Here is a 72,089-nt window from a genome sequence, read left to right as displayed (position 1 = left end):
ATACAGGGCTGGGTCCCAGGGTGGCTGTGGGCTCAGCAGGTCTTAAGGCAGTAAGCCTGCTCATGAGTGGCCCAGTGTCCCTGCCTGACTTTCTACTTGTCCCTGAGGTATATATGTACTGGTCGTTCAGGCTGGTGGGTGGGGCCAGGTTCCAAAACTAATAAGCTAGTGGGAGGATTCCAAAATGGCACTTTCCAATACCAGTGTCCTCATGGAGGAATGAGCTTCAAAAAATGGGTATTGCTGGTGTCTGTGTCCCCAGGGTCAGCTCCACTCACCTCCTACCTCTCCAAGAGGTGCTCCAAGATTAGTAGGTGAATCTGACCCAGGCTCCTGTCAAATTACTGCTTCTGTCATAGGTCACAGAGCTTGTGAAATTTTCTGTGTGCTCTCTAAGAGTGGAGTTTCTATTTCCCACAGCCCTCTAGCTTTCCTGAAAGTTAGCACTGCTGGCTTTCAAAGCCAATTGTTTGGAGGCTTTTGCTGGTACAGAAACCCCAGACAGGGGAGCAGCTTGATGAGTTCAGACCCCTTGCTTCTTAGGGAAAAACTCTGCAACCGTAATAATCCTCCTATTTGTGGGTCACCAACCTGGGAGTATAAGTCTTGACTCTACTGTGACTTCACCCCTCCTACTCATCTCATTGTGGTTCCTTCTTTATAAGCTTTTTTATAGAAGATCTTTGCTGCTAGTGTTCTGATCTTTCTTGTCAATAGTTGCTCTGTAAATACTTATAATTTTGGTGTGTCCGTGGGAGGAGGTGAACTTAGGGTCTTCCTCCTCCACCATCTTGGCAACTCCTGTCCCCTGTTATGTGGCTTTTCTCTTGAGTATGGTTAGCTTTTTTTTTAACCACATCCTATAGATATTTCAGACTCTATTCCATCTTTTCATTATTTTTTCTTTTAATGCTTTGATTTAAATGTTTTATGTTGATCTCTATTTGAATTCCTTGATCCAACTCTAGACTTGTTCCAATCTGCTATTAAATCCACTCAATGTTTTCTTAATTTCACATATTGTTATTTGCTCCTTAAGAATGAATATCTGATTATTTTTCTAGATTCTACTTCTTCATTGAAATATTACTTTTTAAATTTTGAGTATCTTTGTTCCCATTTTCTTTGAATGAATGACAGTTATTTTGAAGTCTTGTAGCTTCAGTATCTGTGCTGTATCTGAGACCTGTTCTATTGGCTCTTTTATCTCTTGGTTAGTGGTAATTTTTTTCTGCTTTTTCACATTTGGTATGATAAATTACAAAGGCTATAGATTATGTTATCATAATATAAAGATTAAGGAGGCTTTGTTTTTATTCACTAAAACCAATTAAATTTGTTGAAGATCACCTTGTTCTTTTTAGGGCTTGGTGTCACACCAACCCCTAAAATATTTTTCTTCGTTAAGACAAATGCATTTCATGGGCTTCCCTGGTGGCGCAGTGGTTAAGAATCCACCTGCCAATGCAGGGGACACGGGTTCGAGCCCTGGTCTGGGAAGATCCCACATGCTGCGGAGCAACTAAGCCCGCATGCCACAACTACTGAGCCTGAGCTCTAGAGCCCGCGAGCCACAACTACTGAGCCAGCGTGCCTAGAGCCCGTGCTCTGCAACAAGAGAAGCCACCGCAATGAGAAGCCTGCGCACCGCAATGAAGAGTAGCCCCCGCTCTCCTCAACTAGAGAAAGCCCACACGCAGCAAGAAAGACCCAACACAGCCAAAAACAAACAAATAAATTTATTATAAAAAAAGATTGCATATTTAAAAGGTCATTAAGTTAAAATGAGGTCATTAGGATTGGCACCAATATGATATGACTGGCGTCCTTTTAAAAGAGGTGATTAGGACACAGAGATACACAGAAGGAAACCATGTAAAGTCACAGTGAAAAGATTGCCATCTACAAGCCAAAGAGAGAGGCTTCAGAAGAAACCACCCCCCCCCCATGGAATCCTTGATCTTGGACATCTAGTCACTGGGACAATAAGTAAATATATTTCTGTTGTTGAGTCCATATAGTCTGTGGTACTTTGTTACAGCACCTCTAGAAAAGTAACACTTTAGTTCAGAAGTCTAAGAAATAATCAAATAAATGTCAGTTAACAGAGTGCCAAGCAATGACATATGGAAGTCACTTATCAAATATATTATTAAAGAAGCTATTTGAAAATTCTCCATCAAGGAATAAAATATGAAGAATAGTACATTTTTTCAAGTTTGGGAACAAATATCTTTTTCTTAATCGTAAGTCCTAAATATGAGGTCTTCCAGAAAATAAGATTGTCCTTTGAATAATTACACAAAATTATCTTAGATATTTACGGTTTAGCTAGCACTTTAAGAAGTCACAATAATCATATTAGAATTCCTTATTAAGTTGGCCAAGCCTGCATTTCTCTGAGATCCTCTAACAGGAGCACATACTCAAAATTTACATTAAAGATTAATTAAAACCATGGGGAAATAAATACCATTATGTGGACAAAGATTGTGTGTGTGTGTGTGAGAGAGAGAGAGAGAGAGAGAGAGAGAGAGAAAGATTCTTCAGTCTGCAAATCAAGCTGATGATGAGATTGAACTCAAAAGAGCAAAAAGACATCTCCTTTAGGCTAAATCTTCCCCAAATTTGTGTCATTAACACTGACAATAGGGCAATGCAATAAGATTTGGCACGAAATGGAAGAAATCATCAGGACCACAGAACCTACTTCTCAGGTTCCTAAACAGGCAGAGTATGTAATGTGAAAGTATAGAAAAGTTTCTTCAAATTTATCTAAACATATATAGTGTAAAGAATAGTTTATGCTCTCTCTGCATAGACAGAAAATATACTTTAAAAAACACACAAACACACACACAAGTCAGTGGGTATAACAGAGGAAAGACCTCCAAGAATTCTCTGCTCCAGAAAAGCAAAATGGAAACTGACAAAATTTGTCAAAGTCATCTTTTTCAAAACCAAGTAATTAAAGGCTTTCAAAAATCTGATGGGTGCTCATCCAAGGAAAAACTTCTCCTTTGATACGAACAGTGAGCTCTTGGGGTTTTAACTTGCTCTATTCCCATCATCACTCCAGCTCTGTGGTACCCTTGAAAACAAACAGCTCTGCAGTTATGGAGAAAATGAGCATCTTTACAGCCTCTGGAAGGGGTAGTCAGAACTGGAACAAATAAACATATGACATATAAAAGGAAATTGCAGTTACAGTACAAATGTGATGTTAGGATTAGAACCTAGTCAGACCATAGATCCTGTATTCTTAAACTCTAATACAAATTGTGGCATCATGACTGAATTTTAAAAACAATATGTGAGAATGAAATGGATATTTTTAGTTATAATTACCTTAAAAAATGTATGTAAACTGACAACAATCACCAAAGACAGCTAAGAGAAGGAAAGAAATAAAGAGAAGCATTAGTATATTAAAGTGCCTTTTTAAAAATGTATATACTATGTAATACTGTTATAAAGCAGTCACTCTCTTGACAACAAGAGAGGGTGAGGCATGAGAGGCAAGCTTACAATTGACTCCTTTTAGGTGGCTTTAGGGCATTGGAATTACTCTATGAGACAGGACATCTAAGGAGCTGCTAATTCACACCAGTATGCAGTAGATAAACATTTATTCTGGACCACTGCATTTTATGAAGAGGCCTGGCTTGCAATATTAATTTATATGTTATCAGTATATGAAATGTTTTGAAATTTCTGGAATAAGTGAATAGAAAATAGATACAAAGAATAAACCCTGAAGAATGCCAGTTATTCTAGATCTGAGAGGGGTAATGAGGATCCAGCAAAGGACAAGGAACAACCAGAAAGGTATTGATAAAAAGACCCCTAGGGGAGCATAATATCATGATAGTCAAGTTAAGAAATGTTTGAAAGAGAGAGCAATTAACTATGTTAAATGCTGTTGGCAGATCAAGTCAGGTGATGACTGACAACTGATCACTGGATATAGCAAATAGATAATTAGTGTCTTTGAAATAAAGAGTTTCACATTCTTATTTTTATTATAATTTTAATTTCAATTTTTAATTTTAATTTTTTTAAATTTAATTTTATTTTTTTATACAGCAGGTTCTTATTAGTTATCTATTTTATACATATTAGTGTATATATGTCAATCCCAATCTCCCAATTCATCCCACCACCACCACCCCACCTGCCACTTCTCCCCCCTTGGTGTCCATATGTTTGTTCTCTGCATCTGTGTCTCTATTTCTGCCTTGCAAACTGGTTCATCTATACCATTTTTCTAGATTCCACATATAAGCGTTAACATACGATATTTGCTTTTCTCTTTCTGACTTACTTCACTCTATATGACAGTCTCTAGATTCATCCACGTCTCTACAAATGACCCAATCTCGTTCCTTTTTATGGCTGAGTAATAATCCATTGTATATATGTACCACATCTTCTTTATCCATTCATCTGTTGATGGGCATTTAGGTTGCTTCCATGACCTGGCTATTATAAATAGTGCTGCAATGAATATTGGGGTGCATGTGTCTTTTTGAATTATGCTTTTCTCTGAGTATATGCCCAGTAGTGGCATTGCTGGGTCATATGGGTAATTCTGTTTTTAGCTTTTTAAGGAACCTCCATACGTTCTCCATAGTGGCTGTATCAGTTTACATTCCCACCAACAGTGCAAGACGTTTCCCTCTTCTCCACACTCTCTCCAGCATTTGTTGTTTGTAGATTTTCTGATGATGCCCATTCTAACTGGTGTGAGGTGATACCTCATTGTAGTTTTGATTTGCATTTCTCTAATAATCAGTGAAGTTGAGCATCTTTTCATGTGCCTCTTGGCCATCTGTATGTCTTCTTTGGAGAAATGTCTATTTAGGGCTTCTGCCCATTTTTGGATTGGGTTGTTTGTTTTTTTAATATTGAGCTTCATGAGCTGTTTATATATTTTGGAGATTAATCCTTTGTCTATTTATTCATTTGCAAATATTTTCTACCATTCTGAGGGTTGTCTTTTCATCTTGTTTATAGTTTCCTTTGTTGTGCAAAAGCTTTTAAGTTTCATTAGGTCTCATTTGTTTATTTTTGTTTTTATTTCCATTACTCTAGGAGGTGGGTCAAAAAGATCTTGTTGTGATTAATGTAAAAGAGTGTTCTTCCTATGTTTTCCTCTAAGAGTTTTATAGTGTCCGGTCTTACATTTAGGTCTTTAATCCATTTTGAGTTTATTTTTGTGTATGGTGTTAGGTAGTGTTCTAATTTCATTCTTTTACATACAGGTGTCCAGTTTTCCCAGCACAACTTATTGAAGAGGCTGTCTTTTCTCCATTGTATATCCTTGCCTCCTTTGTCAGAGATTAGTTGACCATATGTGTGTGATTTTATCTCTGGGCTTTCTATCCTGTTCCATTGATCTATATTTCTGTTTTTGTGCCAGAACCATATTGTCTTGATTACTGCAGCTTTGTAGTATGGTCTGAAGTTAGGGAATCTGGTTCCTCCAGCTCCATTTTTTTTTCCCCTCCAGATTGCTTTGGCTATTCAGGGTCTTTTGTGTCTCCATACAGATTTTAAGATTTTGTTGTCCTAGTTCTGTAAAAAATCCCATTGGTAATTTGATAGGGATTGCATTGAATCTGTAGATTGCTTTGGGTAGTATAGTCATTTTCAGAGTATGGATTCTTCCAATCCAAGAACATGGTATATCTGTCCATCTGTTTGTGTCATCTTTGATTTCTTTCATCAGTGTCTTATAGTTTTCTGAGTACAGATCTTTTACCTCCTTAGGTAAGTTTATTCCTAGGTGTTTTATTCTTTTTGTTGCAGTGGTGAATGGGATTGTTTCCTTAATTTATCTTTCTGATCTTTCATTGTTAGTATATAGGAATGCAAGAGATTTCTGTGCATTAATTTTGTATCCTGCAACTTTACAAAATTCATTGATTAGCTCTAGTAGTTTCCTGGCGGCATCTTAGGATTCTATATGTATGGTGTCATGTCCTCTGCAAATAGTGACAGTTTTACCTCTTCTTTTCCAGTTTGTATTCCTTTAATTTCTTTTTCTTCTCTGACTGCCGTGGCTAGGACTTCCAAAACTATGTTGAATAATAGTGGTGAGAGTGGACATCCTTGTCTTGTTCCTGATCTTAGATGAAATGCTTTCAGTTTTTCACCATTGAGAATGATGTTGGCTGTGGGTTTGTCATATATGGCCTTTATTATGTTGAGGTAGATTCCCTCTATGCTCATTTTCTGGAGAGTTTTTATCAGAAATGGATGCTGAATTTTGTCAAAGCTTTTTCTGCAACTATTGAGCTGATTATATAGTTTTTATTCTTCAATTTTTTAATGTGGTTAATAATCACTGATTGATTTGCAGATATTGAAAAATCCTTGTATCCCTGAGATAAATCCCGCTTGATCATGGTGTATGATCCTTTTAATGTATTTGGTTTGCTAGTATTTTGTTGAGGACTTTTGCCTCTATGTTCATCAGTGACATTGCCTTGTAGTTTTCTTTTTTTGTGGTATATTTGTCTGGTTTTGGTATCAGCGTGGTGGTGGCCTCAAAGAATGAGTTTAGAAGTGTTCCTTCCTCTGCAATTTTTTGGAATAGTTTCGGAAGCATACTTGTTAAATCTTCTCTAAATGTTTGATAGAATTTACCTGTGAAGACAACTGGTTCTGGACTTTTGTTTGTTGTGAGTTTTCTGATCACACATTCCATTACAGTACTTGTAATTAGTCTGTTCATATTTTTTATTTCTTCCTGTTCAGTCTTAGGAGATTGTACCTTTCTAAGAAAGGTACAATTTGTCCATTTCTTCTAGGTTGTCCATTTTATTGGCATACAGTTGCTTGTAGTAGTCTATTATGGTCCACAAATTTTTCTGATGTTTTAAACTTGGACATTGGTCTTTGCCTGCCCTCAGACTGAAACTTACACTATCAGCTACCCTGGTTCTTCAGCCTTTGGATTCATACTGAAACTACAGCACTATTCTCCTGGATCTCCAGCTTAATGACTGCAGATCTGGGGACTTCTCAGCCTTGAACAGGGAGAAATGAGACAGTGGGACAGGGCGGAGAGGGCCGACTTGGGGTTTCAGCTGTGGCTTCCTTCCACCCCTGGCTACCAAGCTGCAGAGAAGACAGTAGCTGGTGCCCCTGCAGGCTGCTCCAATCTCTCTCAAGAGTTTCCCATTCTGATCAGATATGTTCAAGACAAAATAGGAGCAGAGATATTTGAGACAAATTGCTGGAGAGAAGTTCTCGTGTAGGAAAGAGGGATGGAATTTATGATATAATTTGTAGGCTGGCCTTCTCTGGGGAAAAACTAGTAACTCCACAGGAAGGGCAGAGAAGTTGAGATAAATGCACAAATTCAGCAACTCAGTCAGTGTGTTAGTTAGGATTGCACAAACTGTCATCTGATTGCCTTTATGGTCTCAGTTACTCTCATTCAGTAGCTAAGAGTGTGGGTGAAAGGATTTATGGGAAGTTTAAAGAAAGAGAAAATAATTTAAAAAAAAAAACAAACCTGAGAGAAGAGACTAGGAAATACACTATGATTTCTGGTAGCATCAAGGGCCAAATCAATGTAAATACTCATGAATTTAAGGGATCTGAGTCATCATGTTTGTTTGTTGTCCTGTGTATCTGTGGGTTCAGGCAAAGCCATCCATCATCTAAATTCAATGCTTACAACACTGTGCTTACAACAGAGAGGGGATAATAGCCTCTCCAAATATAGGATATACATTTAGGTGGCAAATATTTTTGAAATTGGGCAAATACTTAAGGTGTAGCTTAAAGCAGGAAAGCATTCAGGCAATAGGATTCAATCTACATGAGTTTCCAAGAAATGCTTAATATTTGCAATGGAAAATTTTGATAATTATTGCGCATTAACACTTTTCAGCAGACAGAGATTGTTCACTCCCTGAGAAAGATATAGTCCTCTGAGGGGCTAACTTAACAAACTTCATGGGGGTCACATTTATTACATCATGAATCTTTCCAAAAGTAGGGTATGGAGACAGGAACAATTTCAAGATCAAGTACATAACACATTCATATCCTTGGGGATTGTACTATGGGTGATAATCAGTAACGTATGACTTATCTGTTAAATTTTTATACCAAGATCCTCGAGCACAGACATCTTTGCCATTCTTCATGAGTTCTAACTTCTCTGCATGAGCAGGTGCACATATCTATGCACACACACACACTCACACACACACCTATACACTGTCATAGATAACAAAGCAGGAGAGCCAAGAGGGGAAGGGGAGGTTTTGCACTGCTTTGTAGGAAAGACCTAGAATGGTGGGAATATGATTTGTAATTTGTTCCCTGGACTCCACAGGAATGTCTCTGGGGAATGGGTTGGTTTTAGTTGATCAGACTATAAAGCCCCTATATATATATAAGTTCCTTATCCTCCCTGTGTCCTCTCCTCTCCATCAGGGTAGAAGAGGTATCTGGAACTCATCACACACTGCACTTGCTTCAGGAAGCAGGTGACTCAGCTCCAACCATTCCCCATCTTTGTGAGTTTTCCTGTACATTCAAGCTCATTTTGAGAAAAATACTAGAGGTAGTACCCACTCTCTCTTTGAAGAAATCATTATTGTTATACCAGTTAATGGTTTACAGAGGAGCGGGATAGAAGGCTGGCAGAAATCATCAGGTTTAGGAAGAAGAAAAAGGCACCTTTGTGAGACCCCTATCTTGCACTGTTCCTGGGATCTCAGAGTAACATCTGAATCCCATGCTGTCTAAACATAGTTTTCTTATTCCTCTTAATCAGAGCCCCTCCCCAGTCACACTTGTGGGAAGCAACTGGTGAAAATTGATGTCCCTGAGTCATGATATAAAACTGAACGGAGTATAAGAGCCCTCTAACTCTGTTGCCTCCTTTTAAAAATGATGAAGCTGGAGGTGGGGTGTGTAATTTGTCCTTCAGTATCTTTCATTTCTTCCTCTGCTGAGGACCATCTTCTTACACTACATACTGGAAATATCCTCCGGCCAGAGAAGTGAGGAAAATTAGCATCCTTTTCTTTGCTGCCCATGAGAGAGGTGTTAAGTGGAAGGGAGAAACCCTGTAGCTATTTGATAAAGATCTAATCAGTTGTTCTTGTAACAGGGAAGCTGGTACAGATGCCAATTTAACTTATCCTGATTTGCTCTCCAGGGAGGTTTGTCCTCATCCGAGGAAAACCCTTTATCATCTCCTGGAGTGGGGTAACATGACTACCGTTGTCGCTTATCAAATTGGGGGGAAAGTTCTGGCTGGTGAAAATATGGTAAAGTATCCCTACTACCAAAACAATTTTTCTATTTGACATGTGTTTGTACCTGGCAAATTTTCAATGAATACTTTTTCTTTTATTTTCTTCACATTTATTTAAGGCAATTTTTTAAAATAATGGAGTAAATGAAAGTCAATCATTCTTAAGTCTTACCAAATGCAAAAAGAAAATCAAGAGAATCCTGTCAGTGTCTGTAATTTACAATGAGGCATAGGATTTCTAATACCTTCCTCTAAACTATAGTAATTTGGTTATTTTCATCCCTATTTCAGCATTCTAATGCTTAAGATTCAAGTTACTATTTATGAGGCTAACAGGGTTTTCATATTCATATTAATCCAACTTCTGCTGTGTAAAAGCCAAGAATTGATGTTCCACTGACAGGAAACTACTGGAAAGGCATTCTAGGTAGCCCTGACCAGAGTTTATAAACCATCAGAGTCCACTGAGCTAGTAGGAGGTGTTGGACCAAAGAATTTCATTGGGAAAGCAGTGATTATTCTTGTAGATATGAGGTAGGCTGGGAAGTGTTCTAGGACCAATAAATATAAAGCCCTCTGATGATCATCTTGTAATATAATGTTTATTAATTCTGTTTATTATTTTCTTACTAAATAAACCTTTATAAGTATACATAAAATTGTGTAGAATTTTAAATATATTAACCGAATCTCTTCTAAGGTATATTCTTATATAATGTACAATGTGATAAATGTATTCTTTTAACCTATAATGACAGCATGCCTGAAATATAGAATGAATTTTAGAGATATTGAATCTACTGGGAGCTGGACTTCGAAGTTAATGTCAGATAACTACGAGCTCCCAGGATAGACAAGCATTTGAGGGCACAGGTCTGGGAGCCGAAGAATCAGGCAGGGTTGTCAGGGTACTGCAGTTTGTAAGATAACAAAAGCTACTGGAGATTTGATTTATCTGTAAATATATGAGTTTGTGTAGAAGGCAGATTCTACATTAAATTAAGTTGCTAAGTCCCTAAGCAGACAACTCAGAACAGGAGGACCGACCAGAGCTAGCAATTAAACTGGCAGCCACCATGGAGGCTTTTAATGTTTGTGCTGACATTAAGAACATTTGATGTTTATGCTACCATTAATTGTAAAATTAGTACCTGAAACTTGGAAGTTAGAGACGTGCACTGAAATAGGATGAAGGCCTTGGAGTCATTTTTATTAGCTGACTGACCCAAGCTACTTGAGAGCCTCATAAACTATCATTCAATAGAAAAATCCCTGGTTTATTCTCCCTGGTACACAAAACAGAGATTGGTATACTTGAAGAAATTAGTAGATCAATGCCTGATATATGCTATAGTTGCCCATTTGATTTTTGGTTAAGGGCTCATTCATATTTGAAATCAGTGTCTGATTTTCTATTTGTTTTACCCCAGTGGCAATGATTAAAAATTAGACTTCTCTGCAGTTTCAGGCTTTGAAGGATGACTGTCTTCCTTAATGAGTGCGCCTGAAAGTGAACTTTGTACACATTATATAATCTATGTTCCATCCTAAATGAGCATTCCTCTTATTGAAAATCTGCTGAACACGTTTCATGTGATAAACGAGCCAGCAACTTTAGTTCATTTACATAGATTTGCTATGTCATTCTCAAAACATACTGATACACTTAAATATTTTTCTCATATTATTTATGGTGAATAACAGAGCTAATATTAGATAGTATCCCTTAGATTATATTTTATCCAAGTAGAGAAGTTTTATTAAATTCCTTCAGGTGCAAGATACATAATATAAAGGAGGCTAGTAGGTTAAGTATAAGTAAAGCCAACTTTTGAAATTAAAAAATTAAACTTTCCTTAAGTTAACTATGGATAAATATCTATGCTACTGTAATTTTTAAAACTCATTAGAAAATATTTATTAAAAAATTTTGGCAATTAACCTCTTCAATCTTGAACCAGAAAACCACACCTATTCCTCTGCCTAATTATGTCCAATCCAATTTTGGATTTCAGAGGTGATGTTCAGACAGGAATTTTGTAGCTGATGCTGTGGGTGCCCCTTGGCCCACCCACTTCAAAGCTCTCATCCAATAGCAGATACTGGTTGGGGTATAGACACTCCAGCTCTCTTCCACTCCAGGTGGATTAACACTGAGACACATATTCTACACTGGCTTCAAGATTTTCTCATTAGTATGTAACTTCAATTACTACAATTTTATGGTATTTAATCATTCAACCTTCAGTGGCTATCTTTTCATCCCCCTTTTCTGCTCCTCTACTTACATTTTCCAGGATTACTTCCTAAAAATTACGTGTAGTTGAATAATTGTCCCAGAGTTGGGCTCTGGAAGAATCTAAATTAAGATGCATCTCTTAACTGTAACCAATATTTAGATTTATTTAATTGATAATGGAAAAGGTATTCACAAACAGGCAATTTTGAACATGGATAGAAAAGTGACATGGTGATTTTTGTGTTTAGAAATATTAAAAATGTTTGTAGAAGGCTAGTTATTCTAGCACCAAAATACTTGGTTGTCAGAATATATTGCACTACAATTTTTCAAAAATTCTCATTTATATCATTTCATTCATATGATAAAGACAAACTAAACAGTGATTGATGTTCATAACTTTTGTAATTGGAGCATATTCCATGGAATTCATTATTGATTACATAACTTTGGGAATGTTTCTATAACTCTCATTTTTTTATTTCTAGAGAAAAATTTTGTATAGAGAAATAGGGCCAATTATTCTTGTCGAATAGTTTCCCAAAACCATTAATTTTTCTAACAATAAGTAAATTAAATAATTTATTTCTGAAACTAATTATAGGAGCCCCTGCAATAAATATTTGTGTGGTCACATGGATTGTGAGGTCAAGCACACAAGAGATAAGTACTTGTTTCATTCTTCTTTAATAAGCTATGATAGGTTTTTCCCTGGAAGTTAGGAAAAAAGTTATTATAATTATCATAATAATATTCATATACAGTATATATATACACAATCTTTTTAAAATCTGTAAATGTGTATTATATATATATATAGGCACTTATTTTGGGCATATCTGAAAGTGGAATCCATGAGTCACTGTTATGCATATGTTTCAAAAATAGTATATACTTCCAGAGTTTTCCAAAATTACATTCTCAGTAGTAATGTATCCCTGCTCCATAGCTTTGCCAAGTCCTTGTACTTTCAAGCTTTTGAATTTTTACCATCATTGTGTTTTGCATTTTAATTTCCATCTCTTTGGTGACCTAGAGAGTTTAGTATCTCTTAATCTTTTAGTGTGCTCATGGGTCATTTGGATGATCTTTCACATGAAATATTTGTTCAAGTATTTTTCCCAATTTAAATTGGATTATCTATCTTTTCATTAAAAATGTGCAGGAATTCTTTAAATATTCTGAACATGAGCCCTGTATTGGTTATACGAGTTATAAATATTTCCTTCCATTTTGTGGATTTCATTTTTACTCTCTGAATGATGCCTCTAGGTAAACAGGAGTTAGGTTCTTAATTTTATCAATATTTTCTTTAATACTGGTTTAATTCTGTTTCAGAAAGTTTTGCTCCCTCTGAGATTATCACTATAAGCCACTAATTAATATTCTATAAAACTTGTTTTTATCTTTTATACTTAGATCTGAAACCTACTTGATTTTTTTTATAGTATATTGGTAGAAGTCATGTTTTAGCTTTTACCCATATAGCCAATTGATCCACCATTATTCATTAAAAACAGCAGTGCCTTCGTGTTGGTTCAAGTGCATGTGTGTGTGTATGTGTGCAAGCATGTGTGTATGCATTCCTGAATCTCTGACTTAACCGTGCTATTTCATGGGTCTTGTCCCAATACAACATTGGCTGACTGCATAAAGGCACTGTAAACTTGTAGGTCTCAATATGCCATAGGTTACACCTTGACCTAACGTTTTTATGTGTCATAATTATGCTTACTTTTGCTCCTTTTTAGGGTTGGCTGAAGATGGCGGTATGTAGACTGGAGTAGCAAGGGCTGGCGAGGTTGATCGGGGTTTATGGATCATAGAGCAGGCTCCCCTAGAGGGGTGTGAAGCACCGCCAAGTCCTTTGAGTTTTAAGGTGTTGCTAGTAGTACTCTGGCGAATAGTCTAGTTCTTATGATTATTTGGGTTTAGGGCTAAGCATAGTGGGGTATCTAATCCCAGTTTGGGTCTTAGCTATCGTGTGATCAGATTATTAAAGTCACTTTCGTAATTTATTTTTGTTTTAATTATGGCTTTTTACAGCTTAATTAAGGTTTAACTTTATCTTGTATGGTTCTTTAACACGCTTTACGCCGTAGTTCTATGAATTCGGGTCAATCGTATGACCGCGGTGGCTGGCACGAAATTTACCAACCCTGATTCATATGGCTTAGTCAAACTTTCATTTATGGCTTAATTTTTATCACTGCTGTCTCCCATGGGGGTGTGGTTGAGCAAGGTGTTATGAGCTGCTGGTGTGGCGTGATTGATACCTGCTCCTTTTAATCTTAGTGATTTAGAGGGCATTCTCACCGGGATGCAGATACTTGCATGCGTAATTCTATTAAAAACTAATAGAAAGGCTGGGACCGAACCTTTATGTTCACGGAGCTGGTGAGCCCATCTAGACATTTTCAGTGTCTTGCTTTATGAGATGTTTAAGCTACATTAACTTGCTGCACGTAGGTGATGTTTGTATGGTTGTATTACGTGGTTTATGTCAGATTTAGTATTAGATTTTCGATAGGATGGTTGGCGAATCTAGGGGGAAGTCTGTCTGTATGGGTGGCGAATATCTAAGTAGTTCCTTGGTATGATAGGAGGGGCGTTGAGGTTCATTCATTATGATATATAATTATTTTAAGCCGGGGGGGAATAGTAAAGTGCTATGTCCTGTGACCATTAACTGATTGCACAACGTAGGTTGCTCTAGCCCAATAACAAATACAAGTCCAGCTACAATTTGCTTGACTGCGTTAAGACCTTTTAAGGTCATAGCTGAGTCCAAGCAATTTGCCCCCCAAAAATAAAAGATACCAAATGTATGAAATCGCAGTTATGTGTGATCATGGGCTGATTAGTCATTAGTCCATCGAGATGTCTTATTTAAGGGGAAAGAGTGGGTGATTTTAGGTGAGATGATGGCCCTGAAGTAAGAACCAGATGTCTGATAAAGTTATCAGTAGAAATCCCCACAAGTAAGAACCAGATGTCTGATAAAGTTCATCAGTAGAAATCCCCACAAGTTATGATGGCCCTGAAGTAAGAACCAGATGTCTGATAAAGTTCATCAGTAGAAATCCCCACAAGTTATGGGCCCGGAGCGAGAAGAGGGACACCTGCCAAGCGGGTTGATGGTTTCACGCAGTCTGGTGATTAAGCTCGTGATCTAACGGACGGGATTATCAAACATGCTGACCTAGACCAATTTAACTTAATGTACTATGTACGATCAATAATGTATATGTACTATGTAATATCAATGATGTAATGTACATGCCTATTAAGCATGGGGCAGGTAATTTAGTGTACGATTACACATATAATGTACATGTACACATATATGAGAGAGAGACATTATTGCAGTTAGGTGGCAGTAGAAGTATGTACGGCATACATAGCATGTATATAGTAAAATGAATTAGTTTTAGTACTGACATAGTATTGCAGTTTTGTGAATGTCATATCTTTTTCAGGGAATAGTTTATATAGAATTTCAGCTTTGGGTGCTGGCGGTGAAGCATAGTACTTCTTCCTTGAGTCTCGGGGAGATATGTTGTTCTCCTTTTCCGGTTTACAAGACCGCAGTATTGTGTTACACTACAAAGACTCTTCATTTTAGGAACTTGTTTTCAATGAGACTAGTCATTGGTATTAACACTAGAATTAAGAGAAAATATAAGATGGATGCAAGTTGTCCAATAGCTATATATGGATATTCCACAGGCTGTCCTCCGATCCATGTTAGTGTTAGTAAATCTGCCACTAGTACTCTTCGTTGTTTAGATGTGTGGAGTATTGGAATAAATGCCAGGATTAGGATTGAGAGTAGCAGGGCCAAAACTCCTCCTAGCTTGTTGGGGATTGATCGTAGAATTGCATATACGAATAGAAAATATTCTGGTTTGATATGTGGTGGTCGGCTGAGTGGGTTTGCTGGGGTGTAGTTGTCGGGATCTCCTAGCAAGTCGGGTGAGAATAGGGCTAATATTAGTGAAGCTAAGATTAAGAGTAAGGCGCCAAAGATGTCCTTGATTGTATAATAAGGGTGAAATGGGATTTTGTCTGTATTGGATGGAATTCCTGTGGGGTTGCTGGATCCTGTTTCGTGAAGGAATAATAGGTGGACGGCTGCTAGTGCTGTGATGATGAAAGGGAGAAGGAAGTGGAAGGCAAAGAATTGTGTTAGTGTTGCTTTATCTATGGAAAAGCCACCTCAGATTCCTTCCACAAGAGTGGTGCTGATATATGGGATTGCTGAGAGTAGATTTGTGATAACAGTTGCGCCTCAGAATATTTGTCCTCAGGGTAGGACATAGCCTATGAATGCGGTGGCTATGACTATAAGTTGTAGGATAATTCCAGTGTTTCATGTTTCCTGAAAGGCGTAGGATCCATAGTATAGACCGCATCCTACGTGGGCGTAAAGGCAGATAAAAAACATGGAAGCTCCGTTTGCGTGTATATATCGGAGATTCAGCCTTTTACTCCATTAGTCATTCTTCTTTAAGATTGCCTTGTCTCTTCTCGATCTTTTGTAATTTCATATGAAATTTATAATAAGATTCTCAGTTTCTATACATGAACAAACCTCCGTGGATTCTGATTTTGATTTTATGGAACCAGTAGAACAATTTGGAGAGATTTGCAATGTTTACAAAGTGCTCATTGCATAAACAAGGTACCTATGTCCCCCCATTTTGTACATCATCCTTGAACCCAGATTTTGGATATTTGTAATAATAGGTCATCTATAGAGATTTTATTTTTAACGTACAGAAGTGTGTTGTCAATAATTCTATTTTCCATTTTAAATCCTAGCCCTTCTATTTCGTCTTCTTGTCTTATCGCTAGCTAGTTCTTTTTTTTGTTTGTTTAAAGAAAACAGCTTTTCTTTTATTAGAAATAAATCACACACCTATTAGGGACTGGCAGAGAGGAGTAATTTGGTGTTCCCACCTCCCCACTGGGGTTCTCTCATTTTATTTTATTTTAAAAATTTTAATTGAGGTATAGCTAATTTACAATGTTGTGTTAGTTTCTGCTGTACAGCAAAGTGAATCAGTTATATATATATCCACTCTTTTTTAGATTCTATTCCCATATAGGTCATTACAGAGTATTGAGTAGAGTTCCCTGTGCTATATAGTAGGTTCTTATTAGTTATCTATTTTATATATAGTAATGTCAATTCCAATCTCCCAATTTATCCCTTCTGTCCTGCCTTTCCCCTTTGGTAACCATAAGTTTGTTTTCTACATCTGTAACTCTATTTCTGTTTTGTAAATAGGTTCATTTGTACCATTTTTTTAGATTCCACATATAAGCAATATCATATGATATATGTCTTTCTCTGTCTGATTTACTTTACTTAGTATGACAATCTCTGGGTCCATCCATGTTGCTGCAGATGTTATTATTTTATTTTTTTTACGGCTGAGTAATATTCCATTGTATATATATACTGCATCTTTATCCATTCCTCCAGCAATGGACATTTAGGTTGCTTCCATGTCTTGGCTATTGTAAATAATGCTGCAATGAACATTGAGGTACATGTATCTTTTCGAATTATGGTTTTCTCTGGATATATCCCAGGAGTGGGATTGCTGGATCATGTGGTAGCTCTATTTTTAGTTTTTCAGGAATGTCCATGCTGTTCTGCAGAGTGGCTGTACCAATTTACATTCCCACTAACAGTGTAGGAGGATTCCTTTAATCTCCAAAATATACAAACAGCTCATGCAGCTCAATATCAAAGAAACAAATGACCCAATCAAAAAATTGACAGAAGATCTAAATAAATAGACATTTCTCCAAAGAAGATGTACAGATGGCCAAGAGGTACATGAAAAGATGCTCAACATCACTAACTATCAGAGAAATGCCAATCAAAACTACAATGAGGTATCACCTCACACCATTCAGAATGGCCATAATAAAAAAATCTACAAACAATAAATACTGGAGAGGGTGTCTTTCTCTTACTGACTTACTTCACTTAGCATGATAATCTCTAGTTGTATCCATGTTGCTGCAAATGACATTATTTTGTTCTTTTTTATGGCTGAGTAGTATTCCATTGTATATATATACTGCATCTTTATCCATTCCTCCAGCAATGGACATTTAGGTTGCTTCCATGTCTTGGCTATTGTAAATAATGCTGCAATGAACATTGAGGTACATATATCTTTTCGAATTATGGTTTTCTCTGGATATATGCTCAGGAGTGGGATTGCTGGATCATATGGTAATTTATATTTAGTGTTCTGAGGAACCTCCATACTGTTTTCCATAGTGGCTGCACCAAATTACATTCCCACCAACAGTGTAGGAGGGTTCCCTTTTCTCCACACCCTCTCCAGAATTTTGTTATTTGTAGAGTTTTTAGTGATGGCCATTCTGACCAGTATGAAGTGATACCTCGTTGTAGTTTTGATTTGCATTTCTCTAACAATTAGCAATGTTGAGCATCTTTTCATGTGCCTATTGGCCATCTGTATTTCTTCTTTGGAGAAATGTCTATTTAGGTCTTCTGCCCATTTTTTGATTGGGTTGTCTGTTTTTTTTGTTGTTGAGTTGTATGAGCTGTTTGTATATTTTGGAAATTAAGCCCTTGTTGGTTGCTTTGTTTGCATATATTTTCTCCCATTCTGTAGGTTGCCTTTCATTTTGTTTATGGTTGCCTTTGCTGTGCAAAAGCTTGTAAGTTTGATTAGGTCCCATTTGTTTCTTTATGTTTCTATTTCTGTTGCCTTGAAAGACTGACCTAAGAAAACATTGGTATGATTTCTGATCAGAGAAAGTTTTGCCTATGATCTCTTCTAGGAGTTTTATGGTGTCATGTCTTATGTTTAAGTCTTTAAGCTATTTTGAGTTTATTTTTGTGTATTGTGAAAGGGTGTGTTCTAACTTCATTGATTTACATGTAGCTGTCCAACTTTCCCAACACCACTTGCTGAAGAGACTGTCTTTTTCCCATTGTATATTCTTGCCTCCTTTGTCAAAGATTAATTGACCATAGGTGTGTGGGTTTATTTCTGGTCTCTCTATTCTGTTCCATTGATCCATATGTCAGGTTTTTGTGCCAATACCATGCTGTTTTGATTACTGTAGCTTTGTAGTGTTGTCTGAAGTCTGGGAGTGTTATACCTCCTGATTTGTTCTTTTTCTTCAGAATTGCTTTGGCAATTCTGGGTCTTTTATGGTTCCATATATATTTTAGGATTATTTGTTCTAGTTCTGTGAAAAATGTCATGGATAATTTGATAGGGATCACATTAAGTCTGTAGATTGCTTTGGGTAGTATGGCCATTTTAACAATATTAATTCTTCCAATACAAGAGCATGGGATATCTTTCCATTTCTTTGAATCATCTTCAATTTCCTTTATTAATATTTTATAGTTCTCATTGTATAAATCTTTCACCTCCTTGGTCAGGTTTATTCCTAAGTATTTTATTTTGGTGGGTGAGATTTTAAAAGGCATTTTTTTCCCATTCCTTTTCTCATATTTCATTGTTAGTGTAAAGAAATGCAACAAATTTCTGTATGTTAATCTTGTATCCTTCTACCTTCCTGAATTCATTTCTAAGTTCTAGTAGTTTTTGTGTGGAGTCTTTAGGGTTTTCTATATATATTGATAGTATCATATCTTCTGCGTATAATGACAGTTTTACCTCTTCCCTTCCAATTTGGATACCTTTTATTTCTTCTTCGTGTCTACTGCTGTGGCTAGGACTTCCAATATTATGTTGAATAGAAGAGGTGAGAGTGGGCATCCTTGTCTTGTTAGATTTTAGTGGGAAGGCTTTCAGCTTTTCACCATTGAGTATTATAATGTCTGTGGGTTTGTAATTGGATTTTCTGTTTTTAATCTGATATGATCATCTCTATCTTTTGATGGGTAAATATAATTCATTTACATTTAATACATTAATGGATACATAGACTTATTTACATCATTGTATTTTGTGTTTTCTGAATATCAACCTTTTTTTTGCTTCTCTTTTTCTGTTTTTTGCCTTCTACTTTTTTGATTGATAATGCTTTAACATTTCATTTGTTTGCACTGTAATTTTGAAAATCATAGATTCTATGTCATTTTTGATTGATGCTATTCTTGAAGTGCTAACATCAAAATGAATAATTCATTATAATAAATTTAAAATCATTCAGTATTTTGAGTCTCTTCAATAATTTAGCACTCTTTACTTTCAAATACCTCTTGCTTCATTTATGTTTTTCAAATTTTGCTTTTATCCTTTTTAAACATCAAAATTATTTTATATGTCATCAGTCATTAAATATAAGGTCATATTTTATTACATTGTTGAATACTATTGGTATGTATTTGATTAATTCTGAATTCACTTCTGCCCTATTAGGGAATAATCTTTATTAGTATACTAAAGAGCTATAGGTTCTAAACTTTTATAATTTATGTATGAAAAATCTCTTGTTCTTATTCCTTGAAGAGAATTCTTGAGTTATAAAATTCTTGATTGAGAGCTTCTGTGCCTCTTGGTACGTTAAAGATAGTACCTTATTGTCTTCAGATCTTGTGCTGCTGATAAGAAATCTGCTGTCAGTGAAACTGTTGATCCTCTGTAGACACTTTTTTTTTTCCTTTGGTGATTTTTAGTATTTACTTTAGATCTGGGGACAGTAGTGCAACAAAACATTTTAAGAGACTAATGAAATTACAGCTTTTAGTAAATATTACAAAACTTATGAAACAAAAAACTAAGACTTTAATTTGTTATGGCAGCCCGAGGAAACAATTTTTTTTAAAGGGGAAAAAAACAGTCAAACATTTGTTAATTTATATTTATTGAGAATTTATTTTTTAGTCTATCTTAATCTCATATTTTTGATCTAAAGATTTATTTTATCTTCAATTATCAGAAGTTCTTCAGTGTCCTTATGGGTGCATTTACCTTTACTGTACTCTTTCAGAATGCATTTTTATCAATTTGGAGACTAAATTTGGTCTTTGTTCAATTTGGAACATTTTTGGTGAAACCTCTTCAAATATTACTTCTTCATCATATCCCTTACTATCTGTCTCTGGAAATTTTATCTTATTTATATTTAGCCTCTCAATCTGTCATTCATGCCTGTAAACTGAATTTTCAAGAATTCATCCCTCTGTTTTACACCTGCCACTAACTTAGTGTTACAGGTCAATTTTACTTCAAATAACAAACAAAAAAACTAAACTTATAGAAAAAGAGATCAGATTTGTAGGAACAGAGGTGGGGAGTAGTCAAGAGAGACTTGGAAGAAGTGGTCCGAAGGTACAAACTTTCAGTTATAAGATAAGTAAGTACTAGGGATGTGATGTACAACATGATGAATACAGTTAACACTGCTGTAGGTTATATATGAAAGTTGTTAAGAGAGTAAATCCCGAAGTTCTCACAAGGAAAAAATATTTTTTCTTTTATTTTTTATGTATATGAGATGATGGATTTTTATTACACTTATCGTGGTCATCATTTCACAATGTATGTAAGTCAAATCATTGTGCTGTACACCTTAAACTTATAAAGTGTTGTATGTCAATTATAACTATATACAACTAGAAGAAAAATAAATGAATAAAATAAAATATCCAAAAAAGGAATTTATCCCTTGTCTGTACATGTTGAGATCTACGTAGATTCTTAAGTATAATCTTTCAATGCATTATTTCCCTCTTTTATTTTTAAAATTAATTTATTTATTTATTTATTTATGGCTGTGTTGGGTCTTCATTGTTGCACGCGGGCTTTCTCTAGTTGCGGTGAGCAGGGGCTACTCCTTGTTGCAGTGCATGGCCTTCTCCTCACAGTGGCTTCTCATGTTGCAGAGCACGGGCTCTAGGCATGTGGGCTTCAGTAGTTGCAGCACGCGGGCTCTAGAGCACAGGCTTAGTAATTGTGGCGCCCGGGCTTAGTTGCTCCACGGCATGTGAGATCTTCCCGGACGAGGGCTGGAACCTATGTCCCCTGCATTGGCAGGCGGATTCTTAACCACTGCACCACCAGGGAAGTCCTATTTCCCTCTTTTAATCACCAGTATTTTATCCTCCTTATTGAGTTTGAAAAGATGAGTGACTACTTATTTCCAGGATGTCTCATAGATTCATTTTTCATGTGCAGTGACTGTTTTTCATTCCCGCTTTCTTTACTGCTTATAATTTATTGGAAATTTTAGTAAATACAATACTTTCATTGACCTACTGGAACTTCTAATCATGCTTACATTACATTCATTGTAAGATTTTTCTAGACATTCAGTTTCATCTTGAGTGAATATAAGGTTCCATTGTTTACGTTGTACATCTTTGGCACTAAACTGCTTTGTGTTTGAATATTGGTTTTTTAAGCACATTTTGAGTAGGAGAGTTTTATTAATGTTATTTGAAATTAATTTGAGTTTCCATCCTTCTCTCTGTTTTGTGGTTTTGAATTTTTGTTTTTCTTCATCCTACTCCATGATCCCCTGATAAAGAACCAGATCTTATGAGGGTATTTCAGGCTCTGGTAATCTAATGAGGCAGCAAGCATATTGACTGTTTTATATGCACATTATTCAGCAGCTCTATAAGTGTTTTCAACCTTTCATATTTTTGTAAAAGGCTCTTTTTATGTGTCAGGACATGCCTTCATCCCTCATCCAGGTCATTTACAACTCAGGCAATTTCCTTTCTGTACAGAGTCTGAAGTTTAGACAGAGGCTAGAGATCAGGACCTTTTCAGATCCCTTCTGAGCATTGTCCCAGCCCTGGTCATGTGTGGAGCCTTCTAGTTTCCCAGCAATATCTTGGAGCTATTCAAATCACCTATTTTCCAAATCATCTTATTTCCAATCTTTCCACTCAGGCTTTTGAGTTAGTCTATTGTTTACCCCAACTTTTATTCCTTGTCTCATGTGGCAGCAGCTGACACTTTTGCCTTTAAATGGTTTCACCAATTGCCTTCTGGGGAGCTGTCTCAGCCCTGGGCGAGTTTTGAGTTAGTCAAAGTAAAGTCAAGTCCTTTGAGTGGATCCTTCAGGGAGTCACCAGACAGGTCAAATCAAGCATCCATAATTCTGTGAGTATAAAATGTATTCTGCTCCTTCTAGTACTGACTGCACACCAGAAGTGCAGACTGTCTTCTTCATGGCTGCTCCTGAGCTAGGGAGTGGGGGATGGTATCAGGGTAAGTTGAAATGCTACAAATCTCTCCCACTGATTTTCAGGTTTGTTTGTTTGTTTTCCATATTAAGCATGCCTCTGGCTGCTATAGCTTTCGATTAGATTCCAGATTTCCAAAGAGGTTTATTTTGACAGGGTTTTCCATTTTATGCATTGCTTTCTTAGAGAGAAATACTTCTGATTTTTCTATTCAATTTTTTTTTTTTTTAACCAATGTCCCTCCATGGAGTTAATGTTTTCTTGATCTTCTTACTCAGATGTAATTTTATCATATTGGTCTGTAAAGACATTTAATTTCTCAGTTAATGACAGTTTTCAATCCCATACTTTTTTTTAAAAAAAAAAAGCAGAAGCTTTAATTTTGTGTCTGGGAATATATACCTGCTCATGGGCCAAATTTATCAGTACAATGAGTAATTAACATTGAGTGGAAAAAAAGGCTAATGAAAGTCAGTAGTTACAATTTTCTGTCAAAATGCTTGGAAATTAGAACCTTTTAAATCCCATCAGCTTCTTCCCAACATATATGCTATTGTTATGTATTTAGTTCACCTTGTTCTAGGCACCAGAGGACATACAGTCAATATCTGCTTAGTTTTACAAATGTATGTGCTGCTTTCTTTGATCTTTCTTTTTACAATGTGAACTTTCTTTCTGGGATCACTTCTTTCCTGTGTAAAATGAAATCTTAGAATTTCATTCAGGAAGGATAGTTGAATCCAGACTGTCTCAGCTCAAGAATAGGTTTAGTTATTTTTCACAGAAGAGTATGGTGTAAGGTATGTAGTCTTGCCAGAAACTGAAATCTAAATCTTAATATTTATAAACTACATACTTCAAATTTGGACCCTGGATTTTTAACTTCCCGCTTCAAAAATGGGAGGATTTGTTTTCTTATGATTCCTCATAATTCTCCTCCCATAACAGCTGATATTCTTGGTTTTTGTAATACTATTTTTACATTGTCAAGATTTGTGCTGTTTACGGTCTTTTAAGCAACTATCACGCCCACAATTTTGACTGTTCTTTCTCTATTTAAATGAATTTAATGCTGCACAATGGTCCTGTTATCACTATGTCTGTATTTTATGATTGGCTGAGAAATAATTTTTTTCAGAATACTCTTAGGGGCATATTTTATGAGTTCTTGCATGCATAAAAATTACATATATAATGTTTATATAATGACTATATATTATTATATTTATATTACTAAATGTATTATAGTACATTTATGACTACCCCCACCCCAGCTCCTGGAGCTTCTGAATGGTGAGCTATGGCAGGGGCCTTCTATTCTTCACATCTTTCTTGTCGTCACTTCCCAATGTGGTTGAGTGGTGGTCATTCATATTAGCCCAACTCTATTGTTTGAGAATAATCTGGAAGTATCTCCAGTACTCTAGTACTGGAAGTACTAGAGGCATTATATGCAGGCATTATCTCTGGTAAGATGCTGACATGGCCAAAAGAACAAAAGGACTTTATATTACCTAATGGATAAATACACTGATATTGGAAAACAGAATTCTGGTAACATTTATAGTAAACTCTTTTCCTTGCTGAAACAGTGTAAGAGATAAATTTTGCAATTTGGTTATTTCTTACTGAAACTTTCCTAGGCTACCATCTAATACGGATAATCATTAGACTTGGGATTTCTGTTTTGCTAGAAATATTTGTCCTACCACAAAATAGGATAGAATGAGTGCCAATTCCACTGACTAGAGTTGGAGAAATAGCTTAAAGCTCCCTAGCTCAGTTACAGGACTGCCTGGGTAGAGAATCGCATATACTGATCACTCAGACCTTTGCTTTCTGGGCTGCTGTTATTTTATTGACTCTATTGGAAAGGATACATTTTATTTAGGCTATCTTAAAATAGATAGGTAGACAGAAAGATAGATAAATAGGTAGGTAGGTAGAAAGGAAGAATGAAAGGAAGCATGGAAGGATAGAAGGAAGGAAGGGAGAGAGGAAGGAAGGAAGAAATAGATTTGACCGAGAACTTCCATGTCCTGGAATTCAGTAAAAAAAAAAACAATAAAATATACACAAAAATATATTTATAAAATTTAGTCACTGTAGCATTATATTTTACACAACCTAGTTAGAAGGTAATATACTGAATAAAATATTCATATGCAACAAAATAGTGTACAAATGTTTAAAGTGTATTGCAAAGAAATATTTGACATGGAAAATGTACATGATGCTATTCTAAATGAAAGAAATAGGTATAATTTTAATTATATATGTGAAAATATATGTACTGTGAGTAAGGGAAAACTGTATGTACAAATTTTTAACAATCATCACCTTTGGCCTTATGTTTCATGTAAGTATTATCTCTTTAATGTTTTATCAAATTTTATGTTTTTCTAAGATACTTAGAAAACTTGATGTTAAAATCTCATATGAGGTAGATGCCACTTTATTCACAAAGTAAATCAGACTATTGAAACTTTAATCTGTAAGTCTAAAATTTCCAAGAGCCTATAATTGTCTGAATATAAAGAAAATCAAAAAATATAAGATAATTAATAAGAATTTGGCACTCTAAATCTACATTGCCAAAAAACTACTACATAATATTGAGATCATTCTCTATGATAGTAATGTTAATTTAGTAAAATAGATTTTGATCTCCAAAAGAAGTCAGTAAATATGTATTAAGATTAAACAAGTAAAGGTAAGAATCCATTATCCACTTAGCAATCTATATACTGTCCCAAATTATATATATCCCTATTAAATGGGAATATCAGAAATTTGTCAACAATCATGATAAAAAATATATTATTAAACACCCAATACAAGCAGATATTGCTTTAAAAATATGATCCTTCAATAAAAGGAGACATATTTTTAGTGAAATAACTGATGAAGTGGGAAATGTTCAAGATGAGTATAGGATACTTTGTTAAGCCAGAAGGAAGAAAGTACTTAAAAATTATCGACTAATAACTTTATAATGGAAATAACTTGGAGACACCACCTTAACCAATGATCCACACGAACATCACCAATACTGGGACAAATTAATATGTTATCTGTGTATTAATGGAGGGACACATTTTTTTCTGCCAAAAATTTTTAATCTAAACTAAAACATGGACAATCAATGGAAAACTGCTATTGAGAAACATTATACAAAACAAGAGCTCATACTCTTCAAAAATATCAGTGTCAAGGAAATAAAAGCTAACTATTTAAGATTAGAGGAAATGAGTAGGATATGTGATATTGAATTTGAAACTTAGACTACATGGGCAGAAAATGCTATATTATTTTCTTTTCAACAGATACCTTTTTATTTTCCTGAAGTAAATGTGTTTATTTATTATTGGGTACAATGACTAATTTGATTTTTTACCTAATGATATACATACACTGAAGGATTTACTAGTTAGGTAAATTCGGGTAATTAAACTTGATAAGCCTTTTTTCCCCACTGTAAAACAGACACTAAAATTCTCTTGTGCGGTTGGTGAGGCCCAGTTGGGAGAACAGATATAAGGCCCTTCAGTGCAGCATTTAGCACGAAGTCATCATTGTGATCAGCATCTCTTATTTGTACTCCTTTTGTGATCTGATATTTAGAAAACCTACAACAGCATTGGTCAGAGGAGAGAAAATGCTGTATTTAGAATAGTGAATCATGTTAATGCTACATCTGCTGATTTTGGTAATTATACTGAGAATAGTGAATATTCATGTTATTGAAAAAATCAAAAGAGTTTAGGAATAAATTATCAACATGTGAATATGGTTTCAACTTAGTCTTATGTGGTCTATAGAAAACTGATACTACATTCATACAGAGAAAATAAATGATAAGGCAAACATAAAAAAATTTGGTAAAGTGTATATACTAGTATTGTTTATAATCCCTGATACTCATCTGAAATTTCAATTACTTCACAATAAAAAAGTAAGAAAACAAAAAGGTAAAGAAGCATTGCAGAAAAAACTCAGTGATATAGGGACAAGCACACAAGCTTCCTCCGAATTCACTTCAGATAAATAACTCCAGTTTTCATTGTTATCCAGCTCTGACCTTTCCATCACACTTCAGTCCTTTATAGACTGTCATTAGGAATGGAAGGCAACCAATCATGGATCACAGAATTCATCCTGATGGGATTCCAGCTCAGTGAAGACATGGAATTGTTCCTCTTCATTATCTTCTTCCTATTATATACTTTCAAGCTGCTGGCAAATGGCATGGTCTTGGGACTCATTTGCCTAGACCCCAGACTGCACTCCCCCATGTACTTCCTTTCTCATCTGGCCATAATTGACATATCCTATCCTTCCAGCAATTTGCCCAATTTGCTGGCAAACCTAGTGAAACACAAAAAAACTATCTCATTTGTCTCATGCACTATGCAGATGATTTTTAATTTGACTTCTGGTTCTATAGAGTGCCTGATTTTGTTGGTGATGTCCTATGGCAGGTATGTGGCAATCAGCCATCTCCTCCAGTACACTGTCGTCATGAACCGGAGAGTGTGCACGTTCCTCGCCATCACTTCCTGGGCATGTGGATTTTCACTGGCCCTAGTACAAGTAAGTCTCTTTCTAAGGTTGCCCTTCTGTGGGCCCCAGAAGGTGAACCACTTCTTCTGTGAAACCTGATCTGTCCTCAAAGTGACCTGTGGTGAAATCTGGATCAATGAAATGTTCCTCTTTGCTGATGGTGTGTTTATCTTAGTTGGACCCCTTTCCTTGATGCTGGTTTCCTATGTGAGCATCCTCTGGGCCATCCTGAAGATCCAGTCAAAAGAGGGCCGCAAGAAAGCCTTTTCCACCTGCTCCTCCCACCTCTGTGTGGTTGGGTTCTACTTTGGCATAGCCATGATGGTTTACTTGGCCCCTGACAATAGTCAACGAGAGGAGCAGCAGAAAATCCTTTTCCTGTCTTACACTCTCTTCAACCCATTGCTGAACCCCCTTGTCTACAGTCTACGGAATGCTCAAGTAAGGCTGCCTTCCACAGAGTATTGCAGAAAAAAAGGACAATGTGAAGGAGGATACAATTTTGGTTCAGTGGATTTTTCCCCTTAGGAGATGTGATTGCTGGTGTAAAAAACTCTAGAAAATTCCCCAAGAAGATGCCTGATTTAATGATGAGCATGACTCAAGAGTAATATCAGCAAGATGGCAGAAAAGGAATCCCTAAACCATTGTTCCTCAGTGAAGACAACAATATATAGGCCAAATTTCCTTTGTGAAAACACCAGAAGTCAGATAATAGCTTGCATCGCCCCAGACAAGCACAAAGCCAAGAAGAGATACAATAAGTGTTTAGGCAGATTTATGACATTTTACCTCCTGTAACTACTTCCCCTCCCTGGCACAGTGTGGCAGGGTCAGGAGAAAATTCCCAACTCCCACCTCTCCCTCAAGGGGGAAAGTGAAGAAATGACCATGTATACTACTTTGTAGCTTTTCAAGGAGTGGCTGAGGGTTTGTTAGTTGTCTTGCCTGACTCAGAGCACTGATGGCAATGCCAGTTTGGACTCCTTGTTGGGGCCACTGAGAAAAATGTCAAGCACACCTACTTTTTACAGCTATAAAGAGATCGTAGCATTTCAGACAAACAGCAGGGGGTAAGTCTTTAAAGCCTTCAGAAAAAAATTGCGCAAACATCTTTAACTGAGAAAATACATGAACCAGCTCAGAGAAGCTGCATCCCTAGAGAAGGTTGGAGAGGTTCCCAGAATCTCTAGGAGGAATAATTGCTGAAGATCTTCCCCTTCTCGAAGTCAGTCGGTAAAGACTAGGAGAAATAACTGTTTTTCCAAAAGCCGAAACTCAGCTAAAGTTCACAAGGTATACAATGAAACAGGGAAAACATGGACCAATTAAAGAACAAAATAAATCTCAAGAAACCACCCCTAAGGAAATGTAGATTTATGAATTACCTGGCAAAGAATCCAGTATAATCATTTTAACATTGTTCAATAATCTAAAAAACATGAATAGGCAACTAAACAAAATGAGGAAAATGATACATGAACAAAATGAAAATATCACAAAGAGATAAAAACTCTAAAAATAAAAAGAATGAAATAGAAATTCTAGAACTGAATTGAAAAATTAATTAGAGGTTCTCAAGAGAAGAAATTAGAAACTAGCTAGAGACAGATGAAAACAAATCATAAAATACCAAAAACTGAGTGCTGCAAAAGCAGTACTAAGAAGTTAGTTTATAGCAGCATACTCATGCATTTAAAAAGAGAAAAGATTGTAAATCAACACCATCACTTTACATCTGAACTAGAAATAGAAGAAAAACCAACCCCAAGAAGGCAGAAGGAAAAAAATAATGAATATTAGAACATATATAAGTAAAGTGGAGAATAGAAAAACAGCCAATTGGTAGAAAAAAATCAATGAAACAAAGAATTGGTTTCCTGAGAAATCCAAAATATTGGCAAACCCTTAGCTACAATGACAGAAAAAGAGATATGTTTAGGATATTCACATTCTTAGAAACGTGAAGTAGAATGGTGGTTACAGGACACTGGGAGGCAAGAATGGGGAGTTATTATTTAATTGGTACAGAGTTTCAGTTTAGGGTGAAAATGTTCTGGAGATGGATATTGATGATGGTTGCACACAGTGTTAATGACTTAATGTCACTGAAGTGTACATTTAAAAATTGTTAAGAGGCAGGTTCAAGATGGTGGAGTAGTAAGACCCTGAGCTCATCTCCCACGAACACACCAAAGCTACAACTACATATAGAAGAGCTCTCTTTGAGAACACACTGAAGTAGAAGAATAATTTTTTACAACCAAGGATATAAAGAAAAAGCTACACCAAACATGTAGCAGGGAAAGAGAAGCAATCTAGTTGGGACCCACACAGCTAGTGGGCATCCTGGAAGAGGAGGAGGATATCACAAGCTGGGGATTCTCCCCAAGGAGCAAAGAGTTCAAGCACCATGTTGGGTACCCCAGCCCTGGGGTCCAGCACTAGCAAGAAAACTCCCTTTGCTGGTTTTGAAAGCCAGTGAGGCTTATGACTGGGAGAACCTGAGGGCTGTAGGAAGCCTAGACTTCCCTGTGAAAGAGTGCTTATTTGGACTTGCTTCCTCCCAGTTTCAGTGAAGAAGCAGCAAAATGAAAAGTGCCTGGTGCTTTGGCCAGCCTGCCAAGACCACCCCAGTGTGCCCCCACCTCAGCCCACATGGGTGGCAGCTCCAGCCATTCTGGCTCTGGCCACATCTCCCACTGAGACAGTGGTCACCAGTGCCCGCCCCCCAACCCAGGAGAAGAAGCAACTCTCATCAGACTCTGGCTCCAGCCATTACGTCTCTGGTCTGACCCCCAGCCAAGGTAGTGGCCATCAGCACACCCTGGTAGCTCTCATCAGGTAACGGCTCGAATCCCTCTGGCTCCAGCCCCACCTCCACCAAAATCGTAATCCCAGTGTGATCCAGGAGAAGCCCCAGCCCACAATGAGCCCCGGGTCTAGTCCCCTGGATCCAGCCCACCCCTCACTGAGGCAGTGGCTCCCAGTGTACCGCAAAAGGAGCCTCAGTCTGCATCAGACTCTAGCTCTAGCCCCACCCATCCCTTGCTCCAGTTCTAATGCCTGCAAGAAAATGAACCCATCATGCCCTGAAAAAAGCCTCAGCCCATACTTGTGTCACATCCAATTCTTGCACAAAGGCACTGGGCACACGTAGACTGCATAAGGAGGCTCCCACACAAGATATGCCTTCAAGACTGGGATAAGAAACTGTTTTGCCTAATTTCAGAGACAAAGTCAAACAAAATGAGAAGACAAAGGAATATGTTCCAAATAAAAGAACAAGATAAAAACTCAAAACCCTAATGAAATGGAGATAAGTAATTAACCTGAGAAAGAGTTCAAACAATGGTTATAAAAATGCTCATTGATCCAGGAATAGAATAGAGGAACTCAGTGAGAACATCAAAAAAGAATTAGATAATATAAAAAATACAAATCAGAGCTGAAGAACAAAATGCCTGAAATGAAAAATACACTAGAAGGAATCATCAGCACATTAGGTGATACGGAAGAATGCATAAGTGATCTGGAAGACAGAAGAGTCTTTGGGAAATCACTCAATCAGAACAGCAAAAAGAAAAAAAAATTAATGAGGTTAGTTTAAGGGACCTCTCAAACAACAATAAGTGTACTAACATTTACATTATAGAGGTCCCAGAAGGAGAAGAGAGAAAGGGGCAAAAAATGTACCTGATGAAATAATGGCTGAAAACTTTCCTAACCTAAAGGAAACAGACATCCAGGTCCAGGTAACACAGAGAGTCCCAAGCAAGATGAACCCAAAGAGATCCTCACCAAGACATATCAAAATTAAAATAGCAAAATTTAAAGAATTTCAAAGGCAATAAGAGAAAAACAAAGTCACATACAAAGGAAGCTCCATAAGGCTATCAGTTGATTTTTCAACAGTAACTTTGCAGGCCAGAAGGGAGTGGCGTGATATATTTAAAGTGCTGAAAGGAAAAACCTATGACCAAGGATATGCTACCCAGCAAGGTTATCATTCAGAATTGAAGAAAAGAGAATTTTCTAGACAAGCAAAAACTAAGAGTTCATCACCACTAAACCAACCTTACAAGAAATGTTAAATAGCCTTCAAGTGAAAAAGAAAAGGCCATAACAAGAAATAAGAAAATATATAAAAGAAAAATCTCACTGGTAGTGGTAAATATACAGTAAAGATAGTGGATTGGACCTCCCTAGCAGTCCGGTGGTTAAGACTCTGTGCTTCCAATGCAGGGGCAATGGTTTGATCCCTGGTTAAGGAACAAAGATCCCACATGCTGCTTGGTGCAGCCAAAAAAAATTTTAAATTAAAAAAAAAAAACTTAAAAAAAAGTCAATGGCTCAACCACTTAAGGTAGTATAAAAGTTGAAAGACAGAAGTTATAAAATCAAATATAAGTAAAATAATCAGTTAAGGGATACAAATAAAGATGTAAAATATGATGCTAAAACATAAAACTTGTGGGAAAGGGAGTAAAAAATGTAGAGCTTTTAAAATATGTTTGAACTTAAACAGCTATCAGTATAAAACAAATTTTATATATATATATATATATATATATATATACACCCCACGGTAAGCACAAACCAAAAACCTACAATAGATACACACAAAAAACCAAATAGAACGGAACCCAAACATAGCACTAAGAAAATTATCAAACCACAAGTGAAGAGACTAGAAGAAGTGAGAAGACCTACAAAAACAACCAGAAGATGAGTAATAAAATGGCAATAGTTATATACTTATCAATATTCACTTTAAGTGTAAATGGACTAAATGCTCCAGTCAAAAGATATAGGATGGCTGAATGGATTTAAAAAAAAAAAAAAAAAAAAACCACCACCACCAACAAAAAAACTCCAACCTATGTGCTACCTACAAGAGACCCACAACAGAACTATACACACACAGGGACTGAAAGTGAAGAGATATTACATGCAAATGGAAATGAAAAGAAAGCTGGGGTAGCAATACTCATATCAGACAAAATAAACTTTTTAAAAAGTCTATAACAAAAGACAAGGGCATTACATAATGATAAAGGAGATGATCAAAGAAGATGATAAAACATTTGTAAACATATATACAACTAACATAGAAACACCTAACTTTAAAAGCAAATATTAACAGACATAAAGGGAGAAATTGACAGTAATACAATAATAGCAGGGACCTTAATACCCCATTTACATCAATAGATAAGTCATCCAGAAAGAAATCAATAGAGAAACAAACAGTGGCCTTAAATGGCATCTTAGACAAGATGAACTTAATAGATATCTGCAGGACACTCTATCAAAAAACAGCAGAGTACACATTCTTCTCAAGTGCACATGGAACATTCTCCAGGAGATGATCACATGCTAGGCTACAGAACAAGTCTCACTAAATTTAAGAAGACAGAAATCATATCAAGCGTGTTTTCTGATCACACATTATTAAACTAGAAATCAATTACAAGAAGAACACTGGAAAAAATACCAACACAAGGAGACTAAACAACATGCTACTAAAAAACCAAAGGGTCGATGAAGAAATCAAAGAGGAAATAAAAAGAATACCTTGAAATGAAAGAAAATAGAAACACAACTTTTCAAAATCTATGGAACATAGCAAAAGCAGTTAAAGAAGTAATACAGGGCTGTGTCAAGAAACAAGAAAAATCTCATCTAACTTTACACCTAAAGGAGTTAGAAAAAGAAAAAGAAACTGGACTTCCCTGGTGGTGTAGTGGTTAAGAATCTGCCTGCCAGCACAGGGGACACAGATTCGAGCCCTGGTCCGGGAAGATCCCATATGCCATGGAGCAACTAAGGCCATGAGCCACAACTACTGAGCCTGCACTCTAGAGCCTATGAGCCACAACTTCGGAGCCCATGTGCCACAACTACTGAAGCCTGCGTGCTTAGAGCCCGAGCTCTGCAACAAGAGAAGCCACTGCAATGAGAAGCCTGTGCACCACAATGAAGAGTAGCCCCTGCTTGCCACAACAAGAGAAAGCCCGTGCGCAGCAACGAAGACCCAACACAGCCAAAAATAACAGTAAATAAATTTAAAAAAAAAAGAATAATAAAGACCAAAGTCAGTAGAAGGAAGGAAATAATAAAGATCAGAGTGGAACTTAATGAAATAGAGACAAAAATAAATAAATAAAAGAGATCAATGAAACTAAAATCAGGTTCTTTGAAAAGACAAACTTGATAAACTTTTAGCCAGACTCATCATGAAACAAAGAAAGAGGGCTCTCGGACCTTCAAGATGGCAGAGAAGTAAGACATGGAGATCACCTTCTTCAACACAGATACATCAGAAATACACCTACATGTGGAAAAATTCCTACAGAACATCTACTGAACGCTGGCAAAGACCTCAGATTTCCCAAAAGATGCTTGAGGGCAACCTACATACAGAGGTGGAGCCAAAACCAAAGCTGAACCCCAGGAGGTGTGTGAACAAAGAAGAGAAAGGGAAATTTCTCTGTGCAGCCTCAGGAGCAGCAGATTAAATCCCCACAATCAACTTGATATACCCTGCATCTGTGGAATACCTGAATAGACAACAAAATATCCCAAAATAGAGGCGGTGGACTTTGGGAACAACTGTAGACTTGGGGTCTGCTGTCTACGACTGATTAGTTTCTGATTTTTATGTTTATCTTAGTATAGTCTTTAGCGGTTGTTATCATTGGTGGATTTGTTGATTGGTTTGGTTGCTCTCTTTTTTTAATTAAAAAAATTTCTTTATTTTAATAAAATTTATTTTCTTTCTTTTTTTTCTCACTTTCCTTCTGCGCTGTGTGGCTGACAGGGTCTTGGTGCTCTGGCCTAGTGTCAGGTCTGAGCCTCTGAGGTGGGAGAGCTGAGTTAAGCACATTGGACCACCAGAGACCTCCTAGCCCCACATAATATCAGTTGGCGAGAGCTCTCCCAGATATCTGTGTCTCAATGCTAAGACCCAGCTCCACCCAATGGCCAGCAAGTTCCAGTGCTGGATGCCCCATGCCAAACAACTAGCAAGACAGGAACACAACCCCACCCATTAGCAGAGAGGCTGCCTAAAATCATATTAACTTCACAGACACCCCAAAACACACCACTGGATGCAGTTCTGCCCACCAGAAAGACAAGATCCAGCCCCACCCACCAGAACACAAGCACCAGTCCCCTCCACCAGGAAACCTACACAAGCCACTGAACCAACTTCATCCACTGGGTGCAGACAACAAAAACAACGGGAACTATGAACCTGCAGACTGCAAAAAGGAGACCCCAACCACAGTAAGTTAAACAAAATGAGAAGACAGAGAAATATGCAGCAGATGAAGGAGCAAGGTAAAAACCCACCAGACCTAACAAATGAAGAGGAAATAGGCAGCCTACGTGAAAAAGAATTCAGAGTAATGATAGTAAAGAGGATCCAAAATCTTGGAAATAGACTGGAGAAAATTCAAGAAACGTTTAACAAGGACCTGGAAGAACGAAAGGGCAAACAAACAATGATGAACAGCACAATAAGTGAAATTAAAAATTCTCTAGAAGGGATCAATAGCAGAATAACTGAGGCAGAAGAACAGATAAGTGAGCTGGAAGATAGAATAGTGGAAATAACTACTGCAGAGAAGAATAAAGAAACAAGAATGGAAAGAATTGAGGACAGTCTCAGAGACCTCTGGGACAACATTAAACATGCCAACATTCGAATTAGAGGGGTCCCAGAAGAAGAAGAGAAAAAGAAAGGGTCTGAGAAAATACTTGAAGAGATTTTAGTTGAAAACTTCCCTAACATGGGAAAGAAAATAGTCAATCAAGTCCAGGAAGCACAGAGAGTCCCATACAGGATAAATCCAAGGAGAAACATGACAAGACACATAGTAATCAAACTATCAAAAATTAAATACAAAGAAAAAATATTAAAAGCAGCAAGGGAAAAGCAACAAATAACATATAAGGGAATCCCCATAAGGTTAAGAGCTGATCTTTCAGCAGAAACTCTGCAAGTCAGAAGGGAGTGGCAGGACATATTTAAAGTGATGAAAGGGAAAAACCTACAATGAAGATTACTCTACCCAGCAAGGATCTCATTCAGATGCAACGGAGAAATTAAAACCTTTACAGACAAGCAAAAGCTTAGATAATTTAGCACCACCAAACCAGCTTTACAGCAAATGCTAAAGGAACGTCTCTAGGCAGGAAACACAAGAGAAGGAAAAGACCTAAAAAATAAAAACCCAAAACAATTAAGAAAATGGTAATAAGAACATACATATCGATAATTACCTTAAATGTAAATGGATTAATGCTCCAACCAAAAGACATAGACTGGCTGAATGGAAACAAAAACAAGACCCTTATATATGCTGTCTACAAGAGACCCACTTCAGACCTAGGGACACATACAGACTGAAAGTGAGGGGATGGAAAAAGATATTCCATGCAAATGGAAATCAAAAGAAAGCTGGAGTAGCAATTCTCATATCAGACAAAATAGACTTTAAAATAAAGACTGTTACAAGAGACAAAGAAGGACACTACATAATGATCAAGAGATCCATCCAAGAAGAAGATATAACAATTGTAAATATTTATGCACCCAACATAGGAGCACCTCAATACATAAAGGAAATGCTAACAGCCATAAAAGGGGAAATCGACAGTAACACAATCATAGTAGGGGACCTTAACACCCCACTTTCACCAAGGGACAGATCATCCAAAATGAAAATAAATAAGGAAACACAAGCTTTAAATGACACATCAAACAAGGTGGACTTAATTGATGTTTATAGGACATTCCATCCAAAAACAACAGAATACACATTTTTCTCAAGTGCTCATGGAACATTTTCCAGGATAGATCATATCTTGGGTCACAAATAACCCTTGGTAAATTTAAGAAAATTCAAATCAAGTATCTTTTCTGACCACAATGCATTGAGACTAGATATCAATTACAAGAAAAAGAAAACGTAAAAAATACAAACACATGGAGGCTAAGCGATATGCTACTAAATAACCAAGAGATCACTGAAGAAATCAAAGAGGAAGTCAAAAAATACCTAGAAAAAAACAACAATGAAAACACGATGACACAAAACCTATGGGATGCAGCAAAAGCAGTTCTAAGAGGGAACTTTATAGCAATACAATCCTACCTCAAGAAACAAGAAAAATCTCAAATAAACAACCTAAACTTACACCTAGAGCAATTAGAGAAAGAAGAACAAAAAGACCCCCAATGTTAATAGAAGGAAAGAAATCATAAAGATCAGATCAGAAATAAATGAAAAAGAAACGAAGGAAATGATAGCAAAGATCAATAAAACTAAAAGCTGGTTCTTTGAGAAGATACAAAAAATTGATGAACCATTAGCCAGACTCATCAGGCAAAAAAGGGAGAGGGCTCAAATCAACAGAATTAGAAATGAAAAAGGAGAAGTAACAACTGACCCTGCAGAAATACAAAGGATCATGAGAGACTATTACATGCAACTCTATGCCAATAAAATGTACAACCTGGAAGAAATGGACAAATTCTTAGAAAAGCACAGCCTTTTGAGACTGAACCAGGAAGAAATGGAAAATATAAACAGACCAATCATAAGCCCTGAAATTGAAACTGTGATTAAAAATCTTCCAACAAACAAGTCCATGACCAGATGGCTTCACAGGTGAATTCTATCAAACATTTAGTGAAGAGCTAACACCTATCCTTCTCAAACTCTTCCAGAATATAGCAGAGGGAGGAACACTCCCAAACTCATTCTACTAGACCACTATCACGTTGATACCTAAACCAGACAAATATGTCACAAAAAAAGAAATCTACAGGCCAATATCACTGATGAACGTAGATGCAACAGTCCTCAACAAAATACCAGCAAACAGAATCCACCAGCACATTAAAAGGATCATACACCATGATCAAGTGGGGTTTATCCCAGGAATGCAAGGATTCTTCAGTATACACAAATCAGTGTGATACACCATATTAACAACTTGAAGGATAAAAACCATATGATCATCTCAATAGATGCAGAAAAAGCTTTCGACAATATTCAACACCCATTTATGATAAAAACTCTCCAGAAAGTAGGCATAGAGGGAACCTACCTCAACATAATAAAGGCCACATATGAGAAACCCACAGCCAACATGGTTCTCAGTGGTGAAAAACTGAAAGCATTTCCTCTAAGATCAGGAACAAGACAAGGTTGCCCACTCTCATCGCTATTATTCAACATAGTTTTGGAGGTTTTAGCCACAACAATCAGAGAAGAAGAAGAAATAAAAGGAATCTAAATCGGAAAAGAAGAAGTAAAACTGTTACTGTTTGCAGATGACATGATACTATACATAGAGAATCCTAAAGAGGCTACCAGAAAACTACTAGAGTTAATCAATGAATTTGGAAAAGTAGTAGGATACAAAATTAATGCACAGAAATATCTTGTATTCCTATACACTAATGATGAAAAATCTGAAAGAGAAATTAAGGACACACTCCCATTTACCATTGCAACAAAAAGAATAAAATATCTAGGAATAAACCTACCTACGGAGACAAAGACCTGTAAGCAGAAAACTATAAGACACTGATTTAAGAAATTAAAGACAATACAATCAGATGGAGAGATATACCATGTTCTTGGATTGGAAGAATCAACATTGTGAAAATGACTATACTACCCATAGCAATCTACAGATTGATTGCAATCCCTTTCAAACTACCAATGGCATTTTTCACAGAACTAGAATAAAAAATTTCACAATTTATATGGAAACACAAAAGACCCCAAATAGACAAAGTAATCTTGAGAAACAAAAATGGAGCTGGAGAAATCAGGCTCCCAGACTTCAGACTATACTACAAAGCTAGAGTAATCAAGACAGTATGGTACTGGCACAAAAATAGAAATATAGATCAATGGAACAGGATAGAAAGCCCAGAGATAAAACCACACACATATGGTCACCTTATCTTTGATAAAGGAGGCAAGAATATACAATGGAGAAAACACAGCCTCTTCAGTAACTGGTGCTGAGAAAACTGGACAGCTACATGTAAAAGAATGAAATTAGAACACTCCCTAACTCTGTATACAAAAATAAACTCAAAATGGATTAAAGACGTAAATGTAAGGCCAGACACTATCAAACTGTTAGAGGAAAACACAGGCAGAACACTCTATGACATAAATCACAGCAAAATCCTTTTTGACCCACCTCCTAGAGAAATGGAAATAAAAATAAACAAATGGGACCTAATGAAACTTAAAAGCTTTTTCACAGCAAAGGAAACTGTAAACAAGATGAAAAGACAGCCCTTAGAATGGGAGAAAATATTTGTAAACTAAACAACTGAGAAAGATTTAATGTCTAAAATTTACAAGCAGCTCATGCACCTCAATATCAAAAAAAAGACAACCCGATCAAAAACTGGGCAGAAGACCTAAAGAGACATTTCTTTAAAGAAGATATACAGATTGCCAACAATCACATGAAAGGATGCTCAACATCACTAATCATTACAGAATTGCAAATCAAAACTACAATGAGGTATCACCTCACAGTGGTCAGAATGACCATCATCAAAAATCTACAAACAACAAATGCTGGAGAGGGTGTGGAGAAAAGGGAACCCTCTTGCACTGTTGGTGGGAATGTAAAGTGATACAGCCACTATGGAGAACAGTATGGAGGTTCCTTAAAAAACCAAAAATAGAACTACCGTATGACCCAGCAATCCCAGTACTGGACATATAGCCTGATAAAACCATAATTCAAAAAGAGTCATGTACCACAATGCTCATTGCAGCTCTATTGACAATAGCCAGGACATGGAAGCAACCTAAGTGTCCATTGACAGACGAATGGATAAAGAAGATGTGGCACATATATACAATGGAATATTACTCAGCCATAAAAAGAAATGAAATTGAACTATTTGTAGTGAGGTGGATGGACTTAGAGTCTGTCATGCAGTGTGAAGTAAGTCAGATAGAGAAAAACAAATACTGTATGCTAACACGTATATATGGAATATATAAAAAAAAATGGTTTTGATAAACCTAGGTGCAGGACAGGAATAAAGATGCAGATGTAGATAATGGACTTGAGGTCATGGGGAGGGGTAATGGTAAGCTGGGACGAAGTGAGAGAGTGGCGTGGACATATATACACTACCAAATGTAAAATAGCTAGCTAGCGGGAAGCAGCCACATAGCACAGGGAGATCAGCTCGGTGCTTTGTGACCACCTAGAGGGGTGGGATAGGGAGGGTGTGAGGGAGACACAAGAGGGAGGGGATATGGGGATATATATACACATATAGCTGATTCACTTTGCTATACAGCAGAAACTAACACAACATAGTAAAGCAATTTTACTGCAATAAAGATGTTAAAAAAAAAGAAAAAAGAGGGCCTAAATAAATAAAATCAGAAATGAAAGAGAAGTTACAACTGATATCACTGAAAAACAGACTATAAGAGAATAATACAAACAGTTATACACAAACAAATTGGATAACCTAGGAGAAATGAAATATTCCGAGAAACATATAATTTTCCAAGCCTAAATCAGGAAGAAATAGAACATCTTAGCAGATCAATTACTGGTAATGAAATTAAATCAGTGATAAAAAAAACTCCCTAAAACAAAAGTCCCGGATCAAAGGACTTTACAGGGGAATTCTACCAAATATTTAAAGAAGAGTTAATACTTATCCTTTTCCAACTATTCCAAAAAAATGAAAAGGAGGAAACACTTCCAAATTCATTCTAAAATGCCAGCATTACCCTGATACCAAAACCATACAAAGACACTACAAAAAAAAGAAAATTACAGGTCATTATACCTGATTAATATAGATGTAAAGAAGCCTCAACTAAATATTAACAAATAGAGTTAAATAATACATAAAAAATATCATACATCATGATCAAATGGGATTTATTTCAGGGATGCAAGGAGGGTGCAATATCTACAAATAAATCATCACAAGACACCACTTTAACAAAATGAAGGGTAAAGATCACATGGTCATCTCAATAGATGCAGAAAAAGCATGAAACAAAATTCAGCATCTTTTCATGATAAAAGTTCTCAACAAGGTTGATATAGAGGGAATATACCTCAACAAAATAGAGGCCATTTATGACAAACACCCAGCTAACATCACACTCAGTGGTGAAAAACTGAAATCTTTTCCTCTAAGATCAGGAACAAGACAAAAATGCCCATTCTCACAATTTCTATTTAACATAGTACTGGAAGACCTAGACTCCACAATCAAAACAGGAAAAGAAATAAAATGCATCCAAATTGGAAAGGAAGAAGTAAAACGGCTACTGTTTGCAGATGACATGATACTATATATATAAAACCCTAAAGACTTCACCAAAAAACGAATAAGCGAATTTAGTAAAGTTGCAGGATACAAAATTAATACACAGAAATCTGTTAAATTTCTGCACACTAATAGTGAACTATCAGAATAAAAATCAAGAAAAAATCCCATTTACAATTGCATCAAAAAGAATTTTTTAAAAATAGGAAAAATTTAACCAAGGAAGTGAAAGACCTGTACTCCAAAAGCTATGAACATTAATGAAAGAAATTCAATATGATAGAAATAAATGGAAAGATATCACATTTTCATGGATTAGAAGAATTAATATTGTTAAAATGTCCATATTACCCAAAGCAATCTACAGATTCAATGCAAACCCTCAAAACATCATGGCATTTTTCACAGAACTAGGACAAATAATTCAAAATTAGTATGTAACCACAAAAGATCCCAAATAGTCAAATCAGTCTTGAGAAAGAAAAACAAAGCTAGAGATATCACATTCCCTGTCTTCGGATTATACTACTGATACAAAGTTATGATAATCAAAACATTATGGTACTGGCACAAAAACAGACACACAGATCAATAGAATAGAATAGAGAGCCCAGAAATAAACCTGCTCACATATGGTCAATTTATGACAAAGGAGGTGAGAATATAAAATAGAGAAAAGATAGTCTCTTCAGAAAGTGGTGTTGGAAAAACTGTATAGTTACATGCAAAAGAATTAAACTGGGCTACTTTCTCATACCGTATACAAAAATAAACTCAACATGGATTAAAGACTTAAACGTAAGACCTGAAACCATAAAACTCATAGAAGAAAACATAGGCAGTAAGCCCTTTGAAATAGGTCTTAGTAATACTTTTTGGATCTGTCTCCTCAGGCAAAGGAAACAAAAGTAAAAATAGATAAATGGGACCCAATCAAAATAAAAGGTTTTACACAGCAAAGGAAAACATAAACAAAATGAAGAGCAACTTATTGAATGAGAGGAGATATTTGCAAAGAATATTTCAGATAAGGGGTTAATAACCAAAACATGTAAAGAACTCATACAACTCAATATCCAAAAAAAAAAATCCAATTAAAACATGAACAGAGGACCTGAATTCTCATTTTTTCCAAAGAAAACATACTGATGGCCAAAAGACATGTAAAAAGATACTCTACATCACTAATCATCAGGGAAATGCAAATCAAAACCACAATGAGATATTACCTCACACCTGTCAGAATGACTGTCATCAAAAAAGACAAGAAATAACAAGTGTTGGTGAGGATGTGGAGAAAAGGAACCCTAATACACTGTTGGTGGGAATGTAAATTAGTGCAGGCACCATGGAAAACAGTATGGAGTTTCCTCAAAAGAAATTAAAAATAGAACTACCGTACAGTTCAGCAATTCCACTACTGGGTATTTATCCAAAGAAAAGGAAAACACTAAGTCAAAAAGATATGTGCACCCCAATGTTCATAGCAGTATTGTTTACAATAGCTATGAAATGGAAACAATCTAAGTGCCCATTAACAGATGAATGGATAAAGAAGTAGAATAGAATATTGCTCAGCCATAGAAAATGAAATTCTACCATTTGCAGCAATGTGAATGAGCGTAGAGATTATTATGATTAATGAAATAAGTCATAGAAAGACAAATACTCAATGTTATCCCTTATATATGGGATCTAAGAAATTCAACAAATGTATATAACAAGACAGAAACAGACTCACGGGTACAGGTTAGGGATGGAGCCAGGTGTAAGGTAGGGCTTCCCTTCTGTTTAGTGACCATCACCACCCTATCTGGGACAGGGTCGAGTCCCAGATTGCTGGAGCAGAAGCCCTGGGGGTTGAGTCTGAGCAGACTCGCTTCCCTTTAAGTGTGTGCTCTTCCTCTTCCCAGCACCAGCACGCTTGCCCCAGAGGGGAGCAGTGCTGGAGCAAGAGGGGCTGGTGTGGGTATTCGGCAAGGGTCAGGGCACAGGCTGTGGCTGTCTGACCACCGTCGGAAATCCACACTGCCTCTGATGCACCACCAGTGGAGTAGCCAGGAATGGCTGCCCCCTCCCGGCCCAGATGCTGCTTAGGGTTTGAGCTGCCACAGCACCTCATGGCTAAGCTTGTTCCTGGTCATGGCAGTTCTCACCCTGGTGCTGGAGTGTTTGCTTGGCTCAGGCTATGCTGGGCACCTGCCTGGTCTCAGGAAACCAGTCAGACACTCGTTTGATTTCAATCCACCCTCTCTGCCCTGCTTCCGGAGCAAACAAACGTTCGTGCTCCCCACAAGCAGAGTTTAGGCTTCCCCTGGGCCCTCCAACCAGCCAAGGGGGCTTGTCTTCCCTTTGTCAAACCTCTGAGCCCAATATGTGGCTCTGACGGCTCACTCCCCAGGGAGGGATTTCACCTGTGTAATCTCCCATTTCCTCTGAGTTCCCTCCGAGGGGCACAGGTTCTGAATGTTTGCCTCTCTTCCCTTCCTACCTGATTCTGTGTGGATCTTCCTGGCAGCCTTGGTTGTACAGGAGTCCTTCTGCTAGCCTCCACGTAGTTTTCAGTGAGAATTGCTCCACATGTAGATATGTTTTTGATGAGTTTGATGGGGGAGGTGAGTTCCGAGTCCTCCCACTCTACCACCTTCATTCAAGTTCTAATGGACTTTATTTTTAGTTCACTTTTAGTTTTATAGAAAATTTGAGTGCTAAGCTCAGAGAGTTCCACATACCCCCTCATTCCTCCCCAGTTTCTTATAAATATCTTGCAATATATATGGTGTATTTGTTAAAAACCGATGAGCCAATATTGATACATTATTATTAACAAAATTTCATAGTTAATATTAGAGTTCACTCTTTTCATTATATATTCCATCAGTTTTGACAAATATATAATGACATATATCCACCATTGCAGCATCATACAGAATAGTTTCACTAACCCTACAAATCTGCTGTGTCCCACCAATTCATTCCTCTCTCTCTCCCCAAAACCCCTGACAACCATTGATCTTTTAAATATCTCCATAGTTTTATATTTTCCAGAATGTCATATAGTTGAAGTCATACAATATGTAGCATTTTCAGATTGGCTTCTTTTACACAGCAATATTCATTTAAGTTTTCTCCATATATTTTGTGGCAGATAGACCATTTCTTTTTATCACTGAATAATATTTCATTGTATGGATGTTTGTTTAACCATTCACCTGTTGAAGGACATCACTGTTACTTCCAAGTTTTGATAATTATAAATAGTGTCGCTATAAGCATTTGTTTGCAGGATTTTGTGTGGACGTAAGTTTTCACTGCCTCTGAGTGAATACCAAGTATTGCGATTGGTAGATTGTATAGTAAGAGTATGTTTAGTGTTTTAAGAAGCTATCAAACTGCTTTCCAAAGTGACTGTACCATGTTGCAGTGAATGAAAAAGAATTCCCTCAGCAATGAAGGAAAGTTCCTTTTGGTCCACATCCTAGTCAGCGTTTGGTGTTGCCCATGTTTGGATTTTAGCCATTCTACTAAGTGTATAGTGATATCTCATTTTTATTTTAATTTGCATTTCCCCAATAATATAGATGTGGAGCATCTTTTCATATGCTTACTTACCACCTGCATATCTTCTTTGAAGAGCTGTCTGTCAGGGTTTTTGGCCCATTTTTAAATTGAGTTATGCATTTTCTTACTCTGTGTGTGTGTGTGTGTGTGTGTGTTTTAACATCTTTATTGGAGTATAATTGCTTTACAATGTTGTGTTAGTTTCTGCTGTATAACAAAGTGAATCAGCTATACGTATACATATATCCCCATATCCCCTCCCTGTTGCGTCTCCCTCCCACATTCCCTATCCCACACCTCTAGGTGGTCACAAAGCACCGAGCTAATCTCCTTGTGCTATGCAGCTGCTTCCCACTAGCTATCTATTTCACATTTGGTAGTGTATATATTTCCATGTCACTCTCTCACTTTGTCCCAGCTTACCCTTCCCCCTCCCCGTGTCCTCAAGTCCATCCATTCTCTACGTCTGCATCTTTATTCCTGTCCTGCCCCTAGGTTCTTCAGAACCTTTTTTTTTTTTTTTTTTTTTTAAGATTCCATATATATATGTTAGCAGACAGTATTTGTTTTTCTCTTTTTGACTTACTTCACTCTGTATGATATGACAGACTCTAGGTCCATCCACCTCACTACAAATAACTCAATTTCGTTTCTTTTTATGGCTGAGTAATATTCTATTGTATATATGTGCCACATCGTCTTTATCCATTCATATGTTGATGGACACATAGGTTGCTTCCATGTCCTGGCTATTGTAAATAGAGCTGCAATGAACATTGGGATAAATGACTCTTTTTGAATTATGGTTTTCTCAGGGTATATGCCCAGTAGTGGGATTGCTAGGTCGTATGGTAGTTCTATTTTTAACTTTAGTTTTTTAAGGAACCTCCATACTGTTCTCCATAGTGGCTGTATCAATTTACATTCCCACCAACAGTGCAAGAGGGTTCCCTTTTCTCGACACCCTCTCCAGCATTTATTGTTTGTAGATTTTTTGATGATGGCCATTCTGACCAGTGTGAGGTGATACCTCATTGTAGTTTTGATTTGGATTTCTCTAATGATTAGTGATGTTGAGCATCCTTTCATGTGTTTGTTGGCAGTCTGTATGTCTTCTTTGGAGAAATGCCTATTTAGGTCTTCTGCCTATTTTTGGATTGGGTTTTTTGTTTTTTTGATATTGAGCTGCATGAGCTGCTTGTAAATTTTGGAGATTAATCCTTTGTCAGTTGCTTCATTTGTAAATATACTCTCCCATTCTGAGAGTTGTCTTTTCATCTTGTTTATGTTTTCTTTTGCTGTGCAATAGCTTTTAAGTTTCATTAGGTCCCATTTGTTTATTTTTGTTTTACTTCCATTTCTCTAGGAGCTGGGTCAAAAAGGATCTTGCTGTGATTTATATCATAGAGTGTTCTGCCTATGTTTTCCTCTAAGAGTTTTATAGTATCTGGCCTTATATTTAGGTCTTCAATCCATTTTGAGTTTATTTTTGTGTATGGTGTTAGGGAGTGTTCTAATTTCATTCTTTTACATGTAGCTGTCCAGTTTTCCCAGCACCACTTATTGAAGAGGCTGTCTTTTCTCCATTGTATATACTTGCCTCCTTTATCAAAGATAAGGTGACCATATGTACGTGGGTTTATCTCTGGGCTTTCTATCCTGTTCCATTGATCTATATTTCTATTTTTGTGCCAATACCGTACTGTCTTGATTACTGTAGCTTTGTAGCATAGTCTGAAGTCCGGGAGCCTGATTCCTCCAGCTCTGTTTTTCTTTCTCAAGATTGCTCTGGCTATTCGGGGTCCTATGTGTTTCCATACAAATTGTGTAATTTTTTGTTCTAGTTCTGTGAAAAATGCCATTGGTAATTTGATAGGGATTGCATTGAATCTGTAGATTGCTTTGGTTAGTATAGTCTTACTGTGTTTAAAGAGTTCTTTGTATATTTTGGAATCAAGTCATTTCTCCAATATGTGCAAAGAATTTCTTCAGTCTTTGGCTTGACTTTCCATATTTTTAACAGTGTCTTTCACAGAGCAAAATTGTTTGTTTTTTTTAATTTTAATGAAGTGCAAGTTTGAATGATGAAGAGTTTTACATTTTTTAGTTTGTTTACATTTTTTCTTGTTCGAAGACATGAATTGATGACTTTCAAGTTCTTTATATGCTCAGATAAAAGCCAGAAATCACCAATTTCTCTTTCAGTTTTTTAGAGTGCCCACGGTAGTTAGAAGTGGACTTATTTTCATAACTGAAAATAAAGCATTATCATTCCTATATTACTTTCTTATTCCTACTGAAACATAAAACCACAGATTTAGAGGCTTAGGACAACACAAATGTTTTATCCTATATTTCTAGAGGTCTTATGTCTACAATGGGTCTGCTGGATTGTCTTCTTTCTAGAGGCTCCAGTGAATGATTTGTTTCTTTATTTTCTACATTTTACAGACTCTGCCTACATTCTTTGATTCCATTTTCAAAGTCAACTTCATGTTCCCTCCTCTCTGACCTCCTGCCCCCCTCTCACAAAGACTTTTGTAATTATAGTGGGCCCTTGTGGATAATCCCTGATAATCTCTGCATCTTGAGATCTTTAACTAAATTACATCTGCAAAGTTTCTTTTATCATGTAAGCTCACATACTCAGAGCTTCCTGGAACTAGGATATCGTCATCTTGGGGGCCGGGCATTATTCTGTGTAACAGATGCCCCAAAAGATGCAGCTATTGTTAGTAAAGATGTTAACTCTCAAAACTTTAATAGTGAATTATAAAAGAATATGTTATCTCATTTGGTTCTCATTACTAAATAATGTCAACAAGATAATATGCTAATGTGTCACAGTAATTCTACAAATCTGCTTTGTCTATCTCAACTGACAGGTCACCTGATTTACCTGCTCTGCTTTCCACTTGTAATGCATAATTGAAAGAACTAATTTGTGTTTCTTGAATATTCATGTTTATACCTTATATGGACGTAAATGTGCTAGGAAAAATGAAAGTAATGTCGACACCTTCTTATACGACCTGCCCAGTGCAGCAGCACTTGAGAAACCATTCTACAACTACTAGATAGTAAAAAACATTTTGAAGAAATGTTTGAGATTAAATTTATATAAGCTTACAACAAGAAACAGAAAGAGAAATTATTCTCTTCCAAGGTTATGAGTCATACCCAGGGAAATATGTGTAGGAATTCTAGAGGCTTATGAGATTGCTGAGAGTTGGTAAGGATTGAGGAGAACAGGTGAAGTCTTTCTGAGAGGTCATTTTAAGAGCTTTTGAAAATGGACGTACGTTCAGTAGTTAGAGCAGAGGATTTGTTATCTGCATATGTAATTCATTCTTGGCGCTGGCAGTTGATAGAGTGGACAATATATTTATTTCTCTAATTTCATAATGCACACCTATAACGTGGCGACAACATATTAATCAATTCACAAGATTAAATAAAATACCATGTATGGTGTATATACCTGAGGTTCTGAAACACAGTAAACACTAATCAACACGTGTCATTATGATAATCTCACCGCTTTGCATCCCAATTTCATTCTTCAGTAGATGAAAATATGCATCTACTTGAGGGGACTTATTCCCCTTAGAAGTGGCAACACAGATTCTATAGGCACCTGTTTATTGGTTATTAGGGAGATACAGATCTTAATAAACCACCAGGGGGGTAAGAAGTTTGAATTAGCAAAGTTATTATATGGCCAAGTGTTATGTCCTCTAAATTGTGATATTTGCCTCAGGTTATAGCCTTTGAGATGTTTGAAAATATATTTACATTCTATGACAACATATCTGCTTCTGACTTTCCCCAAAATATTTCCTGCACAAACAATCAAACACTAGTGATCTTTGTTCTCCTCCAGGGAGAATGTTCATCAAAACTTTTTTCCCTCAGGAAAGATGTTTATAGGTGTAATGACTAATGAGGCCTCCTTGGAAAATCTAAATTCTCAAGAGAGTCATGAGAATTGTTTGTATTGAACCAATTATAAAATACAACCTTTGGCAGATGCAAACTATTACATTTAGAATGGATAAACAATAAGGTCCTACTGTATAGCACAGGGAACTATATCCAATCTCCTAGGATAAACCATAATGGAAAATAATATTTAAAAAAAAGAAGGTATATATGTGTATAACTGAGTCACTTTGTTGTACAGCAGAGACTGGCACAACACTGTAAATCAACTATGCTTCAATTTTTTAAAAAAAGAAAAAGAAAAAAACCCAAACTTTGCTCCCCAAAATGGAGAGAATAACAGCTTTATTATTCTCCATCATCATCAGAAAGTGAAGTAAACATTTTCAACTCTGGAATTTCTCACTATGGAGACTACTATAAAGAGGAATAGTCTACTTTCTGTGGGATTGTCTGTAGGTTAAGGTTGAATCTTAAGGTAACAGCCAGAACTAACACCATCATATGTAGATGAGATATATTTGCACTGGTAGGTGGTTTGGGATAAGGATTATTGCAGTAGGATGAGGAGGCAGCAGATTCACCTGGGCTATGGTGAGAGAAAAATTATATCATGGATGTCTGTTTCTCTGAGCCAGAGTTTGTATTTAGTGCAGCTGAACTCATAAATAAAGACATTCTCATGGGGAGCTCTTCCTAGCTGAGCTGTGAGCACAGGAATTCTGAATCTAGTTCCCATCGTTCTCCACATCATCTCCAACAATGTGACTAGGAATGGAGTCCAGAACTGACACTAATGGAAAGGAGACAAAGAAAATGAGAGTCTCCTTGTCGAGGCTGTGGCCTCTGCATGTGGCTCTCTGAACTCAGCCACAGAGATGAAAGGACTTCACACACCTAGACGCAAGTATTGATGTGCAGAGTTGTTAAATAACTTATCCCAAAATCACTTAATGGAAAGATAAGGATAACTGTATGTAATTATGGATACTTCCACAAGTAAAATTTTCATAACATTTGCTACTAATCTTGGTATCACTGAGTAACTAGCAATCAGCCTAAAAACAAAAGTCCTAGTGATAGTGTCTATGAGCAATATTTTATTGCCTTTCATGAAACAATGAAATAGTTAAGTGTGACTTGTAGTTATTTCTGAGGCATATTCTCCCACTTTATTCATGAGTGTTGGTATATATCATACTCTGATAGCATCCATCTTTTAGGAAAATGTTTTTCTGGTTCCATAATAGGATAGGATGAAAGCCAGTGCTTCTGGATTTTCTAAATCGACCATTGAGGTGGACATATATAGCAAAATTCTTTAGTGCAAGAAACATTTTTCAGAGTTTCCTGTGCTGTATCTTCAGTGGAAACCACTGCCCGGGTGAGGAAGTGATCTTACTGTTTTTTATTTCCATGAGTTGATGCACTTAAATTGCATCAATTAACAAATTGCACTGTCATTCAGCCATCAGTGCTTTTGTTTTCTTCTCTCTCCCATTGCTGTAACGGTATCAGTGTTCTGTGATATCTTAACTTTTATTTTTAGCTTTAATTTCAATTTGAATTTAAAAAGTAATATTAATATAATGGTAATCAAAATGAGGAATAAATGATTAATAATTGAAAATAGAAAATAACCACAATTGAAAGAAAAATAATCTGGGAAGTAAGATGGTGACGTATGACACAAATGTTCCTCATCAGTAGAAATAGGTTATCTTTATTTAAATTATTAAATTTTCAGTTTAGAGATTAAATATATTTTAATTATTGCTGATTGCTTTCAATAGTGTCTCAAAACATTATATATTCCTGATGTTTCTTACTCAATTCTAAGCTCTAGAAAATTAGTTTTGTAGCTAAATTTAATATCACATACTTAATACACTGTTACATAGAATCCTCCATCACTTGATCGTATGTATGGAAAATAAAATGTTGAGGACTTCATGTGAGCTTTTGCTCATAAAAAGACACCACCCCATCTTAACTGATGCTTCTCTCAGTTTCTTAGTTTAAAAACTTCAAAGCTCTGCCATACATTGAAACTGAGATTTCAAACTTACTTAAACAGTTCTTCCTCTTTTAATTAATAGAACTCCCTCTTTAGATTTCTCCAAATTGTAAATACAAAGCAGTTATTAACTATAAGATGCATTTAAGTGTTATATAATTTTTCTGTAGGTTTTCAGTACTCCAGTATTACAGACTGATTCCAATTTACCCTTAGAAAACAATATATTCTAAAGTGATTAGCTGAATTATTATAGTTTTTCAAATAAAATTATTGTCAAATTATTAACACCTAATGGTAAAAACTTTCTTTAAAGCAAAAATCCCAACTTTGCAAAACAGGATTTACGTATCAGCCTTCAGTGTATGTGTTCTTCATTGAATCGACCCTCGTTCATTTAACAAAAACTGAGTGTCTTTTACATCATAGTGAACTATGGTGACCACTCAAAAAGACGAAATGATGTATATGATAATACATATTCCCAGGATACATTTTATATGGTAAATACAACATTTGAATTCAACTGAGTGGCTTTTTTTTTTTTTATCACACTTCTCACTATTTCATCTTTGACTATGTCCTAAAAAATAACCGGACATTTATAGTGATAATGTAATTATTTTTACAGATATTTTTGACCAATATTGCACATTTAATAGCAGTCCATAGCAACTCCTCATTCATAAAGAGTTAGTGCACAGAACAGCCTTGAATCCACCAAAGCAGAAAGGACCATGTCATCTTTACCCAGACTTTTACCTGAGCCTACCTAGAAAGGTTGAGCTGGCTGCCCGCCTTGTTCCTTATGGTAATTCTTTTTGTGTAAGCAAAGAGAGCTGTTTAACCAAGCAAGAAGTCAAGGCTCAGAACATCACAGGACTGTCCTGCACTTCAAGGCATCCCTTTGATCTTCTGTAAATAAGACAGTTGTCATTCGTTGGATAGTGAGCACCTACGCATGTGTCCAAGATGGATCTCACCATATTCTCCAATCGATATATGCCTTTATTACATCCAGAAAAAAATATACAATCATTGCCAATACAGTTTCATTACTCAGATCATCCTACTTGCATGGGTCTTAAAAAACAAAGACAATCATATATCTAAAGAAGAATAATTTTAGTACAAGTGAATTTAACTCACAATGTACTGTTTACAGGTATACATCATTTTATCATGATTTGCTTTATTGTACTTCGCACATACTGTGTTTTTACAAATTGAAGTTTTGTGGCAACCCTCCGTTGTCAGATGATGGTTAGAATTTTTTAGCAATAAAGTATTTTTAAATTAAGGTATATACATTTTTTAGACATAATGTTATTTTGCACTTCATAGACTATAGTATAGTGTAAACATAACTTTCATATGCACTGAGAAACCAAAAAAAGAATGTCTGACTCACTTTATTGTGATATTGGCTTTTTTGCATTGGTCTGGAACTGAACCCACAATATATCTGAGGTATGAACTGAACCCATAGTATACCCAAGGTATGCTGTATTATCTATGTGGAAAATTTGCTGTGACTATGCAAAGTAAAATGACATCTACCATGTGCGTTTAAATGCTATGTTGCTATGCTAAATAACAAAACATGATAAATTTATTCTCTTCTGTGTAGCTGATAAGGTCCAGCTGAAAAGTCTTTTTTTTTTTAATAGATCTTTATTGGAGTATAATTGCCTCACAATACTCTGTTAGTCTCTGCCGTACACCGAAGTGAATCAGCCACATGCACACACATGTCCCCATATCCCCTCCCTCTTGAGCCTCCCTCCCATCCTCCCTCTCCCACCCCTCTAGGTCGTCGCAAAGCACCAAGCCAATCTCCCTGTGCTATGCCGCTGCTTCCCACTGGCTAAGAATAGTCTTACTTTTGATGTCAGTTACATAAGGAAAAATTCTTAGAGTAGACCCTAAAATTGAGAGGAAAATCACTACATTGGATAGAGTTTTAAAATAGTTTTATGTATGAGCAATGGTAAATGTTTCATAACAAACTTTCTAAAGGGGGAGGAGGGAGCCTTATTTACAATTTGAAGCAATCAGTGTGTCATCACTATGCACAGAGTGGGCAAGGCAAGAGAAAATCAGTGCTAGTCAGCCAGAAAAAACCAGTTCCATCAAATGTTGGAGCTACAGTGGTCATCAAATATCCAAGTAATTCCCCATATTTACTAGCTCTCTTTAAAATTGGAATGACTACATATGACTGTTTCTGGCCTAAAAAGTGAGCAAAAGTAACATGAGTCATTTCCAAGCTAAAGGAGTTAGGAGCAGATATGCATCTTCATCTGTTTCCCTACTGTGATCCATTATGTTGATGCTCATGTAAATATTGTTATAGTAGTGAAATAATTAGTTTCTCTATAAGGAAATGGAAAAGCTGAAGTAGAGGATCAAGAATAAAATTACTGACTCTATTACTCCACAATATTATTTTTACACTATGGTAAATACTTTGTTCTTCCTTTATAAATGTGGTTCTGAAATATTTGCTACATTAAGACTGAAAATAATTGAAACAGAACAGAAATTAATATGTGTTTCCTCTGAATTCTTTTGAATTAAATAACTTCAATTTTTATTAATTCTTTAGACTAATCTTTCTGTCATTCTTCTATCCTTGGCAGACTATCTTTAGATGTGACATGGGTCACATCTTGATAGGATTTCCACTCAGTGCAGAGACGGAAGTGTTCCTCTTCTGGATGTTCTCTCTATTTTCTGCCTTCAGCCTGCTGGGGAATGGCATGATCTCTGGACTCATCTCTGCATCCCAGACTTCACACCCTAGTGTAATTCTTCCTCTCTTACCTGTCATCATTGACATGTCCTATACTTCCAACAGTGTCCCTGAGATGTTGGTAAACTTAGCAGACCTGAATAGAACCCTCTCCTTTGTTCCATGCATAATGCAGACATTTTTGTATTTGACTTTTGCTCACATGGAGTGCCTGACGTTCGTGGTGATGTTCTATGATAGGTTTGGGGCGATTTGTCGTCCCCTCCAGTACACTGTCATCATGAACTGGAGAGCGTGCATGGTCCTGGCCATCACTTCCTGGACATGTGGGTTGATTCTGGCTCTGGTACATGCAGTTCTCCTTCTAAGGTTGTCCTTCTGTGAGTCCTCGGAAGTGGACCATCTCTTCTATGAAATCCTACCTGTCCTCAAACTGGCCTATGCTGACCCATGGATCAGTGAAGCTGTCACCTTTGCTGCCTGTGTATTTGTCTTAGGCCCCTTTGCTTGGTGCTGGTCTCCTATTCTAGCAGCCTCTGGACCATCCTGAGGATCCAGTCAGGAGAGGGCTGAAGAAAAGCCTTCTTTCTTCACCTGCTCCTCCCACCATGGTGTGGTTGGGCTTTTCTTTGGCACTGACATGGCACTGATATGGTCCCCGTACTCTAGTCAAAGAGGAAATAAGAGAAAAAGCTGTTATTGTTTCACAGTCTCTTCAGTCCAATGCTGAACCCCCTCATCTACAACCTCAGGAATGCCTAGGTGAAGGGTGCTTCATGGAGGGAACAGCAGAAGAGGTCCATGTGAGGGGTGGATAGAACTTTTGGCTAAGTAGAGCCTTCTTCCTTTGGGATGTGGTCGGAGGATGACTTCAAGGTCAGAAAAATTACCTAACAGCAAAATTTGATAAGAGAATCTGAATTGTCCAAGACACTACCTGAAAATAGGAAAAATTTTGATGTGCAAGTTTCATCTCTGGTGTTAAGCATTTTTGTTCAGAGATGAGACATCTGGATTATCAATATGCTTAAAGCCGTAAAAATCTAAAGAGCACAATTTTTTCAAGAAATGGATTAATAGCTTATTTTTAAAATTCTTGTTTAATTATTGAAACAATGTCATTACACTAAGTAACCAATTCAATCATAAGCATTCACATTGCCTGGTAACAAGTGTTATTTTTCAGGGAAATGAACACCCAGAAGGAAAATTCCTGGCAGCAGAATGTTGCTCAATACATACAATCATTGCAGAACTAAATGTCTGTACAATACCAGTTATGAGTCAAGTGAAGACAGGACTGGGATTCACTGTTGGATAGCGAATAATTTCCAACTCCTCTGACAAGAGTTGAAAAATACTTAGTATTGACCAAAAAAAGATAACACTGTCTCATAACCCATTATAGAAATGTTTCCATCCCTCCTTTACTTCTGCTTTCATTTTTACCTCTCACCTACATTCTCTTTTAGTCTCCCATTTATGTTTTACAACATGCATAATTAAAGGCAGATTTATTCTCTAATTACCTCACTTTCCTACTATTTTTATATCTCTTAACAAGGTTTTCCCTGAAGCTTCTGCCTTTTTATTTTCCAGACTAGCAGAGTACTTTCAGGCAATAATATTTCACTTTACTATGTCTCTCAACCATTAAAAAAATAAAAAGTTAAATAGTAAACAAATATATAGTGGAATATAGTAATATACTAGAGACTTGACTTCTTAATGGGCAAAGATAAACCACACTAATGATTATGCATGGAGTGGGACTTCCAGAAAATGTGATGCAAAATGACCATTACTTCTAAAACAAACTTTCCACTCCTGGATGAGTTTTTTCCCTCATGAAACCAAATTATTAAAACCCCTTTTTTTCAGTAATCTTGTAACTACTATATTTTAATTAAAATTTTAAGTGCAGGGAAAAGATTTTCTAGATTCACATTAAAAATAAATTAGTATGTGTCTTGACTATACCAAAATCGCTGGTATTAGATTTACCCTCCCACCATATATAGCTATACAATCTCAACAACATATGGAAAACAACTTTTGTCAATTGTTGAAGAAATGGAGGGGTTGCATAGGAGGTGAATACATTGGCCCAAACTCTCCCAGGAAGGCATTTTCCTGGACTTTGTACAGGAGTATGGAACCCAAGGAGGGATCAGTGGTCTTGGTGACCAGAGGAAGCAGTGATTAGAGTTCAAGGCTGCTAAATCAGTTAGGAATTGAGGGTCAACGTCCCATATGAGGAGAGCAATAGAGAGAGAATCCTAGAAATATTCATGTTAAAATGTCATTTGTTTCCTGAGTTAACTCCCTAGCTATGTGAAAATGGGCTAAGGAGAGACCTAGCAGAAAGCAGCAGCAGCAGCTGGAAGACTGAAAGAAGAAAAAAAAAACTCACAAATTCCTGGGAAGATGTTAGAGTTCAGATCCAGCCAGAATGGGAAGAGATTGGTCAAAAGCAAACAGAACAAAACAAAACTTAGAAACTCAAATGGGGCTCTAGAAATTCCATGTCTTGGGAGAATTCCCATGTCCTGGGATTAGAGGCTATGTTACTTACCATAACACAGCTTAAAACTAAGTCTTAAAGAGGAGCAAGGTGATCTTCAAGTAGTCTAACTGCTCTCCAGAAAAAAAAAATCTCAAAACTCTTGAGAGTTTCTACAGCATATTGTCCATAACTTCAGCATTTAAGAAAATCCCTAAACATGCAAAAAATGATTGATAAGAGATAATAAGTTACTAGGAAAAAACTCACAGATCATTCAGACATTGGAGTTAATAGAAAAGGATATTAAAATATCTATAATTGATATAAAGGAAATAAAGGAGAGAATAGATGACAACATGTAGTATTTCGATTGAAAATAAGAATCTGATTTTAAAAGTCTAGTTACCATTCTAAATCTTTCCATAAAAGAAATCTGACAAATAACTCATTAGATGTATTTTACAGAAGACAGGCTACAACTGATGTCAAGATCAGTGAAGTTAAAAACAGTTCAATATATATTGCCAAAACTAAAGAGAGAAAAAAATAAAGAACTCAAGAGGGCAAAATGGAGTTGTAAGAAAGAGTCAAAAGGTGTAACATATATGTAATTGGAGTCCCATAAGGAAAAAAAGAGGAAAAAATGGGACAGGTGAATTACTTGAAAAAAAATAATGACAAGAAGTTCTAAAATCTGATAGGCAATATCAACACACCGATTTAAGAAGCTCGGGAGAACTCAAACAGGATAAATATAAGTAAAACCTCGCTGAGAAATATATTAGTCAAACTGCTGAAAATGAAGGGTAAAGAAAAAACATTACAACTGGCCAGGAAAAAAAAAAAAAAAGTCCATTACTTTCAAGGGAACAGCAATAAGATTAGAGCTGACTTCTTAACAAATATGATGGAAGACAAAATAAAATGGAATACCATCTTAAATTACTGAAATTAAAAACTGTCAACATAGAATTCTATACACAGCAAAGCTGATCTTTAAAAATGAATTCTTTAAACAGAAAAAAAGGAAACTTTGAATATTAGGAAGAAAGAACATGATAAGAAATATTATGAGTGAATTCCATAGGCTTTCCTTATCCTCTTGAGTTTCTCAATTATGTTTGATGGTTCAAGCCAAAATTATAGCTTTTTTTGGTACTTTTCTAAATTTATGTAGAGGAAATATTGAAGAAAATTATAAATTGGAGAGAGTAAAGAGATGCAAAAGAGATAATATTTCTATACTTCATTCAAACTGGTAAAAAAATGACATCAATTGACTGTTATATATATATATATATATATATATATATGTATATACACACACATATATATAATATAATATCTAGACAAAGCACTAAAGTATAAAAAGCAACCAAAAAGCTATACAAAGAAATACACTAAAAACACTATATAAATGGAATATAAAACACTATATAAACACTATATAAAATGGAATTCTAAAACAATATTCAAGTAACCCACAGGAACAATAAAAAATAGAGAGTTGAGACTGAAAACAAAACCAAAAAAGTAAGACTTAAGCCCTAAAGTATCAATAATTAGATTTAATATAAGTGGTCTAGATGCATCAATTTAAAGACAGAGAATGACAGTGTATTAAAAAGCATGACCCTTACTTCTATCTGTTTCTTGAATGCTGTCTATGAGAAACTCACTTCAAGTTTAACAACGTAGGTGGGTGGACTTAAAGAATGGAAAAAGATATATCATGTAAACATTAATGGAAGGAAAGCAGGAGTAGCTATATTAATATGAGATAAAGCAAAGAAAATTTTCAGAAACAAAGAGGAACTTTACGTAATAAAAAGTTTAATCCACCAAGTAGACATAGCAATCCTAAATGTGTATCACCAAACAAAAGAGCTTCAAAATATATGATGCAAAAATGTAGACAAATCCACACATGGTTAGAGACTTCAGCACTGCCATTTCAAAAACTGATAGAACAACTAGAGAGAAAATCAGCAAGAATATGGAAGAACTCAACAGCTCCATCAACAAAAAGAATCTAATAGTCATTTATAGAACATTCCATAAAACTTATAGAACAACAGCAGAATGCACATTCTTTTCAAGTGCTGACAGAACAGATAGATCTATTCTAGCCTGTAAAAACACCTCACCAAATTTAAAAGAAATAATCATATGGAGTAAATTCTTCAACCACAATGGAATCAAACTAGAAATCAATATAAGAAAGACAGAAAAATCTCCAACACTTGGAAATTTTAAAATACACTTTAAAAAAACTTATAAGTCAAAGAAGAAGTCTCAAGAGAAATAAAGAAAATATAGTGAACTGAATGAAAATAAAAACACAACATTTCAAAGTTCAGAGAGGGAAACATACCAATAAATGTGTACATTAGGAAAGAGGAAAAGTTTCAGATGAGTAATAGATGTCCTTACCTCAAGAACCTAGAAAAAGAAGAGCAAAATAAATTCAAAGCAAGCAGAGGGTGGGAATTAATGAAGATTAGAACAGAAAACACTGAAATTTAAAACAAAAAAAAAAATCGGTAGATCAGTGAAGCAAAGAGCTGTTTCTTTTAACGAATCAATAAAATTTAGAAACCTCTAGCAGGATTTATAAGGAAAAGACACAACCTAAAAATATCAGAATGAAACAGGGCATCACTGCAGACATCAAAGGATAATAAAGGAAATTATAAACAACTCAACACACATAAATTTGACCACTTAGACAAAATGGAACACTTCCTCAAAAAAAAACAATCACAACTCACCCGATATGAATAGACAATTTGCATAGGACTATAACTATATAATATGAATTAAGAAAATTTAATTCATAATTTTAAAATTACCAAAAATCAAATTTAGGAAAGCGAAGACTTATGTTTACACAAACACACCCTGCCCCCCAAAAAAGACCCTGTACGTGTATGTTTATAGCAGCTTTTTTTGTAATAGCTCAAAACTTAAACAATCCAGATGTCCATCAACAGGTGAATAGTTAAACTGGGATACATAGAATACTGCTCAGTAATACAAAGGAGCAGACCACTGATACGTGTATCAACCTGGTTGAATCTCCAGAGAATTATGCTAAGCGGAAAAAAAAAAGCCAAGCACAAAAGATTATATACTAATCACACTGTATGATTTCATTTATGTAACAATTTTGAAATATCAAAATTATAGAAATATAGAACAGATTTGTGGTTAAGGACAGAGTGGGTGTGGGAGGGAAGTTGATGTGGCTAGAAAAAGGCAACATGAGAGATTCATGAAAATGAATCTGATGAAAATGTTATTATGCACCTTGACAATATAGTGATTATGATATTGTATCATGGTTTTGAGAGATGTTACCAGAGGGGAAGCCACATTCTGGAAAAAGATATCCTCAGTACCTATATTCAACAAAATGCTTACGTCCAGACTCTCTAAAGAATGCTTACAAATCAACAAGAGGGAAAAAAAAAAACCCTCAAAAATTGGGCAAAAGATTTGAACAGGCACTTCATACAAAAGGATATCCAAAAGGTCAATGAGCATATGATAATGTGTTCAATACAATTACTCATCAATAAAATATAAATAAAATCACAGAGAAATACCACAATGGTTAAAATTACAAAATTAATATCAAGTGCTGGTAGGAATATAAAATTATAAATCCACACTGGAAAACTGTTTGGCAATATCTACTAAAAATAAATCTGTGTCTATCCTATGGTTTGGTAATGCTGTTCCTTGGTATATACCCAGTGAAAACATGTATAAGAATATTCATAGAAACTTAAGTTACAATAGCCAAAAACTATAAATAACCCAAATGTCCATGAACAGTAGAACAGATGAATGAATTTTGGAACCTTCATATTGAATATTACACAGCAGAAAAAAGAATGAACTTCTGATACCCAAACAACGTGGGTGAATCTCAAAAACATTATATTGGGTCAAAGAAGCCAGAGACAAAAGCATCCATAGTGTGTAATTTATTTATATGAGATTCAAAAACAGGCAAAACTAATCTATGTGATGGAAGTCAGAATAGTGGTTACCTCGGAGTAGGAAAGTGATTTCTAGCAATGAGGTGGTCACAGGAATTTTCTCTTGTGATGGAGATGCTCTATACTTTTGTCTGGATGGTGCTTACACACGTGTATTGATATATGAAAATTCATTGAACTATACATTTAATAATTTATAGCTGTAGCACTTGGAACTTTTGACTGGCAGACCACGTGGATCTGAAGGTATCTCTGGTAGATAAAGATGTCTCTGGTAAGCCCCAATGGGTGAATCATGGGACAGGCCACAGGGACTCTGCATCAAGGCTTTCCATCTCCAGCAGAAGACAATACACCTTTCTCAACACCATTCCTCACATATTGCTGAGACTTGGGAGAGACTAATCTTAGAGTATCAAGTTACTACAAATCCAGAGTTGCCTGTCTTGAACTGAGATGCTATCAGACCCACCAAATTATAGGAGAGAGTGATCACAGCAATCATGCATCATATACTGAATGTGGTATAACTTAGGACAAGAGCATGTGCAGAAGACAAAGTAAGTTGGATGGACAGTTGGCCCAGATCCCCATATCACCTATATCACTGACGCTTCTCTCTAATGTATGTATGTATTTTTGTGTATGTGTGTGTGCACACGTGTGTATTATCTCCAAGAGATTTCCTACAACCAGTTGACAATTTAGGAAGAAAGGCCTGATACAAGGATGATTTGTCTAGATATATTGGTGCAATATATGTAACACTCAGGTGGGGGGCCTTAAAGGTAATTAATGAGGTTAAACTTGTCATTGCCCATAGCTAGCCATTCAACTATTCCTCTACCTTGTGGGGAGAAAAGTTTCCTGAGATAAGAATATTCATGGACTCCTGAAAAATGGCAAATGGGTTGATTGGCTGATAATGGATCTGGAAGGAGAACAGTTGGAATATTGGGTGAATGGAGGTATGGGAAAAAGATGTGGGATGGTACACAAAGTGTATGAATCTGTACATCCCATATTCATGCCAACCAGAGACATCATTGCAGAAGAGGCATTAAACAACCAGGTATAGCCAGTAAGTGTCAGGCAGCCTCTGCTTTCAGCCACTCCAGTGATTACACAGTGAGCACACAAATGCATTAGGCATGGTAACAGAGACGGGGACTTTGCACCAGCACAGTCTGCACCTCACCAAGGCTGCTTTACTGTGCTGAGTATCAGTTCCGTTAGCAGCAAAGACCAATGATGGGTCCTCAATATGGTACCTTCCTCTTAAGGAGACCAATAAGTCAGTTGGTGGCATGCTGATTCCTTCCACCCTACAAAGGGCAATGATTCACTGTGAGTGCAGATGATACACATCACAAGTATGACTTTCCCTTTCTTGTGTGCAGTATCTTGATTAGTACCTTTGTTGGAGGGCCATTAGATGATCTGATTTCTGATACGGTTTCCCACATAGTATCACCTCAGTCCAATAGGCCCATTTCACAGCAAAGGAAGTGACAAAGGGCAAATGACCAAGGGATTCACTGGTTCCAACACATATTGTATTGCTCAGAACTTGTAGACCTGATAGAAATTGTAACCTGACACACAGATTTAAGGCAGTGGATTGTTGATAACACCCTGAAGAGTTGGAATACTGTATTCCTTCAGTATAGACTGTGATAGTAGTATTTGCCTACTCTGATAGGTAGAATACATATAACCAGCCCCACCATAAGGGCAAAGAGGACAGGTGTTGGCCCTCTGCTTTTACAGAGCTCTGTCTTTCCCATAAGTGCAGGTCCAGAAATTATCAAAAAGGAAAATTTTTCAAAAGTAAGCTTCATGGGCTTCCCTGGTGGCGCAGTGGTTGAGAATCTGCCTGCCAATGCAGGGGACACGGGTTCGAGCCCTGGTCTGGGAAGATCCCACATGCCGCGGAGCAACTAGGCCCGTGAGCCACAACTACTGAGCCTGCGTGTCTGGAGCCTGTGCTCTGCAACAAGAGAGGCTGCGACAGTGAGAGGCCCATGCACCGCGATGAAGAGTGGCCCCCACTCGCCGCAGCTAGAGAAAGCCCACGCCCAGAAGCGAAGACCCAACACAGCCAAAAAAAAAAAAAATTAAATAAATAAGTAAAGTGCAAAACTTATTAAAAAAAAAAAAAAATGTAAGCTTCACTCAGCCCTTGTGCCTTATTCATTCATCCTCCAGACAGATCAACAAGCTGCAGGGCATGTCCAACATGAAACCCTAACGGGTGCCCACACATTTCCAGATCTGTGCTCAAGGATGTAGCTTCTGAGTTACTATCTAAAGTGATTTAATGGTTATTACCTTTGAATACAAGTTTATTCTCCTATAAGGTTCATGGCAGCTGGGAAACAAGACTATGTACACTAAAAGAAATATGGCTTTGGGAATTAATGTCAAGTTTCACTGTCAGACAATAACCAGGGATGAATCTCTGCATCTCCTGAGTGCCTCTTGAATGTTTGGGAGCTGGAACAACATAAAAATTCATGAAACTATAATAAATTCCCGTATTTCGGTACCTGTATATATTCATGGGGTCACCAGAGTATAACTTAATATGTGTGTACCCTTTTAATTATGAAGGTATTTCCTGTTCTTTTTTTAACCTCTAAAGGTCTCGCTATTTCTCTGGCTTCCTCAGAGACAGACTGCCAATCCTCTTCAGTCTCAGAAGGGGAACAGTGGTTGGCTTCTTTATGTCTCTATAGGGAGCACACTGCTGTAAGTGAGACCTACTGTCTCATGCCCTACACAAAGCCCTTATGACAATTGAGAAGGTGCCCTGTGGAGATAATAAATGAATAAAGCCTTCTCTTCTCTTAGGCAACATGAAAAGCCAAGATCCTTCGTTGGCAGTTCTCAGAGGAGGAGCAAGCCTTCCAGCACCATCAGGAAATTTAGCCACACCAGGTACGTTTGCTTTTTCTGCATGAAGATTTTGTGAGGTCCTTACACAAAAATCATCCCTAGATACACAAGTTTCTTAATTACTTTTGTGAGTTCTGGTCAAATATATTTTAACATCATTTTCATTGCCTGTTAGCTTTCACTGTCACTCTTCAATATCATGCAAAAGTATATTTTTATTAATGCTCAAATTTTTCTCATTGACAGTATAAATAGGCTGAGTAAAAGATACTATTAAGCAATATATCAATATGTTAATATAATGAGTATATGACTGGTTATTTTTTACTGGTAGCTATTTTTAAGGTAACGAGATAAGTGTGTACGACTTTCTGGTAAATGTTTAATATTAACCAAAAAAGCCCAGTACCTTTTTATTTTAAAAACTAGGCTTAAAGTACCACATATAGAGGGAAGTCAAATATCTAAATATATAAGGACAAATATTCAGTTATTGGATAAGTGTACAAATAGTTATGTATTTATGTACAGTATTATGAGACCAGAGTCTAAGCAGTTAGTATGAGTTCAGAGTTCCTATCATTGATAGCTCCACCCTCAGAACAATGGTAGGTATGTAATAGGAAATCAATAAATACCAAATTATTTTATTTTCAAACTTCTGGACCTGACACTTATCATTGGAATAGCAATAGGGGAGTAACAAGGCAAATGGGATGATTTTTAAATGGGTTGATAATTTTATAGCCATTTAAATTGAGAATTACTGCTCACTTTTGCTCTCTTCAAGACAAGATGAGTTTACATTAAAAAATGGGAATAAAATTTAAGCAAGGAGGGCAATATCATGTTTATACGTACATTCTAATTGTGGAATCATAGAGTAAGAAAGATGATTTAGTTCAATCTCTCAAGGAATTTAAAGACCCCTTTGCAGTATCCCTCACAGAAGTCCTCTAGCTATTGCCAATCACGTGCAGAGACAGTATCTAAAACTGGGTATTTCTAGAGTGTTTATCAATATTGAGTCAAAATCTAACAAAGTTACTGAATCTGTTTTTGTGTTTAGATAAACAATACAGTACAAATCTATTCATTCATATAAATGTTCATCTAAGTATTTTGTAAAACTAAATATGAAAAAATAGATTTTAGGCTGAAAATAAGTCATTATATTTGAACAAGAAGAGATTTTGTGCAATATTAGTTGTGGAGGTGACAACAGATGCAGGAGTAGAAAGTGTGTTTCGATAGGCAGGTGAGAGGTTAATAGCTAATGGTGTATCTGGGAAATGGTACAGCTACCTTTAGTATACCTTGTCCTTGATGAGCCCTTCCAAGTCGAGATTAGACGTATTGCAGCTTGAGGACTTTGGCATGTGTATCAGTTAAGGGTCAGAGTTTTTGAAAAAAGAACAGAAGTAACTCTAATATGAGCAAAGAAAAGCAGAATTTATTTGAAGGATGTGAGGTATCTCACTGAATGAAACAAAAACTATGTATTCTATTAACATGTGGCAACATAGTCATTGGGTTGGCCAAAAACTCTGTTCGGGTTTTTCGTACTGTCTTAACATCTTACGGAAAAACCCGAACGAACTTTTTGGCCACACCGATATTGTGAAAAATTAGCCTCTGCTAAAAACTTAACAAGAAAGGAAATATATGTATATATGTGTTTATGTGTATGTATGTGTATATATATTTTAGGGTTACCAAATAAATTCGTTTTTAAAAATATTTGTTTGTTTTATTTATTTATTTTTGGCTGCGTTGGGTCTTTGCTACTACCTGCAGGCTTTCTCTAGTTGCAGCAAGGCGAGCGGGGGCTACTCTTCATTGCGGTGCGCGGGCTTCTCATTGCGGTGGCTTCTCTTGTTGCGGAGCGTGGGCTCTAGGCACGCAGGCTCAGTAGTTGTGGCTCGCGGGCTCTAGAACACAGGCTCAGTAGTTGTGGCACACGGGCTTAGTTGCTCCGCGGCATGTGGGATCTTCATGAACGAGGGCTCAAACCCATGTCCCCTGCATTGGCAGGTGGATTCTTAACCACTGCACCACCAGGGAAGCCCCAAATAAATTCTTTAAACGTTCATTTAAAAACACAAAAATTCACTGAAAGTGTCTCTGAACACTTTTTTATACCACAGAAAGGTATAGTTGACATAAATCTATTTTCAAAGACTTCTCTTTAACCATGGACATTAACTGAATTTCCTGTGTCATAGGGATATGGGAGACAATATGACATGTATCACAGAGTTCACCCTACTGGGATTTCCCCTTGATGCAACGATTCAGATGCTTCTCTTTGGGCTCTTCTCTCTGTTCTATGTCTTCACCCTGCCGGGGAACGGGGTCATCCTGGGGCTCATCTCACTGGACTCTAGACTGCACTGTACTTCTTCCTCTCACACCTGGCCATCGTTGACATAGCCTGTGCCTGCAACACCATGCCCTAGATGCTGGTAAACCTCCTGAGTCCTGACAAGCCTATCTCCTTTGCTGGCTGCATGACACAAAGCTTTCTCTTTTTGACATTTGCTGTCACAGACTGTCTTCTCCTGCTGGTGATGTCCTGTGATCACTGTGTAGCCATCTGCCACCCCCTTTGGTACTCTGCCATCATGATCTGGAGAGTCTGCATCGTGTTGGTGGTGATTTCCTGGACCACTGGAGTACTTCTGTCTTTGATTCCTCTAGTGTTACTTTTACCCTTACCCTTCTGTATATCCCAGAAAATCAATCACTTTTTCTGTGAAATCATGGCTGTTCTCAAACTTGCTTGTACAGATACACACATCAGTGAAACTGTGGTACTGGCTGGAATGATTTCTGTGCTAGTGGGACACTTCTCCTCAATTGTAATCTCATATATGTGTGTCCTCTGTGCCATCTTCAGGATCCAGTCCGGGGAACGTCAAAGAAAAGCCTTCTCCACCTGTTCATCTCACCTCTGTGTGGTTGGACTCTTTCACGGCATAGCCATTATCATGTATATTGGACCTAGATATGGGAACCCCAAGGAACAAAAGAAATATCTTTTGCTGTTTCACAGATTTTTCAATCCCATGCTCAACCCCCTTATCTATACTCTTAGGAATTCAGAAGTAAAGAATGCCTTGAAGAGAGTGCTGGGAATAGAGAGAGCTTTATGAAAAGATGGTGGTATCAGTGTTGACAGTGACCTAGGAGGATATTACCTTAAGAGGTCCCAAACCCAACTCAGCATAAGATTATCTAAGACTCTTATTAAAAATAGAACTGTCTCCTGACCCACCATTAGATCACTGATTGAGTAGATGTAGGAAGTATTTTGTAGAAATCTATGCCTTTAAATATTATCATTGTCCAAATATTATCTATAGCAAATTGTGATGCTATTGGATGTTATAGGCCAGTATTTGGAAGCGACAGATCTAGAATAATACTATTTATAATTTCTTCATCAAGCTATGTTCCAGCCCCATATCTCCCAAAATGTTTTCCTCAAATCTCTAGCCCCTTAAGAGGGCTTTAAAAATAAATTCTGTGGTCAAATAAGTTTGAGAATTATTACATATTAAATGTCTCATTTTAGGGGACTCACAATTCATATTATCATACAGTAAAAACTGTAAAAATTCCTATGGTAAATAAAGAATTCTATTGCAATTTTTAGCCAGTGTTTTCCAAACTTATTTGGTCACATGAAATTATTTTCATAACACTTAATTAGAAGTTTACTAGAACAGGAGATCTTGATACTGATTGACTCATTGTGAATATTTCCTGTAACCATCCTCTAGAGCAAAATGATTTTTTGTTCCTGCAAAGTGAGCCTCTAAAGAGGATGTAGGTCTAAACACAGTACCCTAGATCAGCCTGTGAGGGTCTGTGCTCTCTTTGGATACAGAAAGTGAGGGTCACTATCCCTACTCTTCAATGTTGGATCATCTGGAGAAAATTAATCCAACTCTCTGCTTTGTCTTGGATAAGTATTCCAAGATACATCTCAGGGGATGACCTCATTCAATTTAAAAAATTTATTCTGTATACATTTTCCTACTTACTGACTGCATGAAATCAATCTATTTTTCTGTCTCAAGGCTTTAAAGAGAAAACCAGGTTTCTCAAGGGAATCTGGAAGGATTTGCAAAGTCGATCACCTACATAGTATATAAGCTTTAGAAAAGTTTAATCGTTGTGTTTAGAAAATAGAGACACGGGAGAAGTTCTGTAAGAGAATGTTCACAGGAACAGGTGCACGATGAATATGATGGATAAAAAGGAAATGAATATAAAATAGAATGCCCAAGGGGCTAGTTGATCCTTTGGAGATTAAGAACAAAACAAAATAGGGAAGGTACATTATTTATTATTCATCGGTTATTCTTGCAATGAAAAAATCTCAAATTATAGCCACACAAACAAGAATTTCCTGACACTCTATATGAAATGCCATATACATTACTAGAATCTCAAAAGACAAAGGGTTAAGTGAGGTGTTTATGCAGTTATGAAAATTTCCTCCTAATGAAAAATATTCTATGTATTTTGTGGCTAAATACATAGACAAAACTTTAAGAATTTTTTTTCCTACTGCTGGAAGAAAATAACACTGTTTTTAAGGGATATAAAGTAAATTATATCTTTTGCAAATTATGGTTTTTTTAAATGTTATCTTGGAATATAGTCAGGTCTCAACTACTTGAAAAGCAGTAAAGCTTGGAGATAAGTAAAAGCTTCTAAGCACAGTTATAAAAATGTTTTGGTTGTAAATTAAACCCTGGAGTAAACTGAAGAAGTAAGTTCTATCAAAAGCTTTAATGGAGTTAAGCCCTGCTGAACAATTAAGAATTTGGGGGATTAAGAGAAACTACTTAATTGCACCAGAGTGTTTTATATTATTGAACAAATATCATCATTTCTTTTTAAAATTTTTTAAAAATTAATTAGTTGGGCTTCCCTGGTGGCGCAGTGGTTGAGAATCTGCCTGCCAATGCAGGGGACATGGGTTCAAGCCCTGGTCTGGGAAGATCCCACATGCCGCGGAGCAGCTAAGCCCGTGTGCCACAGCTGCTGAGCCTGCGCGTCTGGAGCCTGTGCTCCGCAACAAGAGAGGCCGCCGCAATAGCGAGAGGCCCGCGCACCGCGATGAAGAGTAGCCCCGGCTCGCCGCAACTAGAGAAAGCCCTCGCACAGAAACGAAGACCCAACACAGCCAAAAATAAATAAATAAATAAATTTAAAAAAAGAGTTCCCCTTCACTTCTACCCTCAACAGAGTGAGCAATTTAAAAAAAAAATTAATTAGTTAATTAATTTTTAGCTGCATGGGGTCTTCATTGCTGTGCAAGGGTTTTCTCTAGTTGTGGTGAGCGGGGGCTACTCTTCCTTTCGGTGCATGGGCTTCTCACTGCAGTGGCTTCTCTTGCTGTGGAGCACAAGCTCTAGGCACGCAGGCTTCAGTAGTTGTGGCACGCGGGCTTCAGTAGTTGTGGCTCACGGGCTTAGTTGCTCCACGGCATGTGGGATCTTCCCAGACCAGGGCTCGAACCCGTGTGCCCTGGGAAGCCCTCATCATTTCAATAAAGGGATCAGTGTTCTTGTTTAATGTTTAATGGGGTTAATGTTTAGTCCTTAATAAAGTTTATACTTAATTAAGTCAGAAAATAGTGTTCTAACCTCTCAGTTAACCATTTCTATGGGAACCCTGATGATCAGACTATGAAATCACAATTTGAGCATCAGTGTTTATCTGGTGTGGGGCTTCCTCATTGGGAGTTATGGTCACTGAAGAACTGACTGCCCCTCACAAAACTCACGAGATAATCATGGTTAACCTGGATGCCAATTTGAACCTTATAATGGAGGATATTTCTTCTCAGGAAAAGGAGTACCTATACCCATTATCCAAGATTCCCCAATTTTCCTCTCAAAAATCTGAGAAATGAATAAAAAATAAGGACATGGCTCAATGAGCCTAGAATCAGAGCAAATGCAATTGAATAATATTGAAGGGTATTTTCTAAAACTAGAATAAATTTCCCCCCCAATAGATCACAGTTCTCATAATCAGAAACCAGGTGTCTACTAAATGAAGTTTCTGTGACTTGGGCTGTGCTCAGTAAGCAAATTCTGCCTCTTTAATTTCCCAGTTTTCAGGATTCCAAATCAAACATTGAACTTCTGACCTTTTAACACATAATTACTCCAGAAATACAGTTCATAATATTTTACAATTGTAATTTTCCATAAATTCCAAGCCTGTCATGACTTTCTGAAGACAGGTTCATCCTTGACTTGCATATTTATTTCATCAATTAAAAGCCACCAATTTGCAAACCAATTATTAAGATAATTTAATTTGGGAGGTGTTTATATTATCAATGTGTTGATTTTTATTTATTCTACTTTCAAATGGAAATTATGTTCAAATCCTAGTCGACCTTGCTATAACCATAATGGTTATAGATGCAGGTTAAAAGAAGATCAGTGATTACAGAAAATGCCCGGTGCTGACAAAAAATGTCCAGTGCTGACAGATAATATAAATATTTGAGAACATACTTATTGCAATTAAAAGCTGACTGTATTATGTATGTTATTTTCCTTCATATACATTTATGTTTTGTATATGTTTATGTTTTACTCTGACCACTTTTAGAAGTTGTCCACAAGTTAAGAGTTATGTCACCTTGATGTGTGACAAAAAAAACCATGTAATTTTGAAATGATGCATTTTCCTACGGTTAAGTTTGTTTGGTATCATAAATGTTTATATTTAATTTATTATTGTCTTTGTTCAAATTTTTTTACTTTTTATGACCTATGGTCAAATGAACATAGAAAACTATGTTTTCGTTTTGAAACTAAACATATGAAAACAATAGTCCTAAACTATTGTTTTCACAGTATTTCAGTTTTTCTTTTATGTGTTAGTTTCCTGATTTCCACATTTTCTGCAGGTCACATGGAACATGAAAGAGAGAGAGAGAGAGAAAGAAAGAAGGAAAGAAGGAAGGAAGGAAGGGAAAAAGGGAGGGAGGGAGGGAGGGAGGAAGGAAGGAGAGAAAAAGAGAAAGAGAGAGAGAGCAAAAGGAAGGAAGGAAGGAAAGGAGAAAGAAAGGAAGAGAGAAAGAAAAGAAAAAAAGAAAGAAAGAAAAAGGGTCCCAATATTTATGGATTGCCTAATATGCACCTGGCATTTCATACGATTAGGAGCCAACTTTGTGTGTTTCTTCTCACAGTGGCTGTGTACAGTAGGAGCACAGCTGGACGTGTTCTCAAAACTTGGTAACTGTGCCCAGTTTCCCCCAAGTTTATGTCACAACCCCAGTAAGTCAGGAATCACACTGTAATGAACTAACTAGTTCTTAAGTTGCATGATTGATTGATGTGAGATTTCCAAAATAGCATTTTAACTCTTTTATGTTCAGTAAAAGAATGCAGCAAAATACAAATAAATATGACAACATCTGAGGTAGCAAATCTTCTCCCAATCCCCGTAGAGGCAGGAAGCCTCTAGGGGAAGCTGTCTTGGAGAGTGTCCTTTCCTCCCCTGAGGGACTGGACTCAGAATGGAAATTAGAGATTCTTCTAATGGTCAACCTACTTTGGTGGTTTGCATCCTAGAAAACCCTCCTTTAGGCAGGATCTAATAAGCCCCCTGGGACACCTTGCCCCTTTGGACTCCCCAGTCCACTCCCCGCTTCCATAGCCAGCTCTCTGCAGCATCTTCACACCTGCAGTTGTTACTTGGAATCAGCTGCTTTTTCAAGGTGCTTTCTGCCCAACTCTGCTGCAACACAAGGGACCCAGTCACTGGGGAGAAGCTGAACTCCAGATGTTAATGCCAGGAATTTATTCCTTGTCACACTGGGTCTGCTTCCTTACAGGTCCACCTGAACCATCTGGAGATTTTGGAACTAGGTTAGTGCTGGGGATTCATGAAATCCAAATAATGCCAAGTATTAGGCGACTGTAATGAGTGATGTCGTCTCAGGGGTGCGCTCTGGGGCTGTCTGTATTTCCTAATCGTGTGTCCTGCTGGGGATGAGCACAGAAATCGGAAAAAGAGAGTTGCTGTGTCTCTCCTCCCCAGTGGAGGTGGGCATGCACTGCACCTCACAGCACACCCCTTCCAGTGAACTCTCAAGAGCTGCCAGCTAGGTTGAGCCCATCGGAGAATAAAACCTCCTTTTCTGAGGATCTGGTCCCATTTTCAATCAGGAACAGAAGTGAGGGCTCTGCAGCTCCCACAGAAGCCCCCCAAAGCAGGACTCCATCCAACCTTCAGGTGCTTTCCTCTTCTGAGGTCTTGAGTCCAAATGTGGACGCTAATCAGATTGCCTTCTTTTGTTTTACTATCAATTCCTCTTACATATGTTGTAGCATCTGGTCTTTTGATTTTGTATTTTTAATTTAATTTTTATTTTATATTAGTGTATGGTTGATTTACAATGTTGTGTTAATTTCAGGTGTACAGCAAAGTAGTTCAGTTATACACATATCCATTCTTTTTCAGATTCTTTTCCCATATAGGTTATTACAAAATATTGAGTAGAGTTCCCTGTGCTGTACAGTAGGTCCTTGTTCATTATCTATTTTATATATAGTAGTGTGTATACGTTAATCCCAAACTCCTAACTCTCACTTTTATAGTGCTATTCTTCTTAAGCATAGGTAAGGAAATTCAGTCCTCTATAAATGTGAACTGATGGTTATTCTGCTATGGGGACAGTTTGAGGAAAAGTTAATGCTAACTTTTTGAACATATTCGTCACAAATAGTGTACGTATGTGTAGAATTTGGTTAATTTTGTTCTATACAGTGGTTAAGTAGCTGTATGAAAGCAATAACCTTGTGAACATTGACGCTAGATAAAAAAATAAGAAAAGCCTGTGTGATGGATTTAAGTTAAATATATGGAATCATTTTCACAAACCAAGGAAGATTATACTGGGATGTATTATGAGTGATCTTTCATTTCAGGGGAAAATGACATTAGTTCAGTCCTTGTGTTTATGTCTCATCAACAAAACCACAATATATAATCTATGAAGCCCATACACATCTTATCCATTACCCATAACTTGGAGAACAGTGTCAGACACACAGAAAATACTTTAAATGTTAGACTTTCCCAAACCTGGAATGTACATGAATGTATGTGCGTGTGTGTGGTTGTGATTTTGTGTGTGTGTGTGTGTTTGTGTGTGTGTTTGTATGTGTGTGGTTTTGTGTATGTGTGTGTGTGTGTGTGTGTGTGGTTGAGGTGGTTGAGGGAAGTGAAGAAAAGGGAAGGAGTTGCTACTTAAAGGATAATCTCTTTAGTTTTTAATAGAATTGTCACAGTTTTCTGCTCTTTTTAATCCCTAATATCTCTTCAACTAATCACTTTCCCAATAAAAACATTGAAAGGTCAGAAGCCAAAACCTGCTTTCCTGATCCTTCAACTGTATATTATCCACAAAATCGCATTGTTGACTTACATTGTAATACTTACAATTCCTGTGTGGCAGGAATATGCTCAGTTTTTTGTCTCAGTTAAATCATTTAACTATTTAACACGTATTATCTCAGTCTTCACAACAACCTCATGAAATAGGTACTATCACTTTTCTCCTTTCAGAAAAGTTAATCCTAGGGCTAAGGGGTTAAGAACTTTACCCAGCCACACAAGTAGTAAATGTGTGTCTGACCCTTAAGCTTATGCTCTTTAATTACTACTCTGTAGTGCCGTACTATCATACATGAACAATCCAGCAGGCAGGAAATCAGTAAGGATATAGCTAAACAACA

General features: G+C 36.7%; 2 protein-coding genes and 1 pseudogene across 2 annotated transcripts; all 3 read left to right on the top strand.

Moving 5' to 3' along the window:
* Positions 1-26,817: 26,817 nt before the first annotated feature.
* Positions 26,818-27,746, top strand: LOC118900993 (olfactory receptor 2A2-like). The gene is given in 2 exon segments (XM_036863928.1): positions 26,818-27,703; positions 27,706-27,746. Coding segments are annotated over 2 exon segments (927 nt in total).
* A 25,115-nt stretch (positions 27,747-52,861) lies between these two features.
* On the top strand, positions 52,862-53,703 carry LOC118901175 (annotated as a pseudogene).
* A 10,833-nt stretch (positions 53,704-64,536) lies between these two features.
* On the top strand, positions 64,537-65,462 carry LOC118901046 (olfactory receptor 13-like). The gene is given in 2 exon segments (XM_036864022.1): positions 64,537-64,699; positions 64,702-65,462. Coding segments are annotated over 2 exon segments (924 nt in total).
* The last annotated feature ends 6,627 nt before the right edge of the window (positions 65,463-72,089 follow it).

Source organism: Balaenoptera musculus, chromosome 9 (assembly GCF_009873245.2).
Source record: "Balaenoptera musculus isolate JJ_BM4_2016_0621 chromosome 9, mBalMus1.pri.v3, whole genome shotgun sequence".
In the NCBI taxonomy this organism is placed as follows: Eukaryota; Metazoa; Chordata; class Mammalia; order Artiodactyla; family Balaenopteridae; genus Balaenoptera; species Balaenoptera musculus.
Note: the sequence above shows the minus strand (reverse complement) of the source record. Positions and strands in the feature narration are given on the sequence as shown.